The sequence below is a fragment of the Balaenoptera ricei genome, chromosome 4 (assembly GCF_028023285.1).
Source record: "Balaenoptera ricei isolate mBalRic1 chromosome 4, mBalRic1.hap2, whole genome shotgun sequence".
NCBI classification, from domain to species: domain Eukaryota; kingdom Metazoa; phylum Chordata; class Mammalia; order Artiodactyla; family Balaenopteridae; genus Balaenoptera; species Balaenoptera ricei.
The window spans coordinates 144,915,335-144,987,423 of record NC_082642.1 but is presented as its reverse complement, the minus strand read 5'-3'; the positions used below and the strand labels follow the sequence as shown (position 1 = coordinate 144,987,423).

Below are 72,089 nucleotides of genomic sequence, written 5' to 3'. Positions count from 1 at the left end.
AAAAGCAAAAGTTAGCAGAAGGAAAGAAATCATAAAGTTCAGATCAGAAATAAATGCAAAAGAAATGAAGGAAACGATAGCAAAGATCGATAAAACTAAAAGCTGGTTCTTTGAGAAGATAAACAACATTGATAAACCATTAACCAGACTAATCAAGAGTAAAAGGGAGAAAACTCAAATCAATAAAATTAGAAATGAAAAAGGAGAAGTAACGACTGATACTGCAGAAATACAAAGGATCATGAGAGATTACTACAAGCAACTATATGCCAATAAAATGCACAACCTGTAGGAAATGAACAAATTCTTGGAAAACCACAATGTTCTGAGACTGAACCAGGAAGAAATAGAAAATATAAACAGAACAATCACAATCACTGAAATTGAAAATGTGATTAAAAATCTTCCAAAAAACAAAAGCCGAGGACCGGATGCCATCACAGGCGAATTGTATCCAACATTTAGAGAAGAGCTAACACCTATCCTTCTCAAACTCTTCCAAAATATAGCAGAGGGAGGAACACTCCCAAACTCCTTCCATGAGGCCGCCATCACCTTGATACTAAAACCAGACAAAGGTTTCACAAAAAAAGAAAACTACAGGCCAATAACACTGATGAACATAGATGCAAACATCCTCAACAAAATACTAGCAAACAGAATCCAACAGCACTTTAAAAGGATCTTACACGATGATCAAGAGGGGTTTATCCCAGGAATGCAAGGATTCTTCAATATATGCAAATCAATCAATGTGATGAGCAATATGAACAAATTGAAGGATAAAAACCATATAATCATCTCAATAGATGCAGAAAAATCTTTCAACAAGATTCAACACCCATTTATGATAAAAGCCCTCCAGAAAGTAGGCAAAGAGGGAACTTACCTCAATATAAAAAAGCGCATATATGACACACCCACAGCCAACATCGATTTCAATGGTGAAAACCTGAAAACATTTCCTCTAAGATCAAGAACAAGACAAGGTTACCTACTCTTGTCACTATTATTCAACATAGTTCTGGAAGTTTTAGTCACAGCAATCAGAGAAAAAAAGAAATAAAAGGAATTCAAATCAGAAAAGAAGTAAAATTGTAACTGTTTATAGATAACATGATACTACACATCCTAAAGATGCTACCTGAAATCTACTAGAGCTAATCAATGAATCTGGTAAAGTGGCAGGATACAAAATTAATGCACAGAAATCTCTTGCATTCCTATAATTAACGATAAAATATTCCTATAACTGATGATGAAAAATCTGAAAGAGAAGCTAAGGAAACACTCCCATTTACTATTGCAACAGAAAGAATAAAATACCTAGGAATAAACCTACCTAAGGAAGCAAAAGACCTGTATGCAGAAAACTATAAGACACTGATGAAAGAAATTAAAGATGATACAAACAGATAGAGAGATATACCATGTTCTTGGATTGGAAGAATCAACATTGTGAAAATGACTATACTACCCAAAGCAATCTACAGATTCAGTGCAATTCCTATAAAACTACCAATGGCATTTTTCACAGAACTAGAACAAAAAACTTCACAATTTTTATGGAAAGAGACAAGACCCCGAATAGCCAAAGCAATTTTAATAAAGAAAAATGGAGCTGGAGGAATCAGGCTCCCTGACTTCACACTATACTACAAAGCTACGGTAATCATGACAGTATGGTACTGGCTCAACAACAGAAATATAGATCAATGGCACAGGATAGAAAGCCCAGAGATAAACCCACGCACATATGGTCACCTTACCTTTGATAAAGGAGGCAAGAATATACGATGGAGAAAAGACAGCCTCCTCAGTAAGTTGTTTTGGGAAAACTGGACAACTATATGTAAAAGAATGAAATTAGAACACTTCCTAACAGCATACCCCAAAATAAACTGAAAATGGATTAAAGACCTAAATGTAAGGCCAGAAACTATAAAACTCTTAAAGGAAAACATAGGTAGAACACTCTATGACATAAATCACAGCAAGATCCTTTTTGACCCACCTCTTAGAGAAACAGAAATAAAAACAAAAATAAACAAATGGGACCTAATGATACTTAAAAGCTTTTGCACAGCAAAGGAAACTGTAAATAAGATGAAAAGACAACCCTCAGAATGGGAGAAAATATTTACTAACAAAGCAACTGACAAAGGATTAATCTCCAAAATATACAAGCAGCTCCTGCAGCTCAAAAAACAAACAACTCAATCCAAAAATGGGCAGATGACCTAAATAGACATTTCTCCAAAGAAGATATACAGATTGCCACCAAACACATAAAAGGATGCTCAACATCACTAATCACTAGAGAAATGCAAATCAAAACTACAATGTGGTATCACCTCACACCAGTCAGAATGTCCATCATCAAACAATCTACAAACAATAAATGCTGGAGATGGTGTGGAGAAAAGGGAACACTCTTGCACTGCTGGTGGGGATATAAATTTATACAGCCATAATGGAGAACAGTATGGAGGTTCCTTAAAAAACTAAAAATAGAACTACCATATGACCCTTCAATTCCACTACTGGGCATATACCCTGAGAAAACCATATTTCAAAAAGAATCATGTACCGCAATGTTCATTGCCGCTCTATTTACAATAGCCAGGACATGGAAGCAACCTAAGTGTCCCTTGACAGATGAATGGATAAAGAAGATGTGGCACATATATACCATGGAATATTACTCAGCCATAAGAAGAAACGAACTTGAGTTATTTGTAGTGAGGTGGATGGGCCTAGAATCTGTCATACAGAGTGAAGTAAGTCAGAAAGAGAAAAACAAATACCATATGCTAACACATGTATGTGGAATCTAAAAAAAAAAAAAAAGTTCTGAAGAATGTAGTGGCAAGACAGGAATAAAGATGCAGACATAGAGAATGGACTTGAGGACATGGGGAAGGGGAAGTGTATGCTGGGACAAAGTGGTGAGTGGCATGGACATATATACACTACCAAATGTAAAGTAGATAGTGAGTCAGAAGCTGCTGCATAGCACAGGGAGATCAGCTCGGTGCTTTGTGTCCACCTAGAGGTGTGGGATAGGGAGGGTGGGAGGGAGATGTAAGAGAGAGGGGATATGTGGATATATGTATATGTATAGCTGATTCACTTTGTTATACAACAGAAACTAACACACCATTGTAAAGCAATTATACTCCAATAAAGATGTTAAAAATTGATAAATAAATAAATAACCAGAAACCCCCCAAAAACAAAACAGTATTGTACTGGCACAAAAACAGACACACAGGTAAATTGACCAGAAAAGAAAGTCCAGAAATAAATTCATGCACTTATTGTCAAGTAATCTGTGACAAAGGAGGCAAGAATATACAATACAGAAAAGACAGTCTTTTCAATAAGTTTTGCTGGAAAACTGGACCACTACATGTAAAAGAATGAAATTAGAACATTCTCTAACATCATATACAAAAATAAACTCAAAATGAATTAAAGACCTAAATGTAAGACCAGAAACCATGAAACTCCTAGAGGAAAACATAGGCAGAACACTCTTTGAGAGAAATGGTAGCAATATTTTTTTTGATCTACCTTCTAAAGAAAAGGAAATAAAAGCAAAAATAAGCAAATAGGACAAATTAAACTTAAGAGCTTTTGCACAGCAAAGGAATCCACTGACAAAATGAAAAGACAACTTACAGAGTGAGAGAAAACATTTGCAAATGATATGACTTATAAGGGGTTAATATCAAACATATATAAACAGCCTATACAACTCAACATCAAAAAAACAAACAACCTGATTAAAAAATGGGCAGAAGACCTGAATAGACAGTTTCCCAAAGAGGATGTGCAGATGACCAATAGGTACATGAAAATGTGCTCAACATCACTAATCATCAGGGAAATGTAGATCAAAACTTCAATGAAATATTACCTCACACATGTTAAAATGGCTGTCAAAACAGAACACAAATAACAAATGTTGGCAAGGATGTGGAGAGAAGGGAATCTTTGTTCACTGTTCATCGTAATGTAAATTTGTGCAGGCAATGTGTAAAACAGTATGGAGGTTTCTCATAAAACTGAAAATAGAACTACAATATGACCCAGCAATTCCACTCCAGGGTATACATCCAAAAGAAACAAAAACACTAATTCAAAAAGTTAACATGCACCTCAATGTTCGGAGCAGCATTGTTTACAATTGTCAAGATATGGAAGCAACAAAAATGTCCATGAATGGATGAATGGATAAAGGAGATGTGATATATATATATATATATATATATATACACTCACACATATATATATTTATACATACATACACACACACACACACACACACACACAGTGGAATACTACTCAGCCATAAAACGAAGGGAATTTTGCCATTTTCAACAATGTGGATGGACTTGGAAGGTATTATGCTAAGTGAAATGATTCAGACAGAGAGAGACAAATACTGTATGATATCACTTGCATGTGGAATCTAAACAATACAACAAACTACTGAGTATAACAAAAAAAGAAACAGACTCACAGATATAGAGAACAAATTATTAGTTACCAGTGTTGAGAGGGAAAGGAGGAGGATTAATATATGCGTAAGGGATTAAGAAGTACAAATTCTTATGTATAAATTAAGTTACAAGAACATATTGTACAATATTGGGATTATAGCCAATATTTTATAACAACTATAAATGAAGTATAACCTTTAAAAATTGTGAATCACTATATTGGACACCTGTAATTTATATAATATTTTACACCAACTTTACTTCAATTTAAAAAAGAAAGCTATCCTACCAGAAAAAAGAAAATCCTCACACTTTGATATCAGGTAAGATTAAAAATATAAAAAAAGAAAAAATGGAAACAAATGAATGGAGGAAGTATAAATCTTTTTTTTTTTATGGCTGAAACTTTTTTTATTAGTTTTTATGGAAGTATGGTTGCTTTACAATTTTGTGTTAGCTTCCACCATACAGCAAAATGAATCAGCCATACACACACAGATATCCCCTCCCTTTTGGAGGAAGTATAAATCTTAAGGTAAGCTTTACACTGTAAAATCAATGAAAAATTAAAATATGTGAGGAAGAGTCATGCAAATAGGGCAACAGTTAAGTAACACCTCCCTCCCTGCTGTCCGTGCAGAATTCACTGGAGAAAACTTGTAAGTTACTCATTTATGGTAGAGCTTCACAACATCTAGCAGGGCAGAATATTAGTCCCTGGGAGAAGAGTCCTGACCTCATGACTGTGGTGCTTCTCAGCTGCAAGATTTCAGAAGAGGCTGCCCTCTCCCGCAGCCATTTGATAGGACAGAAACTTTGCTCCTGTTGTAGCTTGCCAGTCCATCTCCTGGCACAATCAGGATTAGGGGCCATGCCTTTCAGATGACTCGAATTGACTGCCTTAATCACAAGGCTGAAGTGAGATCACACCGAGCTCTGTGTGATGCCAAATATTTTTCTGACTGGCTAAGGGGAAGGACTCAGTCTTGGATGGGTTAAACCTTACCTATCAAACACTAATAACCACTATTCCACATGAATGTGGAGGTTATAAATTACACATTGATTTCTCAAGTAAATGATCTCCCTATATAGTCTCAGTCTTTTTTTTTTATTACTTTACTGAATTATTAATGTGGCTATTTATTGCTCTCTGGTTTATATTTCTGAAGAGTATTATTACTCAAACATGAGAAGTTCATTTTTTTAAACCAGATTATAAAATCAGGAAAAGGTAATTTTAATCAATTTACCGAAAGATCCTCCTTGTTTAAGAAAAGGTTTGAATTGTAGCAAATTTTGCTTAAAATTTAATTTCTATTAAAGAGTCTTATTTGTTTATCTCTACCTGAGTCAGATACTAGCTATTTATCATTCTTGCTTTTTCTTCCTTTCAGATGCTTGGTATGACTCCACCATTCTGCCTCCCATGAAGCGAGGTGTGGTCACATGACTGAGTTTGTTCAATAGAATGTGGACCTCCATCCTTGGTTCACAAGAATCTCCCCTGTACCCTAATTCTACATCTCTACCTAAGCCTACTAATCAAATGTAAATAAATGTTCAGGGTGTTCTCAGTATTTATAAAATGTATGCTGAAGATGATAGAATTTCCTTCAACCTATGGTCCCAAATAACTCTGTGGCACAGACTTTCACTGCCAACTGCTAATATAAACTTACATTAGCAATACATAAACTGCATAAAAGTAAAACCACCGCAATTTGGGGTATATCTGTTATGGCAGCAGAGTCACTTGAACTACTACACATACTTGTTATAACTTCAGACGTAGAAGTCCCTGAGAATGTATAGACTTAAGGTCATAATTTTTAAAAAATAGAAATTAAAATATTTTAAAATTACATACTTAAGGGGACAACTTTCTGATAATGAATTAAGCATTGTATTTAAAACAGCAGTGTTGTTCTATAATTTTTTGAATGCCTCATGGTTTTAACATTTTTAAAGGGTTGTTTAAAAACCAAACAAAAAAAATCAAAGGAAAATATGTGCCAGAGACTATTATGTGCCCCACAAAATCTATCTGGTCCTTTACTGAAAAAGTTTGATGACACCTGCTCTAAAGTGTCTGCTATGTATATAGTTGTTGCTTCATTAAAACTCATTGGATTAGTAGGAGGACTTTACTGATATTGAGCCTAGGGGATATATAAATCAAAGGGTATGTGGAGGTATAAGTTGGAAGGTGATTTTGTTATAATAAACATAAAATTTATAAACCCCAAATTTCAAGCAGCTTGTGATTGCTTCTGTTTTGGTTATACTGGTAGACAATGGATAGTTTATTATTTATTATGTTCAATTTTAGTCAGAAGAAGCAGCCATTTCCCAACATATTCCATTTTTGGAGGAAACAGTAGTCCAGGTAAGAACTCAAAGTTTGAGTGAAATATGAAAGTATTAAAGTTGATAAATATGAATTTCAACATTTCTAGAAGTGATAAGCTTTTTAAAAAAGAGTATTGTAAAGATAACAATAAAATCAAATATTTATATCATGAATCAGTAGAAAATATTTGAGTAATTGCAGGTGAAGTTTATCATAGAAAATTACAAAATTCTTAATTACCATTTTTGCATTAATAATAATACTTTTATTCATTATTGTGATCAGAAAACAATAATCTTAGCTTTTCTCTTCTAGTTCTGAAAGATTAAAATCAAGTTTATGATAAAAAGTTGATTTGCAGCATGAGGAATAAAAGTTACCTTAGTTCTGTGTAATAGATGTTAACTAAGTATGTGAGAAATGTAATGTACCTTGTATTTACTTGTCATTTTTCCCCTTACACATACTCTTTGAGTTAATGTTCTTTTTAAAATTATTACTGAGATGTAAGTGGTGTATAGTATTGTGTTAGTTTTAGTTGTACAACATAATGATTTGTATATATTGTATATATTGCAAAATGATTACCACAATAGTTTAGTTAACATCCATCACCACAGAGAGTTAACAATTTTTTTTCTTGTGATGAGCACTTTTAAGATCTATTCTCTTAGCAACTTCAATGTGCTTTGAATAATCATCTTCTAAAGCCTTTATACAATGTGCCAGCTATTATGTTTTGCATCTTTCCCGATAAAAGAAGGCTAACAATAACATCTTTTTTGGACCTTTTCAAAATTTTGGAGAAAATTATTCATTGTAAACCTGGTGGCATTGTTATTTTATCAGGTATGATTACTTACGAGTCTAAAGGATTCCAGTGGAAGAAGATGTTAACACTAGGACAGCCTACTTAGGAATTTAAACTTCAAGGAAAATATCATTATCACAAATAGCATTTTTTCATAAAAGATTGTCAAGCTTCAGTTGGTGCTTCACCAGGTGAAAGAGTGGCCAGGACACAGAATTCTAGTACAATTTAAAAAACTGAGTAAACCTCATGAAGTTCATTATAAAATAACTTATGTAAATAAGGTAGATTTGCAAAACTGGATACATCCTCATGTTCTAGCATTCAGGAATTATATTGAAATTTCCAGGTTGACCAACAGAGAAAGAGGGAGGGAGGGGGAGGGAGAGAGAGGGAGGAAATAACAGTATTATTGAAATAAGGGGAAAAAAAGAGATAGTATATGTGAATGTCATCCTGAAAGACCTGAAATCCCACAGAAAAAAGAAAAAACTTTAAACAAAAGAATTGTCAATGACTCACTCTCACTTATATCTGCTGCCAACTTCCGTTTAAATAAAATACTCAGCAAATTTGAATTACAGTGTTTTAATTTGCTTAGAAATTTAAATTCAAGGCTTAAAAAAGTCTTTTTAAAGCTTAAATTTCTATTATTATCTAGGACAATCCTGGATTATTAAACACTTGAGCCCACCCTTTAAACTATAATGTCAACATATATTAAGTAAGAATATATTATGAATCATCTAAAAATAATGTTAGTTATTTTTGATGTTTACATTACATTTTAATGCCCCATAGAACATACCAAACCATCCTAACACTCAGTGACTCAAAACAATAAGCATTCACTGGGTTCACTGTGGGTCAACTATTTAGGTTGGTCTGTGCTGGGAGAATCTTCACATGTAAGGGTGTTGGCTGGCTGCTGGATTATCCACCAGCAGCTTATCTAGGATGGCTGGGAAAAGATAGCTCTGTTACACATGTCCCATCCATCTAGTATCTGACCTAAAGAAGTTTTCTTGTTTAGGGCAGAGATTTAAGAATGAGCAAGCCCAGTCCAGAAAGAGTGCCATGGCAGAAATAAACACCAGTATACACCACATTGACTATTTTACGATGGGCCAAAGGAATGACTGACCCAGAATCAAAGTGGAAAGATATACTAATCCAAAGAACATACATAAGGGAAGGGGTGTCATTAATTAGGACTGTTATGCAACCAATATGTCACAAACAGCCAGGGTACTTCATATTCTTACTATTTCTACATACACGTTTTTCTCTAAGTCACCGACCGCAGAGTCTACCCAATGCCCCCTCTGTTGAAATGTTTTTTAAAAATTATCTCTGATTGAGTTTATTGGAGTAAATTTTACATACAGTAAAATACATCCATTATGAGTGTACAACGCCTGAACTTGGAAAAATACATACACTCATTTACATATGTAACTACTACCCCATCAAATTATAGATAGAACATTTCCATCGTTGAAAAAAGTTTATTCACAACTGTTTGCAATAAAAGGCCAATGCCCTGGATCAGGCAACCTTGATATGACATTTTTTTTTCTTTTGAAGAGACTTTGTTCTTTAGAGCAGTTTTAGGTTCACAGCAAAATTGAGCAGAAAGTACAAAGAGTTGCCATATATTCCCTGCCCTCACACAGGTATAGCCTCCCCCATTATCAACATCCCCATCATTGTGACATGCTTGTTACAATTGATGAACATTTCTTGAAACATTATTATCACCCATAGTTTACATTAAGCTTTACTCTTAGTGTTGTACATTCTATAGGTTATGAAAAATGTATATGAGATGTATCTATCCGTATGGTATCATGAAGAGTAGTTTCACTGCCTTAAACATCCTCGGTGCTCTATTTATCCCTCTTCCCCTGCCCCTCCCCACACCTTATCCCAAACCCCTAGAGATAACTGATCATCTTACTGTCTCCATTCTTTTGCCTTTTCCTGAATATCATATAATTAGAATCATACAGTACATAGTATTTTCATATTGGCCTCTATCACTTAGTAATATGCATTTAAGTATCCTCCATGTTTTTCATGGCTTGAGAAAATACTAAATATTAGTTTTTATGTTTGAGTAATATATATATATATATTTCATTTTCATTTTATGTGCTTGTGTGTCTGGTTTCTTTTGTTCAGCATAGTGTTTTGATATCTATTCATGAATCAGTTGCATATATCAGTAGTCTCTTTTTTTTATGGTTAATATTCCATTGTATGGATATATGACACATATACAAGTTGTTTACCTCTTCAGCTGTTGATGAATTTTTGGATTATTTCCATTTTGGGGATATTATGAATAAAAAAGCTATAAACATTTTTATACAGGTCTTTTGTTGGATACATTTTTATTTCTCTTAAGTAAATGCCTCAGAATGGTTTTACTGAGTCATACAGTACAGGTATTTTTAACTTTATTAAAAACTGTCAAACTGTTTTCCAAAATGAATGTACCATTTTTCACTTCCAACAGAAACATATAAAATTTCCAGTTGCTAAACACCTTCTCCAACAGAAAGAAGTTATGATCTATTGACTTATGGTTGGTATTTTTAAATATTTATCCATTCTACTCATTGTGTGTGGTATGTTTTTGAGGAATATTTTAAAAACTCAACTTTATTGAGGCATAATTTATATACAATAGAATACATAAAGAGTGCAGTTTGATGAGTCTTGCTAAATGTACATATCAATGTAATAACCACAATCAAGAAATAGAGTGTTTCTATCTCCCCCAAATGTTCCTTTGTGCTTTCTTGCAGTCAAGCTTCTCCACTCCTCAACCCAGGCAACCACTGATCTGATTTCTGACACTGGAGACAGGTTTTCCCTGTTGTAGATGTCATATAAATGGAATCACATAATATATGCTTTTCTGTGTCTGGCTCCTTTTGCTCAGCACAATGCTTCTGAGGATTTTCTATGTCATTTTGAATGTCAGAAATCCATTCATTTTTATTTCCAACTAGGGTTAATGGCATGATTATACACAATTTCTTTTCCATAGTAGTTGTTCCATTTTATATTTTCCCATTGCTCCAGAGTCTCTCTAACACTTGAGATTGTTAGGTTTTTTTTTTTTAAGCTATTTTAGTGTTTGTGTAGTCATATCTCACTGTAGTTGTAATTTCCATTTTCCTAATGACCAGTGGTATTGTGCATCTTAACTTTTATTTATTTGTCACTGCATATTTTCTTTTTCTTTTTTAAAAATTTTTATTGAAGTATAGTTGATTTACAATGTTGTGTTTAATTTCTGCTGTAGAGCAAAGTGATTCAGTTATACATATATATATTCTTTTTCATATTGTTTTCCATTATGGTTTATCCCAGGATATTGAATATAATTCTCTGTGTTATACAGTAGGACCTTTTTGTTTATCCACTCTATATATAATATTTTGCATCTGCTAATCCCAAACTCCCAATCCATCCATCTCCCACTTCCTTACCCTTGGCAACCACAAGTCTGCATATTTTCTTTTGTGAAATATCTTAAATTTTTTGCCCAATTTTTGAAATGTGTTGTTTGCTTTCTTATTATTAATCTATAAGAGCTCTTTATAAATACTTTTTCAATGTTTATTCAGTTATTTCATAATGAGGAATATGTCATAATTAAATTGCTAAGTAAAATTCAGGTTGTACGATTTACAGTAAAAACTAAACTATGTGATACATGCAAGAAAATATTGATAATACAGTGAGATTAACATGCCTTTGTTTTCTTTTCTAAATTTTTCATTGTTAAGTAATGACCACGGAGAAGAAAAAAAAAATACGTTGTTCAAAAAGAACTGCAGGTCTTCCCTGGTGGTGCAGTGGTTGAGAATCTGCCTGCCAATGCAGGGGACACGGGTTCGAGCCCTGGTCTGGGAAGATCCCACACGCCACGGAGCGACTAGGCCCGTGAGCCACAATTGCTGAGCCTGCGCGTCTGGAGCCTGTGCTACACAACAAGAGAGGCCGCGATAGTGAGAGGCCCGCGCACCGCGATGAAGAGTGGCCCCCGCTCGCCGCAACTAGAGAAAGCCCTCGCACAGAAATGAAGACCCAAAACAGCCATAAATAAATAAATAAAATTTTAAAAAATAAATAAAAAGAGCAAATAATTTTTTTTAAAAAAGGAAATGCAACTGAAGACATTTAGGTTTTTTTTTTTAAGCTTTTTTGAGGTATAATTAATATACAAAAAACTGCACACATATAATATCTATGTCTTGATGAGTTTGGGCATATGCATACACCTGTGATATCACCACTATAAGCAAGTTCCTGAGTAACATGTCTATCACTTCCAAAAATTTTCTTGTGTTCTTTTGTGTTTTTTCTTCTACTTTGTTTTTCCTTTGGTGAGAACAGTTAAATGAAATCCATCTTATAAAAAGTGCACAATACCGTATTGTTTATTATAGAGACTACATTTAACAGCTGATCTCTAGAACTTATTTATCTTGCATCACAGAAACTTTATACCCATAGAAAAACAACTCCCCATTTCCCCTCGCCGCAGCCCCTTGAAACCACCATTCTACTCTCTGCTTCCATGAGTGTGACTATTCTAGATTCCTAATGTAAGTGGTATCAGGCAGTATTTATCCTTCTGTGTCTGGCTTATTTTGCTTAGCATAATGTCCTCAAGGTACATCCATATTGTGGCAAATGGCAGAATTTGTATGTTAACTATGTGACTCTGCAATCTTGCTAAATTTATTTATGAGTTACAGGAAATATTATGTAGATTATTTAGAATTTTCTACATACACATTTATTACTTGTAAACAAACCTTTATTGTTGCTATTTATTTATTTTTACCTTATTCCACTGGCCAGGTCTTTCAGCTCAGCACAGAGTGAAAATGGTAAGAATGGACATCATTGCCTTGTTCGTGGTCTTAAGCAGGGTGAGTTCAGTGTTTCATTACTAAGTATGATGTTAGCTGTAGGATATATATATTTTTTCTGTTAATAAACTTTATCAGGTTGATAAAATTTCCTTCTATCTCTCATCAACTATGAACACAGTCTCCATGAACAGCTTGTATTCTTTATATTTTTGCTTCTCTTTTAACTTGTTTCTTTATTAATAAAGTCTCCAATTCTTCTCCATGTGGTTCTTCTTTTGGTTTCACTTGGGATCTCTCATATAGTTGCAGTAAGATGGTATCTGGGGTGGAAATAATGGACGACTCAGTTGGAATGCTTAGACAACTGTTACTCTTTCCCTCAATACATGGTCTTAGGGCATTTCCACATTGTCTCTCCAGTGGGGTAACTGGCACCTTGCATGGTGGCTCAGGGTTCCCAAGAGCTGAAAATTGGAAACCAAAAGATTTCTTAATGTATAGGTCAGGAATTGGTGCATCATTCTTTCTGGGCATGGACTACACAACAGTTCAAATTACGGGAGGCTGGTTCACTGGGAGCCATCTTTGGAGAGAAGTTACCATAACATGCTGCTGTACATTTAGTTAGTAATAGCTTAAGTATTTTCCTTAGCTATTTCTGTAATATGGATTTCAGATAACATCTCTTAAATATGATCTAGCCCTCAAGGTTGTAGATTTCAGTTGACTTTTCTACTTATGTACATCCCACTGATTCTTCTGAAGTATTTAAAAGTAAATTACAGAAGGTTTATAATCACAGATCCTTACTTTTACTAATTTAAATTTTGTGTAAATTAACATAAAATGGTAAAAATATAATGTTAAACTACTAGAAAAAGTTATTTGAAACAAATATCAAATTAGTTAATTTATACAAAAACCTACATGAATATAAAAGATAAACACTAAGCCTCTAATAAAAATAAAAGAAAAACTGGGAGAATCAAAAAATGTTCAATTGTTAACATGAATAAGAAAGCAAAAATGCTGAATTTTTAAATAATGTTATGTTTACAAAAATAAGAACAAACAAACTGACAAAAAAGACAAGCAAATATTTCTAAAGCAAAACTCTGGGCCTAGCCTTGCACTGCAGAGGGTTTCTGCAGGTGTTTGCCTTCAGGGAATCTGTGCAAAATAGACACAGTGTGTCATAAAAGGAATGCTTCCCATGAGTATAACTGATTTCTATTGAAATAAATACAAAAATTGTATCGGTAAACAAGCTAACATAATTGATAAACATTGTATTTGTAGAAGTAAAATTTGCTATAAAATGTTGTAACTAAAGTCATTTCTTGATTATTTAAAAATTATTGTCCAATTGTGAATTAGTCAGTCTGGGATCTTGTCCTCCAGTCCACTTTTAGTCCTTGCTCATGCTGTTCAAACTCTCTATACTCCATTTATTATGCTTTCTCTTCCCTTCTCTGGACATCTAAATTGGACAGTTAGAGTACCCGTCATAACTTTCCAGCCAAGTCTTCCTTGAATCTACTTGTTGGTAGTCAATGCTGCTTTCTTCCCACTCAAGTAATTAGCAGTTGAACCACTCACTTTTGATTATCATTCATCTCTTACTTGTATTTCATTGTTATTTTTCTACTGAGATTTTCTCATTGAGGTTCTTAATACCCATGTAACTAAATACCAAGCCTTGTATCCATTGTATCTCCCACATATTTCAAACAGTGAAAGCATATTTTAAGACTGTAAATATTTCAGGATTTCCCTGGTGGTGTAGTGGTTAAGAATCCTCTTGCCAATGCAGGGGACACGGGTTCTATCCCTGGTCCAGGAATATCCCACATGCTGCAGAGCAACTAAGCCCGTGCGCTGCAACTACTGAGCCTGCATTCTAGAGCCTGAGTGTGAGCCACAACTACTGACATCCATGCACCTAGAGCCCCTGGTCCGCAGCAAGAGAAGCCACTTCAATGAGAAGCCCGCACACTGCAATGAAGAGTAGCCCCCGCTCACTGCAACTAGACAAAGCCCGCACATAGCAATGAAGACCCAACACAGCCCAAAATAAATAAATAAATAAATAAATTTATTTATTGAGAAAATGAACTTAAAAAAAAAAACCTGTAAATATTTGTTAAATTATACAGAATGCAATCTAAGGTTTTAAGTTTTTCTTTTAAGTTTATTGACATATTTTCACTAACTTCTCAATTAGAAGTCAGTAATTCAAAAAATGATTTTCAAAATAATTTGAACATGTCATAGTCTGATCTTGAAATAGTCAGATACAAGAGAGTGTCCACATGCATGTACACACACAAGCCATCGTGCACTCTTCACATTGAAAAACAATAAAATATTTTATGTGTCACTTAACCAAACCATATATTGTATTCATTTAAAACTGTGTTCTACAAAAGGCACTGTGTTTTCATACTCACTAAAATAATAACATCTGCTAATAATTCTTAAGACCTCAATCCCTTTTGGCATCACTATATCATTCAGATCCACAAACTCCATAAATTTAGAGGTTGAGCTGAAGAGAGCACTTAAGTCATCAAGGCTTAACAGGTAGCTTTTGGAGAGCAGGGAGTGTGTCTGAGAATTACTGTATCGTTAGAAGTTAGCAGCAACAGTATTGCATGAGTACTCTAGCAAATTTTATGAGCCAACGATTCATTGCATTAAAGGGTCTGCTCGGATATTTGTAAACATTATTGAATCATTTTCTCCACAGTTTTTATATAATTCAACAACTGTCATAACTCAGCAAAGTTGTTAATATAATGGATAAAATCTATCTGAAAAAAAGGCTTCATTCTGGTCACATATGCAAAAGGTTTCCATAGAAAGAACTTCAAATAACTTTTTATCTCTGAGTGGAAAAAGAACCTACCCAAATCCAAACCTTCTTATTAACAATAAATATTTTTTGTTTTGTTTTTTTTAATATAAAAGCTGAGGCCACAAAAGGGGAGAAACCAAGTGAAGCAGAAAACACTTCTAAAGCAAATATAGAGCAACATTTTAACTTACATTCGTTTTAAACAAGCAGTTACATTTTGTGGGAGACCAATGTCAAACCTATACAATCATTAATGAGGTGCCATGATAGTTTCATGATTCTAGTAGCAACAAATAAGGTCAAAAAAGGAAATTTCTGGCAAAGAGTCAAGGTGTGAACTTCAGTCTTGAGATAGTTGCTGGACCTCACCCTCAGGAAACATAAAGAGAAACACCCAATAAAAACAAAACTTGGTTCACACAAAGCCAGAAAATTAGTATTATTAAATTACTATAGAAAATTATTATTTGCTGTTGCACCATTGGGTATTTACCATTTATTATTCACCAGTAACCTGTACTTGGGTTCAATTTTTGTCCTAGAAGTGAAAATCTGCATTATGTATCAGCAAGTTTCTTTGATTACTGACAGTGGTCAAAAGTCCTTGATGGCATGCGTGTGTATGAGTGGATGGGTAATATTTTAACTGAATTTCAAAATACTGCATTTGGGGTGGAAATTCAGATTTGGGAGGAATGTAGTATTTTTGAATATATGTTTAATTATGTCAGATAAATTTAGACAACAAGGAATCTTCAAAATATTGATCTCTTTGATTCTTCTCTCCCTTCTCTTCCTCCACTGTACTGTTCTGAAACTCAGGGCATTTCAACCTTTCAACTGGATCTTATTTTCTTTTGAATGGAGAGCATGGTACAGGTAAGCCATCAATTGCATTATTGCACACTAAATACTTTTTAAAAGCATTGTAGGAACTAGCTATTTCAAGAACTATTATTTATCCTAATTGATCCCAGCTGAGCTTGGAAGGGAGTCTGGCACAAGAGCCTTCAAAGACTTGCCAAAAAGCTGTCAGATTTGATAACTCACACCACTCTGAACTTGGCTCAGAGAGGTCAGTTACAGAGTGAACTCTAAGCTCCCCCCGATATCCAAGCCTGCTGAAAAATGCAGATACGCTGCCAGCTGACTTGCAAGCCACTAGATTTTCAACTTTGTTTTAAGAGGCTCATGTGTTCTTGGAACTGGGGATGGGCTGCTAGCAATAAGATGTTCCCACGTGGAGCCACAAAGCAGATGTGATTGTCCTGTGTGCTGGGAAGCATCTGTTTTTGTTAAGACATGGTTTAGAAATTAGCCTAAATATTTAGGATGAACTGGGGGTATAACAAAACCTTCAATTATGCTTCTTTGAATAACCGAATGCACCCATGAATTTGTATTTTGTAATTTTACACTACATTAATCTTCTTCATACAAAATTCCTCATGTATAGATTACACAAAGGCTGTTGTTATGCTACATTATCAAAGCTCCAGCTGAATTACCTTTCCAGTTCATTTATAACATTAAGTTGTAAGCACCATGAAGGAAAGAAAGCAATATTTGTCTCTTCCTTGTTACAGCTACTTTGCCTGACACAATCCTCAGGCTCATGTTGAGCCCTCAAGAAATATTTGTTGGACGAATAAATAAATGAAGAAACAATTGTATGAATGAAGAAACTAGTTAGTCTATTTGAAGACTTTTCTTTTTCTCTTAGCTCAATAAACTTCCTCAACTGATGGATGTGTTAACTAACCTTATTGTGTAATCATTTTGTGATACATACCATCACGTTATACATCTTAAATTTACACAATGCTATCTGTCAGTTATCTCAATAAAGCTGGGGAAAATACAACTTTTTAAAAAATAAATAAAATTCCTCACTATTGCCACTTTTGAAGACATTTCGGTACATATATATCATTTAAACCGTGTATATCCAGCAGTCTGTTCAAATTCTACAGATTTCTGAAATTTCATAATATTCATGGAGAATTTTTTAATGTTGTCAAGAAATTGGGGAAAAAATTTTTAAGTTGAAAGGTTTTATTTCTTTTCCATTTTCTAATTTATGGATATGTGCATCAGCTTCAAATTTTTACCTTCATATCTGAAATCTGGCTTTATATCATGATGAATTAAAGACAGCCACAAATTCTTTGTCCTTCCTAATTGAGAAGAGGGATCTATTTTCTTTCTTCTTGAATCTGGATGGGTTCTGTGACTGATCTTGACAGTAGAAGGCATGAGAAATGACATGGTATAACTTCAAGCTTGGGCCGTAAGAGACTCATACTTTCCTTTGTCACTGCTGTTGGTATGCCCCCCTTGGAAGCCAGCTGCCATGTAAGAAGTGTAGGTGACGACCATCTTGTGAGGAAGCCTAGACTTCCCAAATGGAGAAGAAGAGAATACATGAAGGAGTGCCTGGGTGCTAAGTATGTGAGTGAACTTCTTGGATCTTCCAGCATAGCCAAGGGAGAGAACGAATGATGCCAGTACCATGTCGCACAGATTGTCCAGCCCATTACTTTTGAAATTCCTGATCCATGTATCATGAGTAAATAAAGTGATTGTCATCTTAAGCCACTAAGCTTTGGGGTATTTTGTATACACTGCAGTATATAACAAACTTGCACTTTCATCATTAAGAATATTATGCTTCTAAATATAATAGTTGAAAACATACCAAGTATGCTCATAATATATACTTTGAGAAAAATGAGAAACATCTCCATATTATAATTTTTTTTCAGTATGAGCCCTCTGGAGATAAGTCATACTTTCTAGTATGTATCTAACTCATGTTAACTTTTTACACTCATAGTTAAAAATAAAACTGATTGAATCATTACCATGACATTATAACACTTCATACTCAAAAGTTCAACTTTAGAAAAATAGCTCTTAAATTTAGATGTTTACTAGAGTTTTACTAACATTTTTTAACTTGAATATAGACACTTTGGATTTCAATTAGTTACATTTTCTTTCCCATAAACAAATACCCCAGGTCTCTGAGTTATATGTAAAAATGTTATTCAATAATGTGGTCCCCCCCACCTAACAATTGCAAAATGCTTTCCACTATTTTCCTCTATGACTTGTTATGAAATGATTCAACCAACTATTGACTTAGTGATTACTATAATACAGATAGGTTAGGCTGAAGCTATAATAAATGTTATATCACACCATGCTCTTTTTTTCTGTATTAGTAAGTAAGTGTTTGAGTTCGAGTGTAAGCAAGAACTCAAACAAAAATGAATTAAACATGATAGAAGTTTATCTTTTTCTTATAAAATTCCAAGCAGCTATGGCAGCTCCACTCAGCAAAAGTTAAAAGGAGCCTGAGTTCCCTCTATCAGGGGGAATTCTATTACTTCCTAGGATGCTGTACTTTCCTTCAGAGTTTACTGTGGGCTAGTGAGAAGGGAAAAGACTGAAGGGAATGGCACACTCTTTCTAGTATGGACACTACCTGGAAGGTGAACTCATAACTTTCACCCAAATCCCAACATGACCAAGTTAGTTACATGGCCACACCTAGATGCAAGAGGTCTTGAAATATATACATTTTCTATTCTGGGTATCTATTTGTAGAGCTAACATTTTTATTATTATGGGAAAAGAGAAGTGTGGATATTTAGACACAGCTAGTGTTTGTCACATTTTAAATCACGTATTCATTCCTTTATGATCATCCAGTGAAGAACAGATTTTTTGACCTCATGAGCAATCCTAGTCAAAATGATGAAGCTGAACACTAATGTAACACTTGTCTTTGGTAAACATATTTTTAATTATTCTGACCTGCTTTCTCAAATTTCTCTACTAATCCACGCACTATACCAATATGGCACAATAATTGTGCCTGAATAATATTCCAAGTACCACCCTCCTTCCTCCATCCTCAAGATAAATTAAAATATATACCTTTGTTTAAAAAAAACCTTGTTATTCTTTTTTTTAACATCTTTTTTGCAGTATAATTGCTTTACAATGGTGTGTTAGTTTCTGCTGTATAACAAAGTTAATCAGCCTTACGTACACATATATCCCCATATATACTCTCTTTTGCATCTCCCTCCCACAGTCCCTATCCCACTCCTCTAGGTGGACACAAAGCACCGAGCTGATCTCCCTGTGCTATGCAGCTGCTTCCTACTAGCTATCTATTTTACATTTGGTAGTGTATATATGTCCATGCCACACTCTCACTTTGTCCCATCTTCCCCTTCCCCGTGTCCCAAAGTCCATTCCCTAAGTTTGCATCTTTATTCCTGTCCTTCCCCAAGGTTCTTTAAAACCATTTTTTTTTTTTTTTTTTTTTTTTTTTTTTACGATTCCATATATATGTGTTAGCATACGGTATTTTTTTTTCTCTTTCTGACTTACTTCACTCTGTATGACAGTCTCTAGGTGCATCCACCTCACTACAAAAAACTCAATTTCATTTCTTTTTAAGGATGAGTAATACTCCATTGTATACATGTGCCACATCTTCTTTATCCATTCATCTGTCAATGGACACTAAGCAACACTTAGGTTGCTTCCATGTCCTGGCTATTGTAAATAGAGCTGCAGTGAACATTGAGGTACATGACTCTTTTTGAATTATGGTTTTCTCAGGGTATATGCCCAGTAGTGGGATTGCTGGGTCGTATGGTAGTTCTATTTTTAGTTTTTTAAGGAATCTCCATACTGTTCTCCATAGTGGCTGTATCAATTTACATTCCCACCAACAGTGCAAGAGGGTTCCATTTTCTCCACACCCTCTCCAGCATTTACTGTTTGTAGATTTTTTGATGATGGCCATTCTGACTGGTATGAGGTGATACCTTATTGTAGTTTTGATTTGCCTTTCTCAAATAATTAGTGATGTTCAGCATCCTTTCATGTGTTTGTTGGCAATCTGTATATCTTTGGAGAAATGTCTATTTGGGTCTTCTGCCAATTTTTGGATTGGGTTGTTTGTTTTTTTTATATTGAGCTGCATGAGCTGCTTGTATATTTTGGAGATAAAGCCTTTGTCAGTTGCTTCATTTGCAAATATTTTCTCCCATTCTGAGGGTTGTCTTTTCATCGTGTTTAGAGTTTCCTTTCCCGTACAAAAGGTTTCAAGTTTCATTCGGTCCCATTTGTTTATTTTTGTTTTTATTTCCATTTCTCTAGGAGCTGGGTCAAAATGGATCTTGCTGTGATTTATGTCAGAGAGTATTCTGCTTATGTTTTCCTCTAAGAGTTTTATAGTGTCTGGCCTTACATTTAGGTCTTTATTCCATTTGGAGTTTATTTTTGTGTATGGTGTTAGGAAGTGTTCTAATTTCATTCTTTTACCTGTAGCTGTCCAGTTTTCCCAGCACCACTTATTGAAGAAGCTGTCTTTTCTCCATTGTATATTCTTGCCTCCTTTATCAAAAATAAGGTGATCATAGGGCTTCCCTGGTGGCGCAGTGGTTAAGAATCTGCCTGACAATGCAGGGACATGGGTTCGAACCCTGGTCTGGGAAGATCCCACATGCCACGGAGCAACTGGGCCCGTGAGCCACAACTACTGAGGCTGCGCGTCTGGAGACTGTGCTCCACAACAAGAGAGGCCACAACAGTGAGAGGCCCGTGCAACGCGATGAAGAGTGGCCTCCACTTGCCACAACTAGAGAAAGCCCTCGCACAAAAACGAAGACCCAACACAGCCAGAAAATAATAATAATAATAAATAAATAAATTTTAAAAAATAAAATAAAAAAATAAGGTGATCATATGTGTGTGGGTTTATCTCTGGTTTTCTATCCTTTTCCATTGATCTATATTTCTGATTTTGTGCCAGTACCTTATTGTCTTGATTACTGGAGCTGTGTAGTATAGTCTGAATTCTGGAGCCTGATTCCTCCAACTCCGTTTTTCTTTCTCAAGATTGCTTTGGCTATTCGGAGTCATTTGTGTTTCCATAGAAATTGTGAAATTATTTGTTCTAGTTCCATGAACAATGCCACTGGTAGTCTGATAGGGATTGCATTGAATCGGTAGATTGCTTTGGGTAGTAGAGTCATTTTCACAATGTTGATTCTTCCACTGCAAGAACATGGTATATCACTCCATCTGTTTCTACCATCTTTAATTTCTTCCATCAGTGTCTTATAGTTTTCTGCATACAGGTCTTTTGTCTCCTTAGGTAGGTTTATTCCTAGGTATTTTATTATTTTTGTTGCAATGGTAAATGGGAGTGTTTCCTTAATTTCTTTTTCAGATTTTTCATCATTAATTAGTGTATAGGAATGCAAGAGATTTCTGTGCATCAATTTTGTATCCTGCTAATTCATTGATTAGTTCTAGTAGTTTTCTGGTAGCATCTTTAGGATTCTTCCTGTATAGTATCTTGTCATCTGCAAACAGTGACAGTTTTACTTCTTTTCTGATTTGGATTCCTTTTATTTCTTTTTCTTCTCTGATTGCTTTAGCTAAAACTTCCAAAACTATGTTGAATAATATTGGTGGGAGTGGGCAATCTTGTCTTGCTCCTGATCTTAGTGGAAATGGTTTCAGTTTTTCACCATTGAGAATGATGTTGACTGTGGGTTTGTCTTATATGGCCTTTATTATGTTGAGGTTGGTTCCCTCTATGCCTACTTTCTGGAGGGTTGTTATCATAACGGGGTGTTGAATTCTGTCGAAAGCTTTTTCTGCATCTATTGAGATGATCATAGTATTTTTCTCTTTCAGTTTGTTAATATGGCATATCACATTGCATATATTGAAGTATCCTTGAATTCCTGGTATAAACCTCACTTGATCATGGTTTATGATACTTTTAATGTGCCATTGGATTCTGTTTGTTAGTATTTTATTGAGAATTTTTGCATCCATGTTCATCAGTGATACTGGCCTGTAGTATTCTGTTTTGGTGACATGTTTGTCTAGTTGTGGTTTCAGGGTGACAGTGGCCTCGTAGAATGAGTTTGGGAGTGTTCCTCCTTCTGCTATATTTTGGAAGAGTTTGAGAAGGGTAGGTGTTATCTCTTTTTTAAATGTTTGCTTGAATTCGCCTGTGAAGCCATGTGGTCCTGGGGTTTTGTTTGTTGGAAGATTTTTAATCACAGTTTCAATTTCAGTGCTTGTGAATGGTCTGTTCATATTTTCTATTTCTTCCTGGTTCAGTCTCAGAACATTGTGCTTTTCCAAGAATGTGCCCATTTCTTCCAGGTTGTCCATTTTATTGGCATATAGTTGCTTGTAGTAATCTCCCATGATTCTCTGTATTTCTGCAGTGTTAGTTGTTACTTCTCCTGTTTCATTTCTAATTCTATTGATATTGAGTCTTCTCCGTTTTTTTCATGATGAGTCTGGTTAATGGTTTATCAATTTTGTTTATCTTCTCAAAGAAGCAGCTTTTAGTTTTATTGATCTTTGGTATCATTTCCTTCATTTCTTTTTCATTTATTTCTTAACTGATCTTTATGATTTCTTTCCTTCTGCTAACTTTGGGTTCTTTTTGTTCTTCTTTCTCTAATTGCTTTAGGTGTATGGTTAGTTTGCTTATTTGAGATGTTTCTTATTTCTTGAGGTAGGATTACATTGCTACGAACTTCCCTCTTAGAACTGCTTTTGCTGCACCCCATAGTTTTTGGGTTGTAATGTTTTCACTGTCAGTTGTTTCTAGGTATTTTTTGATTTCCTCTTTGATTTCTTCAGTGATCTCTTGGTTATTTAGTAGTGTATTGTTTAGCCTCCATCTGTGTCTATTTTTTACAGATTTTTTTCCTTTAATTGATATATAGTCTCATAGCATTATGGTCAGAAATGATATTTGATGCATTTTCAATTTTCTTAAATTTACCAAAGCTTGATTTGAGATACAAGATATGATCTATCCTGGACGATGTTCCATGAGCACTTGAGAAGAAAGTGTATTCTGTTGTTTTTGGATGGAATGTCCTATAAATAACAGTTATGTCCATCTTGTTTAATGTATCATTTAAAGCTTCTGTTTCCTTATTTATTTTCATTTTGGATGATCTGTCCATTGGTGAAAGTGGGGTGTTAAAGTCCCCTAGTATTATTGTTACTGTCAATCTTCCAGTTTATGGCTGTTAGCATTTGCCTTATGTATTGAGGTGCTCCTATGTTGAGTGCATAAATATTTACAATTGTTATATCTTCTTCTTGGATTGATCCCTTGATCATTATGTAGTGTCCTTCTTTGTGTCTTGTAATAGTCTTTATTTTAAAGTCTATTTTGTCTGATATGAGAATTGCTACTCCATCTTTCTTTTGATTTCCATTTACATGGAATATCTTTTTCCATCCCCTCACTTTCAGTCTGTATGTGTTCCTAGGTCTGAAGTGGATCCCTTGTAGAGAGCATATATACGGGTTTTGTTTTTGTATCCATTCAGCCAGTTTGTGTCTTTTGGTTGAATAATTTAATCCATTTACATTTAAGGTAGTTATTGATATGTATGTTCTTATTACCATTTTCTTAATTGTTTTGGGTTTGTTAATGTAAGTCTTTTCCTTCTCTTGTGTTTCCTGCCTAGAGAAGTTCCTTTAGCATTTGTTGTAAAGCTGGTTTGGTGGTGCTGAGTTCTCTTAGCTTTTTCTTGTCTGTAAAGGTTTTATTTTCTCCATCAAATCTGAATGAGATCCTTGCTGGTAGAGTAATCTTGGTTGTAGATTTTCCCTTTCATCACTTTAAATATGTCTTGCCACTCCCTTCTGGCATGCAGAGTTTCTGCTGAAAGATCATTTTTTAACCTTATGGGGAGTCCCTTGTATGTTATTTGTTGCTTTTCCGTTGCTGCTTTTAATATTTTTTCCTTGTATTTAATTTTTGGTAGTTTAATTAATATGTGTCTTTGCATGTTTCTCCTTGGATTTATCCTGTATGGGACTCTCTACACTTCCTGGACTTTATTGACTTTTTCCTTTCCCATTTTAGGGAAATTTTCAAGTGTAATCTCCCCAAATATTTTCTCAGTCCCTTTTTTTTCTTCTTCTTCTTCTTCTGGTACCCCTATAATTCGAATGTTGGTGTGTTTAATGTTGTCCCAGAGGTCTCTGAAACTGTCCTCAATTCTTTTCATTCTTTTTTCTTTATTCTGCTCTGAGGTAGCTATTTCCACTATTTTATCTTCCAGGTCACTTATCTGTTCTTCTGCCTCAGTTATTCTGCTATTGATTCCTTCTAGAGAATTTTTAATTTTGTTTATTGTGTTGTTCATCATTGTTTGTTTGCTCTTTACTTCCTCTAGGTCCTTGTTTAATGTTTCTTTTATTTTCTCCATTCTATTTCCAAGATTTTGGATCATCTGTACTATCATTACTCTGAATTCTTTTTCATGTAGACTGCTTATTTCCTCTTCATTTGTTTGCTCTGGTGGGTTTTTACCTTGCTCCTACATCTGCTGTGTATTTCTTTGTATTCTCACTTTTTTTTTAACTTACTGTATTTTGCGTCTCCTTTTCACAGGCTGCATATTCGTAGTTCCCGTTGTTTTTGGTGTCTTCCCCACTGTGTAAGTTTGGTTCAGAGAGTTGTGTAGGCTTCCAGGTTGAGTGGACTGGTGTCTGTGTGCTGGTGGATGAGGCTGGATCTTGTCTTTCTGGTGGGCAGGACAGCATCTGGTCTTGTGTTTTGGCGTGTCTGTGAACTTATTACAATTTTAGGCAGCCTCTCTGCTAATGGGTGGGATTGTGTTCCTGTCTTGCTAGTTGTTTGTCATGGGCTGTCCAGCACTGTAGCTTGCTGATAGTTGAGTGTAGCTGGGTCTTAGTGTTGAGACAGAGATCTCTGGGAGAGTTTTCACCATTTGATATTACATGGGTCCAGGAGGTCTCTGGTGGACCAATGTCCTGAACTCGGCTCTCCCATGTAAGAGGCTCAGGCCTGACTCCCGGCTGGAGCACCAAGACCCTGTCAGCCACACGGCTCAGAAGAAATGGGGGAAAAAAATAGAAAGGAAGACAAATAAAATAAGATAAAGTTAGTAAAAATATATATTATTAAAAATAACAAAGTAATAAAAAAGGAAGAAGGAAAGAAAGAAGAGAGCAATGAAACCAATGAACAAATCCACCAATGATAACAAGCACTGAAATTATACTAAAAAAACAAAAAACAAAAATGGACAAACAGAACCCTAGGATAAATGGTAAAATCAAAGCTTTTGGGAAGTCTGAGGTCTTCTTCCAGCATTCAGTAGGTGTTCTGTAGGAGCTGTTCCGCTTGTAGATGCATTTTTGATGTATTTGTGGGGAGGAAGGTGATCTCCACATCTTACTCCTCTGCCATCTTGAAGGTCCTCCCTTAACTTATTCTTTAATTACCAAAATATGCTGTACTCTGTTGGTTGGGTGATATTTAGTGGAAATAGGTTCATCTCTTTGTAAAAAAATTATTACTTTAGAACCCCTTAAATTGTCAACCTATTTATTGACACTATATTATACAAGTGGCAGATAGTTTTTTTATTAGAAATAATATTTGGCTTTCTTTCATTATACCATGCAATAGATGTGTAAAGCAGACCCTGATCATTAATTCCATCCAGTATTATCAGGAATTATCCACATTTATTTTGAGTTGTTTTCTCTCTCTCTCTCTCTCTCTCTCTCTCTCTCTGTCACCTATCTGTCTTTAGCCATAGTAGTGGGAGGAAGCCAATCCTTAGGACAAAACACTTTTTATCCATACTGGTCTATTCTCAAGGTGAATCCCTTAAAAAAAAAAAAATACACGTCCATTCCCCAACTCAATTGGTGCTAAAGCAGCAACACCCATGATAAAACCTGGTCTTCCACCCTCACCCTGCAGTACTGGGGCAGCACCCTGTTCCCCACAGAGCTTCTGGGTTGACCTCTGGCATCACCTTCCTTCTGTAGGGGTGAAGTGGCACTCCTCATACACAGAGACATTGGACAGACAAACTCTGATATTCTCCCCAGCCCAGGAAGAGGAGGAACCCCCACCTGGTGAAGCCTGTGGGTGGTGCTCTGCATGAAGGAGAAGGTGCATAGACAGGTGGATGGCACTCTGAGTTCTATCATGGCCCTGTGGTGGTGAAGTGTTTTCCCCCCTCTTCCTAACCAGTGCCGGGGAGACTGGGGTGGAGTCCTGTCACCTGAGTAACACACAAGTGTAGGAGACCAGTTCACTGCAGGAAATTTATGAAATAAATTGACATTTGATAAGCAGCCCACAAAAGTGAGCCAGAACATATATTTTGAATCTAAAAAAGGTTGACCACCTGCTTAGGTAAAGGATATAAACAGGAAACTTAGTCTCATAATATTCAAATTGTCCAAGATATAATCCAAAATTACTCACATACCAAAAGTTGGAAAACCTCAAATGAGAAAAGACAACAGAATTTAACACTGCGATGATACAAATGTTAGAATTATTGGACAAGAATTCTAAAGAAGATGTCATAACATTTTTCTAAATAGTAATAATATATGCAGTTAAGAATAAAAATATAGACAATATCAGTAAAAAATAGAAGGTGTAAGAACCAATAGAAATTTTGGAATTAAAAAAAAATATGATGTCTAACTTTATGGGCTAAATAACAAAATGGAAACATCAGAGGAAAGAATCAGTAAGATGAAGGTAGATTAATAGAAATGATTTAATCAGAACAATACAGAGCAAACACACAGAAAAGAACCCTGAACCTCAGGTACTTCTGGGGCAATAACAAACGATCAAATAGTTTCATCATTGTAGTCCTAGAATGAAAGGATAAAAAATGTGGGGCTGAAAATATATTGGAAGAAATAATGACTAAAAGCTTGCTAAATTTGGTGAGAGACATATCTACAGATTCAAGAAACTCCGTCAATTCCAAATAGAGTAAATCTGAAGAACTCCATGCCCAGACATATCATAGTCAAGCCTATGAAAACTAAAATAATAATTTTATTATTCACTTGTCTTATTTGGCCAGAAATAATGCTAGAAAAAGCTATAACATGACATTTAATATGCTAGAATCCCAGCAGAAAAACAAAACCATAGACAGTTTAAGCAGTCCAAACAACAAATAGCAACTGAAAAAGCTATACTTTGGGTTTTGTTGGTCAATATTTGACCCAGCTGAACAGGGCAACTAATACATGAAAAATAGTTCTTTTATTTTAGAAATCAGTTTGATATCACCACAGTTTTTTGTATTTGCTCTTATTTTCTGATAAGAAATATTACCTTTATGTTCAAAACTCCAGTTTTACTTATTCTTGTTAATCTCATTTCCTCAAATGTTATAAATACTCCCTCGTCTTTAATGTTTGAAACTCTTTTAGCACTCTGAATCCAATTAATTCACATATTTTAATGTTAGGGATGTTGTCCTACTTTAATAATTAATTTAAATAATAACTTTAATTATAGTTTTATACACACTATGGATCACTTTTAGGAATTTGTTTCTTTTTCAAACATATTTCAACTCATTGATAGTAAAGATGGGCAGCCACTAAAACTAGTCATGCTTTTTGAAATAACATGGTGAGTAAATCATGATAAGTATCAAAGAAACAAAAACCTTGAGACCTAATCAATAATAATTGCAAAAGTAAACATAATTTATTTTGATAGTAACTTTTATCAGAAATAACTACACCCTCCCCGACAAAGGATTTGGCTTTATCATGACCTTTTCAACAACTCTTTTAAATCCAATAGTTGTCTACTTCTGGCTTGAGAAATCTCAGAATTAAAGCAAAACAGGTGTCCTCTTTTATTTTATCTGGTCTCTTTTGTAGGCATCTAGAATAAAAGTTTTAGCATATACCTGAATGTCTGTGTGTGTATAGGTTGGTATCTTGGTTTCAGCCAGTGAATCCAGGAGCCCAAAATAATTCTGCAATGTTAATAACTGTTTGAGAGGAAATATTTCCAGTTTTTACACATATGACAACTTTCACATAGCCAGTTTGGTTTATCATTTATACTCTGAGATTTTTAGAAAAATACATTAATTTATGTTCAACATTATATGTTCAATATGAATTTTTAGATAATCATTATTAGTATTATTATTATATAGGTTCTAATATTCCTTTTCTTGGCCACATTTTGTGTAAGAATTTCTTCCACATCTACTCTGTAACTGAAAGTGACTTTTCTCTGATGGTGAAAATTCTCATTACCTCTCTGCTGGAGGCCTTTTTTTCCATCTAGGTAAGGAAGAGGTGTCTGAGATTATTTACTCATGGCCATCATTTTCATACACTTCTTTCATCATCAATCTTTTCTGTGATTTTTGTCATAACGTTCAGTCTCTTCATATCCTGACAGTCATCAATCTACAACCTCCTAACATTCTAATTTCTTCAGTGCTTGCTCTACTATTTTTCTCTCCACTCCAGTCCTTTTATTAGCTTCATCATCTAAGTAAATGATCCTTCTAGCATGCTGGTTCAGAGTGCTTCAATCTCTATCAGACCAAGGTCTCTCCATTTTTTTTGTTATCTACAAACATAAATGTAACCTTGATTGAAATCGTCACATCTTTGTTTCCTCTCTCTCTACAATTTTGAATGCTGAAATTTCTCTGCCTTGAAAATGAAGAATTGAAAGAAAAATAGTTCTTTTTAATACACTTTATCTGTCTCACTTCCATAACCCCATTAAGTCTGTTCTTTTAAAATCTTAATTCTAACATGCACTGTTCCTTTATTCTCCAAATCCAAAGCCTGCTTCTGATATCACTTTCCTTCACTGCCAGCCAGGATGCCAAAGGCAGCCATGTCATTTACCACACACAGCCTCCAAGAGGACAAATACATAGGCCACACCACTGTGACTGCATTGACAATCTTTTAGGATACCACTGTCTGGTTTTTTACATCTGCTCTCCAAATTGCAGTTGATGATAAAAACAAACAAACCAAAAAGAAAACCTTCAAAAACACACTGACCACATCCACTTCAAATTAATGTTATTCTCATCATTCCTCACTTAAAAAAAAAAAAAAATCATTAGTCTTTCCTTTCACCAGGTGTTCCAAATGGACTCTCAACTAACTTCCAATTCCCCTTTTCCCAGAGAAGCCAATTTTCTCCATCCTCAAAAATAATGAAATCATATGACAAGAATTATTTTACCTCCACTTATCCATTCCATAAACATATAGTGAGGAACCTGCCCTGTGCCAAGTACTAGAGATAGAAGGATATTAAGCCAGCTTTCATCTGTCACAAAGTCCATTTCTGGAAGGAGAAACACATAAACTGTAATTTTGAGTTAGTACGTTAGAAGTTATACCTGTGGTTCTTCTTTCTCTCTTTCCTAATTCTTTTTTTTTCCTTTCTCTTCATCTACTGTTTTGTTTCCTACTTAGTAGGAACAAATGTCTCTCTTCTTCCCAATGCTCTCTCCTTAAGCAACAAATATATGCCATCGTCACACAAATTCTTGCCTATTGTAAGGGCTTCCCTCCTTCACTATTTTTTTTTTTTTAAGTCTATAATCATTATTAAGTCCTAAGATGAAAATTGTCTTCCCTGGGTCTAGTTATTTCTTGACAATTTAAAAATAATTTTCCCCACTCTGAGTACAATTTGTTCATTGTAATCTTAAAATCCACCTTTTTTTTTTTTTTGTATACAGTTCTATTTGTTTTGTTTACCTCTTTACAAATTGCTAATATAGGAGATTAAAGGAAAACTACTCATTTAGCACAATAGATACATTCTCCAGATTTAATTTTTCAATTTTTTCCCCTGCTTACAAAATTTATACACACTCAAGGATAAGAAAAGAGATATGTAATGTTGAAAGTAAACAACTGTCATTAACATTTTTCTGTATAGTCTCCTAATTTTTTCCCTGTGCCAAAACAACACATACCTATTTTTTAAATCATTTTCTTTTTTCTTTTTTTTAGTTAAAATGTAGTTGATCTACAATAATAACATATTTTCAGGTGTACAACATAGTGATTCAACATTTATGTACATTGTGAATTAATCACCACAATAAGTCTAGTAACCACCTGTCATCGTTTAAAATCCATCTTATACCTCCACTACTCACTGAAGTTTGCCTTACCAATTTCCAATTCAATTATCTTTATTCTTTCTTCATCTTCCTAAAATATCTTACTTCCTGAAATTATTTCAACTATTGCTCCTAAAAGGAAAAATCTATTATCTTTCACATGTTAGTTTTAGTGTTTCTCTTCTGTGAAAACATCTTGACGCCTCCAGTCTCTCAGAATTTGTAAGTTAAATTTTATTTACCGTTTGCTCACCCTGCAATCAGAGCCAATTCATAATTGTTTACATTTTATAAAAAGTCAATAATGTGAGCAAAGAGAGTGAGAAATAAAATTTCAGACTATAATAAGTCATTGGATTTGATGTATTTGAGTTATAGGAGAAAATGAATCCAGGAAATAAATGTGAGTGGTAGTTTACTGCCTAATTGTGATGGTCCTGGAAAGCCACACAAGCTCTCTGAAGTCTAATCCCACTTGCAATTCTCCGTATTGAAGGTACCAGCCCCATATCCTACTTTGCCTTTTAGCAGAGTATTTTTGATAGTGGCAAGGGTGAACTGGACAGAGTTATCTGATAAAATGTTAAAGAAGCAGTTACTGGGACACTTTACATTTGTAATAAGTTTACTATTTATTTCATTCTGATGTTTATTACTACTTATTTGATTTTGATGAATTTTCTGTTAACACTTAGCTGGATTGTCTAGCTGTGGTGGCCCCCAAGCTGTAAGCTTATTCAGCTTTCTGCTTTGCGGAGAACTGCTTGTCTCTTTCTTGGTATGCACTCCTGACGCTGCGGTATTGAGCGTAAAAAAGGAAAATGGCTTGCGGCCAGTTTCGTTCCAGGTGCCTGCTCTGGATCTAAGAGCCCCTGGTTGTTCCCCAGAAGAAGGACGTGCTGCCCTGAGGGGGAAGTCTGTATCTCCAAAGAATGGCCCATAAGGCATGCTGACGCATAGATAGTGATGCATAGATAGTGGCGCATAGATAATGGCGCATAGATAGTGGCGACAGAATTATGTGGAAATACAAGGTTTGCTGATTTGTTGTCTGGTATTCGTTCCGTACTAAACCTATATATACATTCATGCTCTTTGAATAAACTAGCCTTGCAACCATCAGTTGTCTTGGCCCTTCTGACCCCATACTGGTGCTTTTCAGTTCCTTACCCCTCACCGCCAGGAACTTCTAGCTTTCTGCAGCCGGTCTGCGGCAAGTGGCGCCCGCACAGGGACCTGAGTGCGTGAGGCATTTCGGAAGATTTCAGGTAAGCAGAACTCTCGAGTGAGATAGTGTGGCCACAAGAAATAATTTCGTTTTTAAGACGGTAACTCGAGAAAGAGTCAGAAGTAAAATAATATGGGACAAAAGGGCTCTAAGGAGCGTGATTTATTTGCTCAGGTTTTGCTTTCAATGTTAAAAGCCCGTGGAACTAAGGTAACTACCTCACAACTTCTGGAATTTTTGCAATTAGTATATGATGCTTGTCCTTGGTTCCCTGAAGGAGGATCAGTGGACTTAGCAATTTGGACTCGTGTAGGAGATGAATTATCTAAATATCATGAAGTACATGGACGATCTTCTGTTTCAGTTTCCATTTTTAGCTTGTGGAATTTAATAAGAGATTGTTTTAATCCAATTTATGATTCAGTTCCAAAATTAACAGCTAAATCTGTAGAACATGTTGCTGCAGTAGATACTGCTCCTCCGTTGCCACCGAGGATAAAAAGTGTTAATTCACTTGATGATGATGACTTTTCTTTTGATTTAGAGGGTGAAGAAGCCAAATATGAGGCTGAAAAATATCCTGATGAAAATATTCTTCCGCGGTTACAGCAATTACATGTCTCTGTCCCTATCCCTCCTAAGCTTAGTCCTTTACAACAAGCAGTACAGGGAGCTCTTAATAGAGGGGAGGATCCTTTATTCTGCTGCCCGGTGGTGGAACGACCCAATCCTCAAAATCCACAACAAAATAATCGGGAATATCAGCCTCTCTCCTTTAAGGTTTTAAAAGATTTAAAAGCAGCCTGTGCACAATATGGGCCTACAGCCCCTTTCACTATTACTATGTTGGATACTATTGCAACAGAAGCATTGCCTCCAGCAGACTGGAAATCTATTGCTCGTGCTTGTCTCACTGGTGGCGACTATTTACTTTGGAAATCAGAATATTATGAAAAGGCTGCTGAACAAGCTGAAAGAAATACTGCACATAATGTGCTAGTAAATTATGAGATGTTGATTGGGGAAGGACAACATCAGTTATTACAGGATCAATTAGCTTTCCCTTTTGTGGCTTATGCTCAGATCAATCATATAGCTCTACATGCATGGAAACATTTACCTGCCTCCACTAGGACTGAAGACCTTGCTAAAATAAGGCAAGGGGCAGATGAACCTTATGCTGATTTTGTGGATAGATTATTACAGGCTGTTAATAGAATTATTTCTGATGGTCCTTCTGGAGCAATTATCGTCAAACAATTGGCTTTCGAAAATGCTAATAATATTTGTCAAGCAGCTATACGTCCATGGAAAAGGAAAGGAAATTTAGAGGATTATATTCGAGTTTGTTCTGATATTGGATCATCTTACTTACAGGGAGCAGCTATAGCTGCAGCCCTAACTAAGGCAGGATTTGGGCCAAATGCTAAAAGTAAAAACTGTTTTAAATGTGGGAAGCCAGGTCATTTTGCAAAAAATTGTACTGTTGATACTCCTAATATGCCTATCGTAAGTTCTGTGCCTCAAGGTAAATCTCCTCCTCCCACAATTTGTCCCCGATGCAAAAGAGGACGGCATTGGGCTAAAGAATGTCGATCAGTGACTCATAAAGATGGAACTCCCTTGTCGGGAAACTTCCGGAGGGGCCTGCTCCGGCCCCATCAAACAATTGGAGCAATGTCAATAATCCCCTCACAACCTGCTCCACCGCCTACAGCTCAGACCTTTGTTCCTCAGGGAATGGAATCTCCTCCCTTCAAAGGGCCACGCCAAATAGTGCAGGACTGGACCTCTGTGCCTCCACCCAATTCTTATTAACCTCGGATATGGGACCCCAAGCCCTTCCTACGGGAACTTTTGGGCCTTTACCCCAGGGAACGGTTGGTATAATCCTTGGAAGAAGTAGTATGTCTATGAAAGGCTTAACTATTATTCCTGGGGTGATTGATGCTGATTATGAAGGGGAATTAAAGGTTATGGTTCAAACATCAAAAGGATCTTTTCTTATCACACCCGGTATGCGAATAGCTCAGCTTCTATTAATTCCATTCATACCAGAAGGAAAAATTTTACAACATAACAAAAGAGGAACTGGGGCTTTCGGTTCCTCTGATGCAGTTTACTGGATTCAACAAATTGGTAGGGAAAGACCACAATTGGTATTAAAAATAAATGGAAGGCCTTTTTCTGGGTTATTAGATACTGGTGCTGATGTTTCTGTTATTTCGTTTATACATTGGCCAAAAAATTGGCCCGTGCACCAAACCATTACACAGTTGCAAGGTATTGGCCAATCTAATTCTCCACAACAAAGTTCGCAATACCTACATTGGCAGGATGCTGAAGGTAATCAAGGAATATTCAAACCCTACGTATTGCCCGGATTGCCAGTTAACCTTTGGGGAAGAGATATATTACAACAAATGGGAATCCTATTGCTTAGTCCCAACCCTACTGTAACTAATATATTGTTAAATCAAGGTTATGATCCTAGGAATGGTTTGGGAAAAAATCAACAGGGAAATAAATTACCCTTACAGACTGATAATAAACGGGATAAAACAGGCTTGGGTTTTTTCTAGGGGCCTTGGATTCTCCTCCACCACATGCTGACCCTATAACTTGGATTTCTGATAATCCTGTCTGGGTGGACCAATGGCCCCTTTCTAAGGAGAAATTAATGGCGGCTCATAATATAATTAGTGAACAGCTTGCTTTGGGCAGACTAGAAAAGTCTAATAGCCCTTGGAATACTCCTATATTTGTTATAAAGAAAAAATCGGGAAAATATCGTTTATTGCAAGATTTACGTGCTGTTAATCAAACTATGGTAATTATGGGAGCTCTGCAACCAGGTTTGCCTTCTCCTGCAGCCATACCTAAAAATTATATGATTATTATTATTGATCTTAAGGATTGCTTTTTTACTATTCCTCTATTTCCGGCTGATAAGTTGCGATTTGCTTTTAGCTTACCCTCTTTAAATTTTACAGAACCTATGCAACGTTATCAATGGAAAATGCTGCCTCAGGGTATGGCTAATAGTCCTACTTTATGTCAACAGTTTGTAGCTCAAGTTATTGCCCCTGTTCGTAAACAGTTCCCTCAGATATATTTTATTCATTATATGGATGACTTATTACTTGCTTATTCTGATAAACATATTTTACTTAAGGCTTATAATTCCCTTCAAAGTCATTTGTCACGATCAGGACTAGTCATTGCTGCTGACAAAGTACAGATGAACCCACCTTTCTCATATCTTGGTAAGTATATCACAAATTATAATATTACACCTCAGAAGATAGAGATACGGACTGACGTTCTTAAAACTTTAAATGATTTTCAAAAGTTATTAGGAGATATTAATTGGCTGCGACCTTCTTTAAAATTAACTACGGGTCAGTTACAGCCTCTTTTTAATATCCTAAAGGGAAGTCCTGATCCTTCTTCCCCTCGTATTTTAACTTCTGAAGCTCAACAAGCACTCAAGCTTGTAAACAAAGCAATACAATCTGCTCAGCTAACTAGAATTGAGCCTTCTTTACCTATACTATTAATAATCTGTGCTACGTCACATACCCCTACCGCCTTATTATGGCAAGAAACAGGAATTCTTGAATGGATTCATATGAAAAATACGCCTAATAAAGTCATTACACCTTATTATGAGTTAATAGCAACCCTTGTTCAGTTGGGTCGTAGAAGAAATATTCAGTTGGTAGGATATGAACCAAATTCTATTATTATACCTTATACTACTTATCAATATTCTTGGCTATTATTTGTCTCTGATTTTTGGGCTCTTGCTTTTGCTGGATATTCAGGAATTATTGATAATCATTATCCTTCTAATAAGCTCCTTCATTTTGCTACTCAACATCTATTTATTTTTCCTAAAACTATCTGTTCAACTCCTATTCTCAATGCCCCAAATGTTTTTACTGATGGTTCTGCCAATGGCATCGCTGTGGTTATTTCTGATGACTTACTTCATAAAGAACAAACAGATCATACCTCTGCCCAACGAGTCGAATTACATGCGATTTCCTTGGCTTTTCAAATCTTTTCACATTGTTATTTTAATCTCTATACAGATAGCCATTATTTGGTTACTATTTTGCGTAACATAGAAACTGCTATAATTGGCAATACTGTTGATTCTCAATTGTTTCAGACTTTCTTTCAACTACAAAAGATTATTCGTCAGCATGAGTTTCCTGTAGCCATATTACATATTCGAGCCCATTCAGGTCTCCCTGGCCCATTGTCTTTGGGAAATCAATTGGCTGACGAAAATACAAAGATTATAGGCTTAAGTTTATCTCAACCTCAGGATCTTGCTACTCAATCACATAATTTACATCATCAATCTGCTGCTATGCTTCAAAAACAATTCTCTATTTCTAGAGAAACAGCCCGATACATTGTTAAGTCCTGCTCTAAATGTTTACCCCACCTTCCTGTTCCACAATTTGGAGTCAATCCTCGGGGTTTACTCCCTCATCATCTTTGGCAAATGGATGTTACTCATATTCCCTCTTTTGGTAAATTACAATTTGTTCATGTAACTGTTGATACTTACTCTAATTTTATATGTGCTACGCCTTTGGCTGGGGAATCTACTAAATATGTAATTACTCATTTATTTCATTGTTTTGCATCTATGGGAATTCCTAAAGCTTTAAAAACAGATAATGCTCCAGGATATACGAGTAAAGCTTTTGCCAATTTTTGTGCAACTTTCCATATTTCACATAAAACAGGCATTCCCTACAATCCTCAGGGTCAAGGTATTGTAGAACGTGCCAACCAACAATTAAAAATTACATTACAAAAAATAAAAAAGGGGGAATATGATAGATCTCCTCAGATTATGCTTAATCATGCTTTATTTATTTTAAATTTTTTAACTTTAGATGCATTTAGTCACACGCCTTATGAACGATTGTTTACAGGTCTTTCGGGAACCCCTACTGAAAAAGCGCTTGTTAAATGGAAAGATCCCATGACTAACCTTTGGCATGGACCAGACCCTGTTTTAGTATGGGGCCGAGGCCATGTTTGTGTTTTCCCTAGGGAGGCAGACTCTCCGCGGTGGCTCCCGGAGCGCTTGGTTCGACATTATCATGCCATCACCAATAAACACCCTGACTCGAAGAATGCGTCGCCTGAGGCTCTCGCAATCGACCACAGCACACCCCAACCGGTTCCCCCGGCGGACGAGAAGAATGCGGCGACGGAGTAGGAGAGAACTTGTCAGGGAGGCGAGGGGAGATCGAAATCAAATTACTTGGTATCAATTGCAATGTTTAGTATTTCAAGCACGTAGGATTATGGAGGAGAGTGCTCATCCTCGCTCTCCTCTTACCTTTTTTTTTAGCCATGATAGCTGTATTGGCAGCCCCACCTATAGAGGCTAAATCTTATTGGGCTTATGTACCCGATCCTCCTTTATTACAACCTGTTACATGGTCTGAAGCTGACCTTCCAATTTTCTATAATGATTCTACTTTTGAAAGAGTGCTAGGAAATTTGCCTATTACTAATACTTCTGTTAATTACTCTAATTGGTTTAATACTCCCCCTGTTTGTTTAAGTCCTATGAGTACCAATTCTGGTTGTGTTAAGGCTGTTGCTTTAGAACATGCTATTTCTTACCAAACCACTGTAAATTCTCAATTTTTTACTCATTTACGTAAAAATTATAAAGCTGTGGGATCTAATATTTGTCTTCCTTGCAAACAGACTGTTCCTAGACGAGAAGATTTATCCACCTTTGTATTTTGGTATAAGGATAACGTTCCCATTCACATGAATGCTAGAGTAACTAAGCTTGCTTCTAATACTTCGTTGGATCATTCTCTATGCATATATCGCTTGAGGATTGAAGATACTGGACATTATTTGTGTATTGAAACTACCATAGGTAATCAAGGGACGTTATTAGCTGGACATCAAATTACGGTCGTAAAGACTGTCACAGGACTACAATTTCCTGCTTTTATGGCTTCTGAATTCCCGCAGTTTGATTTTCCTGTTTGTAATGATACATGGACTAAAGCCTCTGTCTGGTGTACTTTAGATTATGATAATGGCACCATACTAGTTTCTTCTGTCCCCGTTAATAATAACAGCCTTGTTTTTTACAAGCAATGGGAATTCTGGAAACTTGCCTTATCCTTTTCTTATAGACCGGTGATTACTTGCGTCGCTCCTCCTTATGCTTTATTGATTGGAGATTTAATTGTAGAAAACACTATGAATCCTATAGGTTATAATATTACTTGTGTTAATTGTATCTTTAGTAGTTGTGTTTTGCCCGTTAAAGGATCTACATCTGTTATGATTATGAAGCAACCTTCTTATGTAATGTTACCTGTTAATTTGTCTGAACCATGGTATCATAACACTGGCATGCAAGCCTGGCTGGAATTGACTGAAGCATTAAAACGACCAAAGAGATTTATAGGTGTTCTAATATGTGCAATCCTAGCCTTAGCAGCTTTAACTGCTACTGCGGCCACTGCTGGGATTGCTCTTTCACAAACTATTCACCAGGCTCATTATGTTAATCAGTTATCTAAAAATACTAGTGTAGCATTAGCCCTACAAAGTCATATTGATACCCAACTAAAAACGGAAGTAGATGAATTAAAAAATGTTCTAATAGGAATAGGGGATCAAGTTATGGCTTTAAAATTAAAAATGCGTTTGATTTGTCATGCCAAATATACCTGGATTTGTGTAACTCAACATTTATATAATGATTCACAATGGGATTGGGAAAAAGTAAAAATGCATATATTAAGTGTATGGACTGATGGACACATTAGCCTTGATATTCAAAAGTTAAATGCCGAAATACAAGCTATTCAAGAGGCCCACCTGGACGAAGATGGACCCCAGAATTTGATTCAAGGATTATTAGATCAACTACAAGGGCTAAATCCGATACAATGGATTCATGGAGGGCTCTCAGGCCTGATATCAATTGGTGTACTACTTTTATTGGTGATCGGTTTATTACCTTGTATTGTTAGATTTGTAATGGGGCGCTTCGCTGTCTTGCGTCAGGATGTTCATGGCTTAAAACTACATTATCAAGCTTTAAAAAATAATAAAAAAGGGGGAAATGTGGTGGCCCCCAAGCTGTAAGCTTATTCAGCTTTCTGCTTTGCGGAGAACTGCTTGTCTCTTTCTTGGTATGCACTCCTGACGCTGCGGTATTGAGCGTAAAAAAGGAAAATGGCTTGCGGCCAGTTTCGTTCCAGGTGCCTGCTCTGGATCTAAGAGCCCCTGGTTGTTCCCCAGAAGAAGGACGTGCTGCCCTGAGGGGGAAGTCTGTATCTCCAAAGAATGGCCCATAAGGCATGCTGACGCATAGATAGTGATGCATAGATAGTGATGCATAGATAGTGGCGCATAGATAATGGCGCATAGATAATGGCACATAGATAGTGGCGACAGAATTATGTGGAAATACAAGGTTTGCTGATTTGTTGTCTGGTATTCGTTCCGTACTAAACCTATATATACATTCATGCTCTTTGAATAAACTAGCCTTGCAACCATCAGTTGTCTTGGCCCTTCTGACCCCATACTGGTGCTTTTCAGTTCCTTACCCCTCACCGCCAGGAACTTCTAGCTTTCTGCAGCCGGTCTGCGGCATCTAGCGTATTCATCTCTACTGTATATGCGTATGTAGATACCTTAGACAGCTGGAATCGATTTTAGTAGACTTCAGAAATTTATACATTCAAAGCTTCCTTAAGTTAAACTAATTTAATGAGTAGAGTTGAGCATCAGGATTGAGGATGAGTCTCCTAAATCTTCATCCAGACAAAATCTGGATTGTGGAGATTACTTTCCTATGGGTTATTTCTCTAGGGGTAGATGCCTAAATGAAGGAAAAAAATTCTTTGTCTTTTATTGCAACACTTATAATTTTAAGCAACAACTTATAAAATGTGCTTCGAGAAAATTTCAGACACATCAATAATTATGCACCAGCTTTAATGAATGAATGAGAGTCAACTGTCACTTTATTTTCCTTAAGCTTAATATGTTTTAGAGCAGAGTTACTTTAGACCAGATTGAAAATGATGCTTCCATGACCTATACAAGTCTGGGTATTCACCTAATTTGGTGGAGTGAGATTATAGAAGTAATTTACTCTCTTCAATTGCAGAACTAAATCTACTGATGCCAAAGAAGACACACTATTTAACTAAAATGGCCTTTTGGAGTGGAGGAAGCATTTATCTAATTATATACAATTGACTTTTATAAATGTTTAAATTAGCCTTGACTACCACATATCTGGGCAATAATCCATCCTATATTCTGAGTGACTGAAGACTGCTTACTGAGAAACAAAATGATAGTTTTATCCTGGCAAAATTAGCAAAATAATGCCATACAATGTTCTCAGATGATGTCACTATAATGCTGTTAAGTTCAAATTATCCTCGTTTTAACAATATCCTTTGGGAGTGGGAAGAAAGGGGTCACAAAGATTTCCTTAGGAAACTCTGAGCTGAGTTATCAGGACCTGAAATAGATACAGGTTTGGAGATATAAAACATGCCATGGCTTCTATAACAGGGTAAATAGAAGCATTTTTCTTTTTTTTTTTTTAATCTGTCATCAATTTTATACACATCAGTGTATACACGTCAATCCCAATCGCCCAATTCAGCACACCACCATCCCCACCACACTGCAGTTTTCCCCCCTTGGTGTCCGTACGTTTGTTCTCTACATCTGTGTCTCAACTTCTGCCCTGCAAACCGGTTCATCTGTACCATTTTTCTAGGTTCCACATACATGCATTAATATACGATATTAGTTTTTCTCTTTTTGACTTACTTCACTCTGTATGACAGTCTCTAGATCCATCCACGTCTCAACAAATGACTCAATTTCGTTTCTTTTTATGGCTGAGTAATATTCCATTGTATATATGTACCACAACTTCTTTATCCATTCATCTGTCAATGGGCATTTAGGTTGCTTCCATGACCTGGCTATTGTAAATAGTGCTGCAATGAACATTGGGGTGCATGTGTCTTTTTCAATTACGGTTTTCTCTGGATATATGCCCAATGGTGGGATTGCTGGATCATATGGCAATTCTATTTTTACTTTTTTAAGAGTTTTCTAAGAGTTTAAAGAGTTTCTAAGAGTCTTTTTCTAAGAGTTTTATAGTGTCCAGTCTTACATTTAGGTCTCGAATCCATTTTGAGTTTATTTTTGTGTATGGTGTTAGGGGGTGTTCTAATTTCATTCTCTTACATGTAGCTGTCCAGTTTTCCCAGCATCACTTATTGAAGAGACTGTCTTTTCTCCATTGTATATCTTTGCCTCTTTTGTCATAGATTAGTTGACCATAGGTGTGTGGGTTTATCTCTGGGTTTTCTATCTTCTTCCATTGATCTATGTTTCTATTTTTGTGCCAGTACCATATTGTCTTGATTACTGGAGCTTTGTAGTATAGTCTGAAGTCAGGGAGTCTGATTCCTCCAGCTCCATTTTTTCCCTCAAGACTGCTTTGGCTATTCGGGATCTTTTGTGTCTCCATACAAATTTTAAGATGATTTGTTCTAGTTCCCTAAAAAATGCCATTGGTAATTTGATAGGGATTGCATTAAATCTGTAGATTGCTTTGGGTAGTATAGTCATTTTCACAATGTTGATTCTTCCAATCCAAGAACATGGTATATCTCTCCATCTTTTGGTATCATCTTTAACTTCTTTCATCAGTGTCTTATAGTTTTCTGCAGACAGGTCTTTTGTCTCCCTAGGTAGGTTTATTCCTAAGTATTTTATTCTTTTTGTTGCAATGGTAAATGGGAGTGTTTCCATAATTTCTCTTTCACATTTTTCATCATTAGTGTATAGGAATGCAAGAGATTTCTGTGCATTAATTTTGTATCCTGCAACTTTACCAAATTCATTGATTAGCTCTAGTAGTTTTCTGGTGGCATCTTTAGGATTCTCTATGTATAGTATCATGTCATCTGCAAACAGTGACAGTTTTACTCTTCTTTTCCAATTTGTATTCCTTTTATTTCTTTTTCTTCTCTGATTGCCGTGGCTAGGACTTCCAAAACTATGTTGAATAATAGTGGTGACAGTGGACATCCTTGTCTCGTTCCTGATCTTAGGGGAAATGCTTTCAGTTTTTCACCATTGAGAATGATGTTTGCTGTGGGTTTATCGTATATGGCCTTTATTATGTTGAGGTAGGTTCCCTCTATGCCCACTTTCTGGAGAGTTTTTATCATAAATGGGTGTTGAATTTTGTCGAAAGCTTTTTCTGCATCTATTGAGACGATCATGTGGTTTTTATTCTTCAATTTGTTAATATGGTGTATCACATTGATTGATTTGCGTATATTGAAAAATCCTTGCATCCCTGGGCTAAATCCCACTTGATAGTGGTGTATGATCCTTTTCATGTGTTGTTGGATTCTGTTTGCTAGTATTTTGTTGAGGATGTTTGCATCTATATTCATCAGTGATATTGCTTTGTAATGTTCTTTTTTTGTAGTATCTTTGTCTGGTTTTGGTATCAGGGTGATGGTGACCTCATAGAATGTGTTTGGGAGTGTTCCTTCCTCTGCAATTTTTTGGAAGAGTTTGAGAAGGATGGGTGTTAGCTCTTCTCTAAATGTTTGATAGAATTCACCTGTGAAGCCATCTGGTCCTGGACTTTTGTTTGTTGGAAGATTTTGAATCACAGTTTCAATTTCATTACTTGTGATTGGTCTGTTCATATTTTCTGTTTCTTCCTGGTTCAGTCTTGGAAGGTTATACCTTTCTAAGAATTTGTCCATTTCTTCCCAGTTGTCCATTTTATTGGCATAGAGTTGCTTGTAGTAGTCTCTTAGGATGCTTTGTATTTCTGCAGTGTCTGTTGTAACTTCTCCTTTTTCATTTCTGATTTTATTCACTTGAGTCCTCTCCCTCTTTTTCTTGATGAGTCTGGCTAATGGCTTATCAATTTTGTTTATCTTCTCAAAGAACCAGCTTTTAGTTTTATTGATCTTTGCTATTGTTTTCTTTGTTTCTATTTCATTTATTTCCGCTCTGATCTTTATGATTTCTTTCCTTCTGCTAACTTTGGGTTTTGTTTGTTCTTCTTTCTCTAGTTCCTTTAGGTGAAAGGTTAGATTGTTTACTTGAGATTTTTCTTGTTTCTTTAAGTAGGCTTGTATAGCTATAAACTTCCCTCTTAGAACTGCTTTTGCTGCATCCCATAGGTTTTGGATTGTCGTGTTTTCATTGTCATTTGTCTCTAGGTATTTTTTGATTTCCTCTTTGATTTCTTCAGTGATCTCTTGGTTATTTAGTAACGTATTGTTTAGCCTCCATGTGTTTGTGCTTTATACGTTTTTTTTCCCTGTAATTCATTTCTAATCTCATAGCATTGTGGTCAGAAAAGACGCTGGATATGATTTCAATTTATTAAATTTACTGAGGCTTGACTTGTTACCCAAGATGTGATCTATCCTGGAGAATGTTCAGTGTGCACTTGAGAAGAAAGTGTAATCTGCTGTTTTTGGATGGAATGTCCTCTAAATATCAATTAAATCTATCTGGTCTATTGTGTCATTTAAAGCTTCTGTTTCCTTATTTATTTTCTTTTTGGATGATCTGTCCATCAGTGTAAGTGAGGTGTTAAAGTCCCCCACTATTGTGTTACTGTCGATTTCCTCTTTTGTAGCTGTTAGCAGTTGCCTTATGTATTGAGGTGCTCCTATGTTGGGTGCGTATATATTTATAATTGTTATATCTTCTTCTTGGATTGATCCCTTGATCATTAGGTAGTGTCCTTCATTGTCTCTTGTAACATTCTTTATTTTAAAGTCTATTTTATCTGATATGAGTATATCTACTCCAGCTTTCTTTTGATTTCCATTTGCATGGAATATCTTTTTCCATCCCCTCACTTTCAGTCTGTATGTGTCCCTTGGTCTGAAGTGGGTCTCTTAGAGGCAACATATAGATGGGTCTTGTTTTTGTATCCATTCAGCAAGCCTGTGTCTTTTGGTTGGAGCATTTAATCCATTCACGTTTAAGGTAATTATCGATATGTATGTTCCTATGAGCATTTTCTTAATTGTTTTGGGTTTGTTTTTGTAGGTCCTTTTCTTCTCTTGTGTTTCCCACTTAGAGAAGTTCCTTTAGCACTTGTTGTAGAGCTGGTTTGGTGGTGCTGAATTCTCTTAGCTTTGGCTTGTCTGTAAAGCTTTTGATTTCTCCATCTAATCTAAATGAGATCCGTGCTGGGTAGAGTCATCTTGATAGTAGGTTCTTCCCTTTCATCACTTTAAGTATATCATGCCACTCCCTTCTGGCTTGTAGAATTTCTGCTGAGAAATCAGCTGTTAACCTTATGGGAGTTCCCTTGTATGTTATTTGTCATTTTTCCCTTGCTGCTTTCAATAATTGTTCTTTGTCTGTCATTTTTGCCAATTTGATTACTATGTGTCTCGACATGTTTCTCCTTGGGTTTATCCTGTATGGGACTCTCTGCACTTCCTGGACTTGGGTGGCTATATCCTTTCCCATGTTAGGGAAGTTTTTGACTATAATCTCTTCAACTATTTTCTCGGGTCCCTTCTCTCTCTCTTCTCCTTCTGGGACCCCTATAATGCGAATGTTGTTGCATTTAATGTTGTCCCAGAGGTCTCTTAGGCTGTCTTCATTTCTTTTCATTCTTTTTTCTTTAGTCTGTTCCACAGCAGTGAATTCCACCATTCTGTCTTCCAGGTCACTTATCCGTTCTGCCTCAGTTATTCTGCTATTGAATCCTTCTAGTTTAGTTTTCATTTCAGTTATTGTATTGTTCATCTCTGTTTGTTCTTTAATTCTTCTAGGTCTTTGTTAAACATTTCTTGCATCTTCTCGATCTTTGCCTCCATTCTTATTCCAAGGTCCTGGATCATCTTCACTGTCATTATTCTGAATTCTTTTTCTGGAAGGTTGCCTAGCTCCACTTCATTTAGTTGTTTTTCTGGGGTTTTATCTTATTCCTTCATCTGGTATATAGCCCTTTGTCTTTTCATCTTGTCTATCTTTCTGTGAGTGTGGTTTTTGTTACACAAGCTGCAGGATTGTAGTTTTTCTTGCTTCTGCTGTCTGCCCTCTGGTGGTTGAGGCTATCTAAGAGGCTTGATGGGAGGCTCTGTTGGTGGGTAGAGCTGACTGTTGCTGTGGTGGTCAGAGCTCAGTAAAACTTTAATCCACTTGACTGTTGATGGGTGGGGCTGGATTTCCTCCCTGTTGGTTGTTTTGCCTGAGGCAACCCAACACTGGAGCCTACCTGGGCTCTTTGGTGGGGCTAATGACAGACTCTGGGAGGGCTCATGCCAAGGAGTACTTCCCAGAACTTCTGTTGCTAGTGTCCTTGTCCCCATGGTGAAACAGAGCCAACCCCCACCTCTGCAGGAGACCTTCCAACACTAGCAGGTAGGTCTGGTTCAGTCTCTCCTGGGGTCACTGCTCCTTCTCCTGGGTCCCGATGTACACACTATTTTGTGTGTGCCCTCCAAGAGTGGGGTCTCTCTTTCCCCCAGTCCTGTCAAAGTCCTGCAATCAATTCCCACTAGTCTTCAAAGTCTGATTCTCTATGAATTCCTCCTCCCGTTGCCAGACCCCCAGGTTGGGAAGCCTGACGTGGGGCTCAGAACCTTCATTCCAGTGGGTGAACTTCTGTGGTATAAGTGTTCACCAGTCTGTGAGTCACCCACCCACCAGTTATGGGATTTGATTTTACTCTGATTGTGCCCCTCCTACCATCTCATTGTGGCTTCTCCTTTGTCTTTGGATGTGGGGTATCTTTTTTGGTGAGTTCCAGTGTTTTCCTGTTGATGATTGTCCAGCAGCTAGTTGTGATTCTGGTGTTCTCGCAAGAGAGAGGGAGTGAGAACCTGTCCTTCTACTCCGCCATCTTGGTTCCTCCCTCTAATAGCATTTTTCTGTATCAGTGACTGACAGAATAATTTACTTGAGTTTAAGTCTTAGAAAGTTCCATCTACATTTTATATTGTCAAGAATTCTCCCTAAGATTCTGAACTATATCACAAACCACTGATACCTGAAAAAGATCCAGGAGAAGCTCTTCTACCACCAGAATTTTTCCTATTCTGTCTGATTTTATGATCCTCGATTACTGTTAGAAAACAATCACCCTCAATCTATAGGTAAAGTTCCATAAGCATATGATATTAAGACAAATTGTTCTTAGAAAAATGTATTGAAAGTTAACAATTACAAGTGTTGCATAGGATGTGAGTAACTGGCACTCTCGTATACTGCTGGTGGGTGTATAAAGTGGTATAATTACTTTTGAAAGATTTGTCCATTTCTTATAAAGTTAAACATACACTTATCCTATGACCATACAATTTTACTCCTGGGTATTTACCCAAGAGAAACACTAGTATATGTCCACAAGAAGACTTGAACAAGAATATGCATAGCAGCTTTATGTAAAATAACCAAAGGCTGGTTATAATCCAAATATTTATCAACAGAAAAGTTAATAAGCAGATGGTGAAATAATGTTCCATATTGAAAAAGAATCAACTACTGATGCATACAACAAAATAGATGACTCTCATAAGCATCCTGCTGACAGAAAGAAGATATTCACAAATTAGGATATACAATGTGATTCCATTTATATGACATTTTAAAGTAAATCAGTGTTGCAGGTGACAGAGTAGGCATTGAATGCAAAGATTTTGTGTAGTAGACATAATAATGTATACATTTGTCAAAGTGCATCAAATTATACAAGTTATATAAGTCCATTTTAATGTATATAAATTATATATATTATATATAATATATATCACATCTAAGTTGATTTAAAATATTAGGAAATCAATTAGTATTATACCACATCAATAATTCTAATAAGAAAACTCGTATGATCATTTCAATTGACACCAAAAGTAAAAGCAACTTTAATGCTTATTTTGATTAAAAAGCAAAGCAAAACAAAAGAAACCATGTATAAAGGTAAACTAGAAAGTTATTTTTTAAAAATATGGTTAAGAATAACTATGAAATCAACAGCTGTTAGTATATTTAATTATGAAATGGTAAGACTTTCCAACTGAAATTAGCTAAAAAGGAAGGAAGAAATCCCTCCATTAATAAGATATTTAAGTATTGGAAAGAAATCAGTATTTGCAAACATTCTGATTAATTCTAGAAAACTCAAGATAGCTAGATAAAAACACATAGAATTACACAAAGGTCCAGTTAGGGGAATAAGAACAAATACAGAGAATGCTGAAATTTCCTATATAAATGATGAGTTAGGAGAAAATATCTACACACAAATCAAGTACAAACAAGAAACATATCTTTACAGGACACTTGAAAGACATGTACAAAGAATATTATAATAATTATGAGTGTATGTTTATATAATATTTTGAATGAATTAAAATATGTTTTTTTAAGCTATTTATTGAAAGTCTAAGTATTGTCAAGTGTCCCGTTTTACCTCTTGATTAATTTACACTTTTTCTGGCAGGCAGGCAGGAAGAAATGAGGACTTTAGTACAACAGCTGTGAGGAACAGATTCTGCCAAGAACAGAAATGAACTTGGGAAAGGATCCCTAGTGCCAGAGGAGAACACAGCCTGCGTCACCTTGACTTCAGTTTGAACAGACAGCCCAACTACACAGTGTGTTGGCCTTCTGATTTACAGAGTTTTGAGCTGTTAAGTTTGTGGTAATAAATTACACAGCAATAGAAAACTAATGTGACACTTAAATATTCCCAGTTAGAGTCCAGAGGAAACATGTTTAATCTTAACATGATAAGTCTATTCATCTGGTAAAATGAAGGGTTTTATTTATTTATTTTTTTAAGTTACAAATAATATGAAGAAACTTTAGAGGAAAAAAGAAAGTGCACCTTCAGATATTATAGATAAAATTAAAATTTTCTCATTCATTTACAGATATATTATGAAAGAGATTAGAAAGCCCATAGGTAACTTCTGACTTTCTAAATTCTTAACAAATGATTTTTTTTTTTAATTTTATTTATTTATTTATTTATGGCTGTGTTGGGTTAACAAATGATTTTAAGATCATCAAACATTTCTCACTTCCTAAAATGTGCTTGAGAAACTACCTAGGAAATAAAATAAAATTAAGTCCTAGACTTACAAAGATAAATTACAGTTAGATTAAATATTTTAGACAACAAAAAAAATTAACCACAATAATCTAAGAGAAAATAAGCTTGAAATTTGCAGTGGCTTTCTACATGAAAAACAATGCAAGAAAATGAAAACTTTCTGCATGGCAAAACTTAAAATTAAAAAGACAAATGAAATTTGGAAATATTTGCAAGGAATATATCATTAATATAAAAAAAGCTTTAAGAAATCATTGAGATAAAGGGGAAAACGTTGATGGACAGAATAAGATTCTCAGAGCAGTAGCAATGGAAATGGCTAGAAGCATGTTAGTAATAAAATAAGGCAAATAAAGTATACTTGCTTTCATTTATGAAATTGGTAAACATATTTTCAAAAATAATAATGCCTGGATAGATATATTGTATGCAATTTGATCGAGTTTTAAAATGTTCATATCCTTTGATGAAGTAATTTAATTTATAGAAAACCTATCATAAGAAAATAATCAGAAGTGTGAAAAATTATTTACCCACATATTATTTATACTAATATGACACTGGAAAGAATCTAAGTATTTCATAGTACTGGACAAATAAGTTATGGTATAACTACATGACAGAAAATTCTGTACAGGTTACAATACTTTATAAAAAAATAATTACATGGGGGTATGCTCATAGTTCGTTAAGTAACAAAGTGAGATGTAAAACTCCATATGTATTAGGCAACTATATCTAAACAAAAATAACTGGAAGGAAATGCCCATATATGAATGATTATTTCAGGATTTGAACACTACAGGAGTTTTATTTTTAAAAAATCTATTCTTTGGGGTTTTCTTTCTTTCCTAGGTTTTATGAACTTTTAATCAGAAAAAATTCTAAGTATATTATTACTTTAGATGTTGCCTGTACTCTTGCTACTGAAAGAGTGATGTGGTCCATCAGCATTAGGGTCACCTGGGGAGCCTGTTAGACATTCAAAGCCTAGGGGGTCAGGGAAGGGGAGGACATTTAAAAATCAGATGGTCCCCAGGGACCACGTTGAGATTCCTCCATGGTCAAAGAAGCATTTTCTCCCCCTGCTTCCAAACATTTCACAATGCTTATTGGCTTCCTCCATGTGTTTTACTTTAATATCTTTGTGTCTTAATTATTCCCATGTCTAAGCAGAGCAAAGCATTTTTTTTTAAAGAAAAACATATTGATATTTTGGCCATGACTTTTAGATAACAGTAATCTTTGTATGTCTCATTTTTTTTTTAATGACAACATTGATGATATTAGTAGTGGGCCTAATATTCTAAAAAACAAGTGTGCTTTGAATGAAAGCATAAGATGTTGTCTTTGTAGGCCCATATTTAGTTAATTTATCAAGGAATGAAATGAAATCTCACTTTCTCCCAAACTTCATTTTCTCAATTGAAAAACTTTATAATTTAAAAAGTTGAAGGGCTCCATTAAATATCCATTACTGGGAATCCATAATATCAATCTGTGTGTTAAAATTTATGATTTAAATTTTCCATTAACAGGCTGCGTCCTTGGCTTTTACAGAGAGATGTTAAAATGATTTAATCTAATGGCAACCATAATGTTATGCAATCTAGCATAAATATAATTTCTCAAGATAAATACCTTCCTGTTAGAAAAAAAGTCTGCATAGATGAGGTTTCTACTTCCTTTTATGAAACTGTGAGCACTGTTGAAGATAATAAATGTCGTGCCTTGAAACACTATATTTTATAGTTTTTGAATTTAGAGCTAATTCAGTACTACAAACCCAGTAATTTCTTCATCCAGAATGTCTTGTACACATATCTTTCAACACTTATATGTCTTTCCACTTCTTTTCTTTAACTTATGCAGATTCCTCATGTGTAAAGTAAAAGAAACTATATTTGACGTGGTGGGTTTTGAGAATTAAATGAGGTAATACACGCTCCTCAGGGTTTAACTAACTGTCAGACACATGGTGATATTCTGTAAATAGCAACTGTTGTTACTATAAATTTCCTATGTTCAAAGTATTTTAAAATATAAGGCAACACAAATTTTTGGAAGTAGATATAAATACAAATATCATTATTATTTCTATAAAAGCTCTCTTAAGAAAGTTTTAAAGAAACTCCCTCTAAATACTGCTATATATATATATTAATTTTTAAACATCTTTATTGGAATATAATTGCTTTACAATGGTGTGTTAGTTTCTGCTTTATAACAAAGTGAATCAGCTATACATATACATATATCCCCATATCTCTTCCCTCTTGCCTCTTCCTCCCTCTCACCCTCCTTATCCCACCCCTCTAGGTGGTCACAAAGCACCGAGCTGATCTCCCTGTGCTATGCAGCTGCTTCCTACTAGCTATCTCTTTTACATTTGGTAGAATATCTACAAACAATAAACGCTGGAGAGGGTGTGGAGAAAAGGGAACCCTCTTGCACTGTTAGTGGGAATGTAAATTGATACAGCCACTATGGAGAACAGTATGCGGGTTCCTTAAAAAACTAAAAATAGAAATACCATACGACCCAGCAATCCCACTACTGGGCATATACCCTGTTATATATTTTTAAACTTTTATAATATTTTGAGATTGAAAAACACTTATCAAAAGAGGCTTATTAGTTTCTTGACCATTAATTTTAAAGCAATTTATCTACAAGTTACTAATTAATCACAAATTGGATTTTAACAACGTGTTAGTCAAAGAGGGAGAGTAAACCAATGCTGCATTTTGGATTCATTATACACCATCCTAGGAATTAGAAGGCTGGTTTCTAGATCCAACTTTTCAATTAACCAAATCATTTATTTCTCTTAGAGCCTTAATTTCCTCATCTGTACTCTGGTAAAATGAGGTCAGTTTCTTGATAACCTTCTTCTGAATCAAAAATTTCAAAAAATTATTTATATCCCTCTAATCTGAATTTAGTTCCTTAAAGTCAAGAATAAGGACTTTTATTTCTCTCATATTATTCAAAACTTATATAGAAAGTTTTAAAATGTGTTTGCATTTCAGAAGTCCATGTCCTGAAGACTGTGGAAGAATACAGCTATCCATAATCAAATATTCCAGGAATATACAATGTTTTTCAAATTTTGGTCTGTTTCCTCAAAGGTCTGTAGCTCATATCTGTTCAAACTGGTCTCTGAGTCAACAATTTTCTTGGGAAGCTGGAAATGTTGACAATATGACTCTAAGTGGGGTATTTAGTAAGAAGCACAGAAATTCCCCAGCAGGAAGCTAGATTAAGTTCATACAAGAAGATGGATTAAGTTCCCACAGGGAACTAGATTGAGTTCCCAATCAGAAACGTGCCTCCCTCTATCTATCTATCTATCTATCTATCTATCTATCTATCTATCTATCTATCTATCTATCTCTATCATCTATCAATCAATCTATCATCTATCTGTCTACCTATTTTAATAGAGAATCTAACTTGCTCTACAGCCAGCAAACCAGTGCATTCTAAAGAGAGAGACTGTGTGCTTGTCATTCACATATGCTTCTGTTTCTTTGAAATAATAATATTGAGATTAATGTTATGTCAATGAGACCAAAGATGTCTGTCACTATTATTTGTCAGAAATTAGGATATACTGATGCATGAAAGTTCTAACTGCTGCACAAATATTTCATTTTTTTACTTGAATAAAAAGCAACATATTGAATTGCTTTGTGAATGAATGTATTTATTATAAACTGGAGACCACAGAATATATACTAACAGGATGGGGATTATATTTAGACCAGATGAAGTTTCTGGGTGGTCTTCCAAGTGAAGCTCAGTATAAGATCCATTGCAGCAAGGTAATCTGAATGAGTTCATAAAAGCTGTGGATCAATATTTTGTGGTCTATATTACATTGAAAAAAAAACCTTAAAATTTTTGTAGAGATATATAATACACGTATATTTATTTGGCAGGCAAAAGTCCTGTTTATAAGATCACTTAATGGACTACTACAAAATATTTCAACCTATGAATTTAGTCTAATCAACTTTAAAACTTGGACTGAAATCGACTTCAATTTATATGAAAATTCAGTTCCAAAATTTAGGGACAGACCAGACGTTGTATGTCATATTTATTCTCAGTTTTCTAAGAAAAGGTAACAAAATTGATGTCACTCTTTTCAAACAAATTTGTTCTATACCTCTTCTCATTAATACAACTTCTATAGGATCATAGCCATATAAGTAAAAATAGATCTCATTATCATAGAAGATTTATTTTAATAAGTATAAACTCATACCATAACATTTATTTAAAGAATGGCTTACTAAAGATATATCATCACTTTGTTTTGTGTAAGATGATATTTGTGAAAATGTTTTAAAATCATGAATAAGAATGTCTTACGCAAATGGTATATTGAATTATTTGGCTAAAATTCTCCTTTCAATTAGCATTATTAGAAGACTTTTTGATGAGAAGATCAGGATGATGTTCAAATGCAGTTTTAAAGTTTTTTTCACTATTATTTACAACACTTCCACATTACACAGAAATATAGCTAATATTTTTCAGGTATAACTGTAGTTTCAATGTCACTATTGCTGAGAAATAGAATTGCGTCTTCTGATTCCAAATTCCTTGCTCTTTTCACCAAACCACAGGATGTACCCTCAGAATTGTCTCATATTAATGCAGTTAATTTAGAAACAAAACAACAATGGCAATAATTCATGTAATCAAATATAATTTCTAATTTGATATCCTTCCCTGATTAATTTGCCAAAGAGCCTCAAGTTTCAATCTGACTGTGAGGATATTTGGTGGCAGCATCATTTTTCTTAGTTTATCTGCTACAAAGTTGTGAAATTACATTTTCACATACAAAACAAATCATAATATTTTATATGTGAAAGCACAACTTCACAAATTTTTGTGTGAAGTAACTGTCAAGAGTTAGCTGGAAAACAAGTTATTGAAGGGCTTTTGGATATGTTATATTATGACTGATGTAAAGATAAGCCATTGGCTTTTGATTACGTTATATCTTTGTCAATACTTATTCTTTCTTTTAAGAATTCCAGAACGTGTTCACAGCTCTCTGAACTGCAGGATTTAGAGAACAGTAATCAAGATGATAATATTGACCATTTGTAATTAGATAAAATGTTTGAAAATGACTTTAATAATGATTTTTGTAATGATTTTAATAATTTAATGACTTTGCAGAAAAATATTTGAGAGAGTATTAGCTATACTCCTAAAAATATCAATCTGACACATGATGAATATTGTTTTAACATCATAATGTTAATTTATAGTCCCTGCTAAGTAATGCACATTTAACAAAATGTGCTTGAAATTTCTGTTAGTACATTTCACCATTAGCTTATTTAGGATACTTTTCATTGCATATTTTATTTCTTAAATGTATTATGCATAATATGCACAAGTGGAATAGTGTAAGTAATCTGTCAGGACCGAAAGTCATTTTATCATCATCAACTAATGGAATGTCTGAATCACCATGCCAACAATTTTCTGCCCAACAGGAGCTACTAGACCAAGCAGAATTTAAGGAGAACTAAATAGCCCCAAGATGCATTTATTAAATGTTAAGTCAAGTTATCAAACTTCTCTCATTCTCCATGCATTTGTGCTGCTTATTTTATATCCCATTTTTGCCAAGAAATTTAGTCAGTATAAATTAATTTTATACAATGACTTCAGTAAAGACCTTTGAAAAAGATAGTTATATAAAACAGCCCACTTAAACAAGCTCTTAATTAACAGCATGATTCTTAATACAAAGAACAGTATCAAATAGTCTTAAGCAAAACAATTTATCAATTACACCAAACTTATTTCAGCTAGCTCATGGAGAATATTTTAGTGAAGCTGAAACTGAAGACATTTGGAGGCACACATTCATAGACAGGTCATAATTATTTACAATGAAATAGTTTACTCTAAATACATTTTATTACTTTTTCTCTCTTAAACGTGATGTGGACCTAAGCCACCAATTAGGATACAAAGTCAATGTGATTTCAATATGTGTTTTAAAACAATAAATTTGAATAAATCTCTTATTTATTTATTCACAAAAGTATTTGTATTGAAAGAATATGGAGCTACAGTGCTCTATCTATCTATCTATCTATCCTTCATATATCTATCAATCTATCAGTCTTGTTGATGTTTCTGTGTGTATGTGTGTTGTCTTAATTTGCTTTGTCTATCTTGATCCTATGCTGAGTCATGAAAACCCAACCTAAGTTTCAGGATGATGCTGGAGATGTTATCAATGCATGTGATCTTCACTTACTGTGGGTTTTCTTTCAGAGTGATCAGTATGTAGCTTGTGGGGATTATGCATCTAAGTTGGATGTTTGGCAGGGTGATAAACAAAGCAGAGAAGATCTTGCATGCTCCAAAAAGAAGTCCTGTGCATTCATGAGAGTAAATGTATGTCACTTTCCAGAATTCAGTTGTTGTCAGTGTACCTTCTGGATGTCTTTGGTCTAGCGAGGTCTGTTCAAAACTCACTCAAGTGTAGTAAATAAATGTCTTCTCTGGTTTGATTTGAATGTGGCCATTTTCCTTATAGAATTGTGCCATGAGAGAGTTGATTCTAGGTAAAACCTCTTGAAATGATTTAATCTATACAGCAGCATACATCAGCCTTAAAAATATGTCTGATTTGGTGATATTTAATCATCAAGATTTCTATTCGTGTAAAGTATCAGTAATATCTCCAATGTGCATTGATTTAAACCTTACTTGTTTTCTTTCAAAAGGATCTATGTATTCTATAATACACTACAAGAGAAGTGTGGCAGTTACATTCATTTTGCTTCATAGAGTTCTCTGCCCAGAGAGAAAATGCCAACATCAAAGGGACAGTCATGAAAATGACTCCTCCAAGAACAAAAAGTAACAAATTTCATCCTTTCATCCCTCTGTAGTTCTAGTTTAGGAGGGACATGAAAAAGGACATGATCAGCAAAAGAACAGGTAGATTTGGGGAACTTCTGTGGTTTCTGTCCTTTATAAGATGGCCAGAAATTTGCTTATGATGACATGTCTGAGCAACTTGCATGGCTTCAATTCTTTGATAAGAAATTATAGAATTATAAAGAAAATGGATCCCATTTTTTCCCTAGTAAGAAAATTTGGTCAAATAGGTCCTTCAGAGAAATTCATTTTCTTATCATTTGAAAAAAAACTGTAATACAATATGATTCAAAAGGGGCCTTGTGTTTTCCATCATCATAATAAAAATGAAGAGTAGAATAACCAAATTAGGAAATATTTTAAGTGCTTACTTGATATACTACAACTGGAGCCAGAGTAGACTGAATATTTTTATAAGGAGAGTTTAACTTAGGTAGTAATGAACTGATTAACAATCCCTCCAATTTAAAAATTAAAAAGGATGCTGTGAAGTTCTTTATTTCTCTAATTATAGCAAGAGGGAAATGGGTCAATAAATTCCACAAATGAATGTTACTTCTGCTAAAATTTAGACTTTGATATTAGACTCAAACTATTGCTGTAAACTAGTGGACCAATGGTTCTTGAACTTCAGCATGCATTGGACTCACACAGATGCTGTGCTCCAGCTCCAGTTTCTCACTTGGTACCTTACGGATGGGGACTGAGAATCTGTATTTCTAACTTGTTCCCAGGTGTTGATGATGCTTGGATTGGAGATCACATGCTGAGAACCATAGCTAGAGCACTACGTATCAAAGGGAGATATGACCATCTGATCTAAAGTTACAAAGAAATGCAAGGGCATGAAAACTGCCAGATTCAGAATAATGTGTGTGTGTGTGTGTGTGTGTGCGTGTGTGTGCATGAGTTATGGAAAGTGATGTGGGAGGAGTACACAGAATGTTTCACTCTATTAGAAAAAAGTATTTACAGTAACTTAGCTGAATAGGTAGATGAGTATTTGCTGTGCCATTGTTTATATGTTTTGTATGTCTTGAATGTTTCATAATTCACTTTTTAAAAAGAGAAACAGTCATAATTACTAAATTAAGTTGTAACTACTAAATTTGTATAGAGTTAAGCACTACTGATCAGGTACATTTTAATTAACCAGAAGGTACAGAACTGTTAGTTTTGAAGTTTCTTTTTTCAAATAGTTTCAATAATAGAATCTAAAACACTTAGAAATCCTTCAGAAACATAGTTATACAAGTGACATAATAGAAGCAAATAATGACTGGTAATGACTTTGCTCTAGTCTATGCATTAGTTTATTCAACAAATATTTATTGAGTGTCTACTATGTGTCAGAAACTGTTCTAGGCATGGGGATACAGCAATGACCAAACAAATAAAAATCCTGCCCTCATGGAGCCTACATTCCATAAAAGTCATTTTATTTTTGCCTAGTAACAAGCAAAACAAAGAAGCACAACACCTCCAAAGTTGAAGCTGGTAAAAGGAAAGATGAGTAAACCTGAATTAAAAAAATAAACCCAGTTTTGCAATCTAAAAAGACAGAGAGATTAAAGATAATTTTAAGATAAGGAATTTCTTAAGGGTATGCTGATAAGGACAAGTGAGTCTCATAGCAAATGTACAAGTTAAAATGATAAGTTTAATCCAATTTTCATGGGAAAAAAAAAACTAGTAAGATGAAATTTTCACCCTTTAAAGTCATAATTTTCCACAATGTTTTTCTTCTAAATGTCTAAGTTAGTCATATGTAACAGTTTTTTTTCCCCTCTATGAATACCTAATTCACACATGCAATGCATTTTTCAAGCTAACATCTCTAAATAGAGCCAGAAATTTGGGAGTGGTGGTGAGGGTGTGTTCAGACGGCTCCTCTCCCCACCAAGCAAACATTTTTTCCCCAAGAATACTGCTCCCGTCTCAGTGGGGAGTCAATGAACTAACTCAGTAATAGAACCTAATCTTTACATATTTCTTTACTGCTTCACTAATTTATTTATTTAACAAGTATGTTTAGGTTACTAGCACAGGGTACAGCACTGGAGATAAAAAGATTAGTCAGATATGGTCCTGTTATCAAACAGTTCCAGTGTGGATAGAGGAGATATGAAAACAGACAAGTACAGCACAGGCAGAGAAGAGACCTGATAAAATTATGTGGTGGAAAATCTTTGAGTAACATGAACATACACGAGATGAAACAGGCAAGGTTTCCGTTGGGCTGAGCCCTAAAGAATGAATAGAGTTAGCGAAGCAAGGAAAGTAAGGAGGAATTGAAAGGTGACCATAGCAATATGGAAATGATGGAAGCATTTGCCTTGATCATGTTTGTCACCAAGAAACCTGGAAAAAATTATTAAAATACTGTTAGGTGGTGTGTGTGTGTGTAGTGTTCTTTCTGGTCCCTGCTAAGTCTAACACCTAAGACTTAGTTCTCAGAAAATCAAATCCCCTACTGGGAGCCAGGCACTGCCATACTCGACAGGCATTCAAACATGCATGAGACATGGTCTTCCTTTCAGTGAGCTTATACTGCCATAGAATGTTCATCAAATTGCTCTTCACTTAAGGAACATTAAACACATTTTACTGGGTGAAAACTATAAAATAGTCTTTAGCAGAACTCTAAGTATCACTCTTGCTCTTAAATTTTATGATTTTAATGCTATGAAAACTCAGCTTATAACATCAAAATAATGATTTCACACATGTATTTTTTAAGGTTAAGTACTTCCTTATGTACAAATTGGGTTTCTATTAAATTCTTTTTGATACATTTTTAGTAGACTTGTATCACACTGTCTTATTTGAATACATCCAAAGGTAAATTCAAAACAAAACCAACCAACCAAACAAACAAAACAAAAACTCTGGTTTTCTCCAACTAGAAAATGCTCCAGTGGTCTCTCTGCATTTTCTCGAATACAAGATCATATGTTGTGATATATTTTAGAATATATCTATTAGCAATTGTTTTGGGTTATTTATACCTCCTTCTATGTTAACACAGATAATGAGTAAAAAACATGTCTGCCTTTATGCTTTAATTTAATCTAATTAAAATAGTAGCAGCAAAATAGAAGTCATTCACCCAAATGTATTATGAAATTGTGTATATTATACACACAAAACAATCTAGGGATATGGCTCATAATATGTTTTTTTTCCCTTCATAACAAGTTATATCTTGCTGATGTATTGCAGTTCATGAAAAAAAAAAATGAGTGTATTTTAAAGTCTTGTGTCCTAACTCCTTTAAAACAAATTATTTTTCTTTCTTAGCAATATTAAAATGAATAACATGCATACTTTTTCTTAAGTTTTAAATCCAAAGAAACCAGGAACTATATTTGGCATCCTTTATAAAATTTATACTTAGCCATCATAACAAACAAAATTAGTTCTATCAACATGAATAATGGATGAAGCTTTCTTTTTACTTACTTGTAAAGCTCAGTTGTTTGTTTAGTAATATGGTTATACAGCAAATTTTGGAACCATGATTAGAACCATAGGGATGCCAAGAGTTCATGTGAAATTAGTTCACAGAAAATATACTAATTAAACTAAATGTTTTGATAGACCAAAAGGGAGCAGACCCGATAATCCATGCCTCTTTACTTTTACAAACATTTTAAAATTTTATCTTAATAAGGGGGTAGAGGTATCACCAATAAACCTTTAGACTATACCATTATTTATTTAATAGTTATATTTCAGGGACAGACAGTCCATTAAGAAAGGAAATACCAAGAGCTCCTGGTACGCAACACTCCAAAACAGAAAGTTACTCTGATTTATAACTTATCATAGAATTTACTAGCAGTGCCAACACATTACACTCAGTAAAATGCTAGCATAAGATATTTCTTAATGTATTATCACACATATGAGGTAAAGTTTCCACTTTTAATTCTAAATCATTGACTCCATTTAGTGCACATTTAATAAACGGATTTACATAAGAATAATTTAGCAATCTTATTTTTTTCATTTGTATGACAGCTATTACTGTAAAATCAATTCTCAATGTCTACTACCATGCATTTAAGTTCTTATTGTGGAGATAAATGTGTGACAATCCTGCCCAAGAGACAAAATACCCTCTCAAGACCCTTTCTCCATTCTCATTCTTAAGTGAACACGCTAGTAAGAAAATAAATTTGCTATCAAGACTTTTTTCAGCTTGTTTCTAGGTTGGTTCTTTCATAGTCTACCTCCTGGTAACTTGTGTTTAAACTGTACCTTTCTTGTTTCTTGTTAATCATTATAGGGATTTATTTTGGGGGGCTGGATTCAGGCTATATAGTTCTATTAATAATCACAGCCAATACTTTGTAAATTTGCATGATGGCAAGAGTAGTAGGTAGCAAGTTAGTTGCTTACATATTAGAGAAAAATGATATAGATATTCAAAAGTTTAGAACCTGGATATGAAAATAAATTTTAGATTATTCTTATATAGTTCTTCATACTTCTTATTTAACACTCATTTGACATAATATAATTTTATTTTTTTTAAAAAGAAAAACATTTTAAACCCACATAATACTCTGAAGTCATAATATGTTGTCATTATATTTTGCCAAATTTCAAGAGGAAGGGTAATAATATAAGAAATAGATTTATTTTCATACTGACTCAATGTTTTGCTTTCATTGTGGTGCAGGGCTAATGCAATTTTCAAAAAATTTTAGATATTTATTTTGTGTGATTTCCCTAGACCAAACTGTATCCTCTTTAAATTTTGGTACTTTATAATGGGAAACAATTTTGCAGCAAATTAAACTGGTTGGATTGTACAGTTCTTCTTTAGATGGTCTTTTTCCCCATGCCTGACTTTTCTTTCATCAAACAGCAATTACCCACAGTCCGCTCACCATATTACTTGATTTTTCTTTTTATGAGACCGTCTAGTCACACAGAAAAAATAATAATTTTCCTCCTAAATGTTCTATCATAGAATTTTCCTTTCACAAAGCATCTATCTATGTTCCCTATTACACTGATTAAAATCAGTTTCATGTAGTGCCAACAGGAGGATCATTTCTCTCCCTCAAAGAACTATTGTAAACACATAATCTCTTTATTTATCTTATCCCTACTGTATAAGGCCTCTTTTATGATATCTTTGATTCTAGGGTCACATTGTCATGTCCTGGATCTTTATAGGTGCATCAGGTCTTTCATCTTACTCCAATATTTGCTTTAGAAATGGATGAGATTTGATTTTGACTTGGGTAGTCCATACTACAGACAGCAGCAACTGACTTAGGATCCAAACACCCTCCTTGCCATCTGTGGGGAGCTGGCACATCCGAAGTAGACAGCAAATCAGATTACAAGGTCTTCTCTGACCACATGGACTCAAAATAAAATTCAAGTTCCCTTCTTAGCTTTCATCACCTTAGAAATATTCCAGAATACGCTGCCATCTAGCCCTTTCTTCCTACTCCCTTGAACTAGTATTTAAGCAAGTGCTTTAAAAACATTTTAAAAATACACTTTACTGAACTTCCCATCTTGGGCAGAACCCTACAAACCGTCCCCTTCATGGCACCAAGACTGCCAGCTTACCAGGAGGAAGTATCCTCAGGGAACACCATCTCCCACTACCCCTGCCAACCAAACCCATACTTTAGAGGCTAATGTCCCTATATCAAAGGTTTGTCTTCTAACTAGGTAAAGCCAGGTTTGTGTTATGAAGTTTAACCCTCCCTTAAAAGGACAGGCCTTGCTCAAATAGCAGCAGACTCCCCTGCTGCACTAGTCAGGAATTCCACAGGGGTAAGGGAAGGATATATCAGAATACCAGAGTTCAAATCCAGGTTTTACTCTGTATTACCTATGTGATTTGGGGCAATTTCACCACTTAAATTCTCTGAACCTCAGTTTCCTCATCTATAAAATGAGTCTAATACATCACTTATGCTGTGGATTTGTTATAAGAAGTATATATAAGATAAGACAATGCCTGGTAAAAAATAAGCAATCAACAATCATTAGCTATTATCATCTTTTTAACATCAATAATTCTGAGTTACTCATCCTTCTCTCTTTTTATGGGAACCATGTTGAATAATATAAAGGCTAAAAAATGATGGTTGACATGTACCTTGACATATCTTTAACATATTATTTTATTTTTATTTACATCATCATACATTTTTCACATTATAGAAGTAAAACAAAATCAATATCCAATATTGTACAATATTTTGTATACCACACTCAAACATACCTACTAATGAGTACATTAAATGTTAAGTTACTAATTTATTGGCTCTTAATTATTTTATATTATGCAGGTATTTTTGCTAGATTATCATTTCTGTTGAAGTATCTCTTTGCAATCTTTGGAGACATTGGTTGAGGTTCTTGTATGGGCTAGAATATGTTATTTTTTTCCCCCAATGAAAGAACGGAGTCTGAACTCTTGCTCAGGTAATGAATCTGAATATTCACTATCTAATACAATTTTTAGGAATGGATTATATATCGTAAGGATTGCACTTTCTACTTCATTTACCCTCCTTCAAGCCATCGCATTCTCTGTTGATTTTCTTTCACCTTTAATTTCCCAAGGAATAGAGTACTGCTCTCCACTTGTTTATTATTTTTTACACTCAATTCCAAGAACTATGACTATTTTTGCATCTGCTCCTTTACTGACTTTCCTTCTTAAAGTTGACTAGTGTCCACTGAGTAGTGGTCTTTCATTAGTCTTTATTTGTAGACATCTGCAATATTTAATCTCACTGACCTCCCCTGGTTTTGGTACTCTCTTTTCCTCATCTCTCTGACATGAGAAAGTTATTTTCTTCGTGTCAGCTGGTAGCCATCTCCCATTCTGTTTTTGTTCTCTAAAAAGACATGTTTAACAATGTTCTTTCCTCAGCTCGTTTTCTTCCTGTGTACCTCCACTTGTAAGTTCAACCATTGCTTTCCAACTAGATGCCCCTTCAAGCTTAGTGCTGCCTCAAGTTCTCATTCCAAGTTTTCATGCACTTCCATGATACTTCTAGGATATCTCGTAGGCATCTTAAATTTAAAATAACCACACTGATATAATTTTTTCCCACAAGCCAACTCTTATATTACATGTTTCTATTTGTATTCCTGGCATTATTATTCTCCCAGTCATCCAGATTTGAAAACTCAGTCATCACTAACACCTATTTCCCTTCATTTCTCACAAAATATCTATCTTAATATCTTACTTAAAAAAATATACTAACATCTCTTGAATCTATTCCTTCATTTTTATCTCAATTTCCATTACCATACATCAAACTCTAACTGCACTGGCCTAGCTTACTACGAGTATATCTCAACTGGTTTTTTTGCATCTGAAAATTTGTCAGACTTTGACAGTTAAAGATAAAAGGAGGTATTATGTACAAGACACATATTTATTTGAAAATCTATGGCTCATTTTGGGAACTTTAAATGATAGTAGTTAGAGAGGTTTATACAGGTAGAAGAATAATAAAATCTGAAAGGTAGCTGAGAGTAAAATCTTAAATCCTAGACCACTGAGAAATTTTAGTGAACATGCTTTATCTACAATGTTGAGCCTTTTTCTTTAGTATCAATAGTACTAGCAAAATGCTTTGCACTTTTCAGATGTTCAAGAAATCCTTATTTCAAAAAACAAAGGGAAATATTGCAAGAATATTAAATTATTAAAATGTACATTGATTTATATCTTTTGAAATTATCTAGGACACAGAAAATGTCTTTATTTTGCTTCTATAGTTCATTTTCAAGTATTTAAACAATAATAGAAATTTTAATGCTTTTCTTAATTATCATTGAGTCATACATACATATAACATATATACACATATGTATTAATATTTGATGAATATATTACATACACACATATGTATATGTGCTCGATTCAAAGATAAGTTAATGGTTAATTGAAAGAGCTTATCTGGTGCCAGAGTTTTGCTTTGCTTTTCAATTCTTATTTTCGGTCTGCTCTGTTTACAGAATATCCAACTCTGTATAATAATTGAAGAATCTCCTGAGCTAAAAATAGTAACTTCTGGAAAATAACTCAATTCTTGATACTTAGCCATATTATTCATCTTATATGGCTGATACATTTATAATGCAATGATTCAAATAAATGTGACTTAAAAAAATTTTTTCAGAAAATATTGTCATACCTTATAGATTAATATTCTTCTCATGCCCCACCCCATATCCATACACAAATGTATCTTGTGGTTAGTGATATTAATCCATTCCTGTAGTTTTGCAGTCCAGGAGAATATAGTGTAGCATGCCTCCTGGTTTAAAACAAAAAGGCTTATGGTGTTCTTTGGCTTTTTGTTCCTTGGCTTTCTGCAGAGGCCAGCATCCATGGGAGGGATTTGCTTTGTTTTTCTAATTATCGGCAGCTGGGTGAAACAGTGTCCAAAATGGGGAAAAGCAACACAGAGAACTTCAAGCCATGATAATAACAGGTGTTCCCAAGGATCAAGTTCTCAAACAACCCTAGGAGTAAGTTGAGATGCACTTTACAGCTGAATTGTCTCTGAGGACAGATGAAAAACATCAGGAATTTGCATACAATGGCTGATTTGGTTCACTTCCCAGTCTATTAAATGGATTTAACAATTTTTCAGAAAGCAGTTTTGGGTAAAGAAAGTGAAAGGTGTGCTAACATGGAATGACTACACAGAAAAATTTCATTTGGGCTTGATTTGCTACTCTTCTTTCCCTTATCACATCTCCACCCCCAGCACACACATGCACACACACACACATTTGCACACAGACACCTGTACACATTCATGTACATGTAATGCACACATACTCACTGATAACCATGTCTAAACTGTTGCAATGACATACAGATTTATTCATTGTAATTTAAGTTATAAATTAAATAGAATCCAGAAGAGCACAAGAACACAGTAAAATAGTTCCTTGGGCTGATTCTGAGTTGCAAGACTCTTTAAATTAGTTAGAAGATTATCTTAACATTATAAAAGCTGATAAAAATATCAGCATGATAGATTTAAGCAAAGAGAGGTAAAAACTATTAAATATCTCCTCATGAAAGTATTCTTAAATAAAATATAGGCATACATCAAATTTATAGCAAAATCATGATCCCAAGGATGTAATCTCTCTTACATAAGGTGCCAATATTACAGTTTTGGCAACATGTACCTTCCACCAGAGCCTTTAGAAGGTGGCTGAACTAACTCTTAAGCTTCAATCACCAGCAGGGTTCTTTCATCAACATGTGAAAATCTGCTACATTATAGTGAGCCAGAATGTATCAAAGGCCAATCAATATTAGAGAGAAGCAGTGATAGTAAGAAGAATGAGCATTATAAAAGCAGACAGTTAAAGAAAAGACACATCCCTTTGGCTCACATTTCTCCCCATTCCAGCACACTGAACAGAGCAAGGAAGAGATCACTCAGAGCCAGAACTTTCCTCTCTCAACCACAACTTCCTGCAAACCAAGGTGTCTCAGCTCAAATCCAGGCTGGTTTAGAGAAGTTGATTTTTACTCTGAATTTGAGATTACACTTTAAAAGGGTATATATTTTAATAACATTTTGGAATCTGCTCAAATATCACTAAAGGAAGAGAAAGAATGATTGGCAGAGCATACTTGAAGACAGTGATTGTAGGAAAGTAAAATCAAATCACCCAGTTGAAGTCCAAATCACTCCACTCAGGTAGACAAGATTGAGCTGCTCTCCACTATGAAAACCTGGTAGAGTCCTGAAAAATTCCTGACGTGACCTTGTTTTTTCTTTTTTACCTCTTTAACATAAATGTAAAAGAAAGAAAGAAAAATGCCTGCTTTTCTGGGAAAAATTCAAAGTCTGTCTTTGAGACTATTAATTATTACTCAATGACTAGGTCTGAGTTCCATTTGTCATGCCATTTTTAATACCATCAACTCTCTTGGGCACTCAAGTTTTCTGAGTTTGTACTGTATGTGAATCCATTTTCTGTATGAGTTTTGTCTTTTCCTGCTATTTTTATTTTCAGTTAACAATTAATAAAGGCAAAATATGGTTTACTATTGCCCAAATTGTACTAATTCCTGCTTCTTCCTCTTCTTTTTCTCCTTCTTCTTCCTCTTCTCCTTCTTCTTCTTCTCCTACTACTATTACTACTATTATTATTATTATAACTATTATTATTTTGCCAGTCCTTTTTCTTTAGAATTGTTTTGGGAGGAAAGGTTATTACTAGGGTCAGGCACAATATTAGTGTACAGTTTCTGTTAAGATTTTCACATTTACCTTTTAACTAAATCTGTGCTTTTGCAACTATTTTTAAATAATAAGTTTAACTTTCTAAAATATTTTTTCTATATAATTTGAACAATGTCTTATTGTATAGGTGCCATAAATAGGTAATATTTACATCAACAATGTTTATCAATTAGTAGCATTTACCAGGAAGAAAAATAATGTTTATAATTACTTTTACCAGACAAAATCTGCTTCATTAAAGAAAGCTATTTATTAATATAAGAGTTCGGGGAAATGTGTTTCCAAAAAAACCTAAATGTTTAGCTCAGTTGACCTAAAGCACCTACCGAGAGAACATGAGTTTTCCTTTAACTTAAGTGGGGCAATTAGAGACCCCATCAACCTTCTCTTTACTATGTGGCATCTTTCTTCAAATTACAGATTAGAAATCTCCAAATTACAGATTTTACTCTATTGGGAATCTAAGTCTCCGGGGCTCTCTCAATTCAAATTCTTTACTCCACCAAGATCCTGAGTATAATATATCCAAATATAAATGTATCTATGCAAATAAATCATGCAGTAAATAATCTTGAGTACATTTACATGTATTTTAAGACACCCTCCCATCAGCAGTTTACAGGTATAATGTAGTAACAGGGCTTCCACTATGTAGAAGTTGGTAAGTCGAATCACTCACATTTATCCTTATATAAAAATATGTATTTACAGTACTGCTTTGAGTATTCTTATTTGCCCTGCTTTTCCTGTCTCTAGAAGTTTTCTAATTCCTATGTCCCTGCTGTATTTTGGCCATTTCTAGTTGCCACTCAAGATTTTTCATTCTTTGCAATTTCTATTTTTCTTCTCTCAGCCATTTCTTTGTAACCCAGGTCTTCCTCTCAACTCACAGACTCTTCCACTTATTTCAGCTTTCCTTATCTTCTGAGCTCTGGTCTTTGGATGGCTCGGTTTTTCTAGCCTTTTGTTCAGTGGTTAGCTAACCAGGCCCACTACTTCTTCGGATTTAGGGTCTTCTTGGTTAGTGAACTGAATGATCACCGTGTTTTCTTTATCTCAGATTTAATGAACCTTATTTGAATTATGGTTTCTATTTCTTCCTTTGACTGCAACTTCTGCCCTTGAAAAAAAAACAACCATGATTTGAGGGTTTGCTTAATCAAAATGTTAGTATATTTGAAAAATAGTCTCATATAAATGAATCTGGCACCCAAGAAGAAATATAATTATACTTTCAATCTGACTTTTGTAGAATTAAAAGAAAAATAAAGACTACAGCAGTGTTTTTTTAATTCAGTCAACCAAATCAAGGCTGCTTTCCTTCTCTTTTTCTTCAAAAGGCTTGAACTCAATAAAATGCACATGAGTCTTTGCCAAGTAATTCTATTTTCTTTTTTTTTTTTTAATTTTTAAACCCATGGGTATTTCAAGGGAAATTCAACCCACATGTTTCTGATTCATTTACACTTAATTCATTAAAATGCTGTTTTGTAAGAGCTATTTGATGTCCAAGGGCCTTATGTGTCTTTTTAGATGACTTTTTATGCCATTTTTTTCCTCAAAAACAGGAAGTGGTATTTTGCTAAGAACTCAACTCCAAAAAGGTTGAATTTCATATGAATCGCGTTAAGTACAGCAAGATGATTGTATCTTTCATTTACAATGGTCATCTTTACAATGGGATGGCACCTCAAACAGTTATCTGAATAGATTGAGTATTGTTAATTTCAAATTTCCCCAACAGGATGCCAAAGTCTCCCAAGACAGGGAGACTTCCAAAGTCAATCTGTAAAAGGGCATGCAAAATGAATCCCTTTAACTCAATGTGCATATAAATGTAATGTTATTAATTACATTACAGCAAAGTATTAGAGCAGAGACATCTAACATGTGATAGCCTCAGGATATCACTGGAGTCTGTTTACTTAAATTTAAATTTTCTTCTTTTTCTCATCTCACCCCAAGAAAGGAACTTTGTATGAAAAGCAGACAAGAGAGAGGGAGAAAGAGATTGTAATATATCAAGCAAACAGAAGGTGTGTATGCATTGACAATAAGAAACACTTTAATAGAAAGCATCAGTTAGTCACGCTTTCTAAATTGAAGAGAAACCTTCTTTAACTAGAGAAAGTTAGATAGCAGGTCTGCAGTATTTTCTTTGTGACAAAGAAATGTTGGAATACCTATGTAATGGGTCTGCATTTCCTTAGATCTGCTTTCTTTACTAGCATAGCACTGAAAACTTTCCTCTAGAACTTTCGAGTTCAAGAGCAGCTTGGCAGTCCCTAAGTGAAATCCAGCATCGTGGCCACTCCAAGATTGGTTTTATTTACAATGTAGGTGAATCTCATACAGGAATCCAAATACCACTGAGAATAACCCATAATACCAAATTGGATCAAATCTTCTGCAGCCAAAATCAAAACTACTGGAAACACTAAATTCATAGGAAATTCACTCATAAGCAAATGGCCTCATTTATCCAGGCCTGGACTCAATCCAAGGTAACATATGTGAGATCTTTAAAGGCTTCTAGTGCTCACATTATCTTGTAAAAGACTTTCAAGGCAGTTATTTTAGTTTCAATGTTGAATAGTCTAAAATAGTTATTAGTAACAAAATAAAGTAACTAATGAATTGTGATTAATATTTTGTATACACAACCTTTAAAAACACAAAGAAAATACGATCCTAACCTTAGACTATTCACTAGAGACTTAGAAAATTAATTTAGGGGCTCTCTTCTGAGCTCCAATAAGGAGGGCTAAGGTCATATTTGACATATGAATTGAAGAAAAATTCATACTCTACATTGCAAAGGAAAGCTAAAGTAAGTGCTCTTTGTAGAACTCATTAAGCAAAACTGACAACTAAAAGTAGAACCAATGTGGGAAATGATGCCTTGGTCAAACACTACCAGATCTTATTCAGTATAGATGCTTATGTAGACATGGCTGTATTATTTTTCTAATCACTGCATCAGTTAGCAATGCTGTCAACAAACAGCCCTTATATTTAGTGGTTGAAACAATATGTTTTTCTCTTCTTTCACAAACTTATAGTTGGCTGGGTGGTTCTGCTATTCTGGGCCAGTCTTGACCAATCTCTGTTGGGTTTCCTCATACATCAGAGGTCAGCTGGCTGGTCTAGGAGGACTTCTGCTAGCATGACCAGGATATCCTCTTCATGGTCTTTCAATTTCCAACAGGATAGCCTGAGCTTGATCTCATGGCAATAGCAGAATTCTAAGAAAGTAAACAGAAACTGCAGAGTTTTTTCAAGGCTCTTCTTGCATCACATTAATTAACATCCTATTGTAAGTCTCATGACCAAGCCTGGATTCAGAATAGAGGAAATCTACAAAGTTATAGCAGAAAAGGGTGGACTCAGAAAAGCTTTTAATTTGAGCCACAAATACAATTGATCTATCATAATTATCTAGAAAAATCCTTAAAGTATTTTCACAAGGAAATCCTTTCTCGAACTTTTCTGTGTGAGTTAGCATGGCAGATGATGCATATGATTAACATGAATATATTTTCACTTTCATCATTAACATTTTCTGCATCTTACTTTTTTCCCCAAGTCATTGCAGTGAAATTATACAATGAAATTATTATGTCACTTCACTTCCTCAAGGAGCCTTTCTTTCTCTGATTCTCAAGATTGGTTCATCTTTTTCTCTCACTTTTTCTTCCCTTTCCCAAAACTCTTACTTGAACCTTATTAAATGGATATCTTTATTAGACTGCAGCTATTTTGTAACAAGTAATGTGGCTTTCATTTTTCATTCCTGTTTCTTCGCCACTTAGCTAAATTTGTGGTATATACTAGGAATGTAATATGTAGGTAAGTCAATCTTGGAAAATGTGGTGGGAATATGAAAGGCATGGAGACCAAAAGAGGGAAGTTGCAGAGAACATACAAGAGAAATCACGTGGGCTAGAAAAGAATGAGGTTAGATTACTCTAGTGTAAGAGGATATAATAATGTGGAGAATGAACAGAAGGAGACAAAATACTAGAAGAACAGATCAAGTCTGAAGTAGAAGAGGAAGTTGTAAAAGAGAAAAGAAAGAAACACAATAAACTGGTAGAGGGGAAACAAAAGCAAATAGTAAAGCTTAAGCTGTATTTACTTAAGCCAAAATATTTGGCTTACTCTTTGGAAATATTGGAATTTCTAAATAAAGCAAATGCATGGATTGCAGTAATTAGAGTATCCTCAATGTTCTGCCATACTCTAGTATTCACTACTGGGCCACTAGATGGTTACCAATGTCAAACCCTTCATGTAGCATCATGTAACAAACACTGAAACTAATGTTTTGCAAAGCACCCAAGCTCAGCATTTGTATAGAAACCTTCTTACCCTGGTGCAGATTGCCTTTAAATGGAAATGGATAGCTCTTTGACACCAACCCTGTTTATTCTGACACCACTATAGTTCCCATTATTCCCAAATCATAAAGATATTGTGTAAACATCAGCATTCATGTGTTCTTATTTTCCACAATATCTCATGTTGTGTGCTTTTAACACTGATCCACGATTCTGATTTCTTCATAGAAAGTAAATCTTGAGAGAAAATAAGTACCACATTATTCGCATAGTGTTGTACATTTTTATAATACCTTAGAAACATTTATAAATCTCTGGGCCAAGTTACCATTCTAAACTCTTTAAGAAATACGACTACATTTAAGATTCATTTTTTTCAAGAGGATTGCAATCTATTGGAAGTGAGACGCATGAAAATAGCTATAATTTTAGACAATATATTGATTTTTATAAAAGGGATGCAAACGTATTTCAATAGATGCCAAAAATATATGGCATTTTTCTAATTGGAGCTATTAGAGGTGGTTTCATGTAAGAGTTGGCATGTAAATTAGAAATAATTTTAATAGGTATGAGTGGAAAGGAAAGAAGGTTGAATAAAAGCAGATAAGTAGAGAAAAAGGTAAACTGGAATGGGTAGAAAAGCAGATCTACTGGGAAATTATATTAGAAAGTTGAATGGGAGCTGTGCTGTTGAAGGCCATGGATGTCACATTAAGTCATCTGAATCAGTACAGGGGTCTCTAGACCACAGGACAACAGCAAATACTTCTGAAGACAGAGGAAAATGGTATTTTTAGATCTCTGAGTGCAGTAAAATATAGATGACATGTTAATTTTTTTAGATTTCTACTGTAGTAAGATGTAGGAATTTTTAAACCAGAATCTGTGAGTGAAATTCAATAACTTCCTATAATTGTATACAAACAATTACAGTGGGATCTGTTGGGAGGCAATTCTTGAATAATTTTATGTTTCTCCATGGTCAGAGCTTCCTAAGCAAAGAGCACTGGCAATAACTGAAGGATACATTAAAGAATAATTGGAACTGCCAAAAAAACCAAAAAAAAAAAAAACAACCCCAAAACCCCCAAAACCCAAACAAACAAACAAAAAAGCAAACCCCAAACCTCTTGAAAGTTACAGTTACAGGAGGTACACTTCTAGAGGCTTACAGAGATTTATCTCCCTGGATACATTTGTTTATATTTTAGAGTGGTAAAGTAGGAACCTTCTTATCCTCTTCCAGAGAGAATTTGTTTACATTCTAGAACAAAGATTTCTTTTTCTTTCTTTCTTCCTTTCTTTCTTACTCTCTGTCTTTCTTTTCTTTTCTCTCTCTCTTTCTGTTTCCATCTCTGTCTCTTCTCTCTTTCAGATGAATTGACAGTACCTCCACATAAATGACAATTTTCATAATTTTGAGGTCCCTCTCTTGTGGTGCAAACCTCACTGCCTACACAGGTGACATCTGGTTTCACAATATGTCCCTGTAGCAGCATGGGGAAACCAGCACAAGCTGCTCTGTGAGATAACCTTTTCCTCAATCCAGATTTTTGAAATCATATATGTACATAAAACTGTGACTGACTAACTCAGTTGAAGTAAGGTAACATATCAGATTCCTCACATTTTTAGATTGAACAGAATCAAGCATAAATCAGATACTAGAACAATATTAAAAATATCAGGACCAATACTGCTTCCATTAATACAAAATGGCTCAACATTATTAAATATATTAATGTAATCATCTTAGTAAATTTTGGAATAATTTGATAAATTTTTGCATCTATTCTTAATAAATGAACAAACCTTTTAGCAAATTTTAAATAATAAGACATTTTAACTCTATTAATATAAGCCATTAGTAGAAATCCATTACAAAAATTATGCTTAATACAGACGAAAAACATTTTAGTACACTAAGGAGAGAAGGAAGATTAACACCACTGGGACCTTACTACAAGCATATATAATTATTAAATATTAGAATCTTACACAACTTTCAATTATAGTGAGTAATAAAACATGAATACCTGCTATTTAAACCATTCACTTTATTTTTATGTATTTATGTATGCATGTATGTATGTACTTATTTATTTATTTACTTATTTACTATGACTATTGCTTTTAGAGTAGTTTTAAGTTCACAGCAAAACTGAGAGGAAGGTACAGAGATTTCCCATATATCTCCTAATCCCACACATACATAGCCTCCTCCATGATCAACATCCACCAGAATCGTACAATGGTTGCAACTGATGAACTTGCATTGACACATCCTTATCATCCAAAGTTTATAATTTAAATTAGGGTTCATTTTGGAGTTGTACATTCTAAGGGTTTGAAAAGATGTATAAAGACATGTACCAATCATTATAGTATCATACAGAGTATTTTCATTGCCTCCAAAATCCTCTGTGCTCTGCCTATTCATGACCCCTACCCCATCCTAACCCCTGGAAACCACTGATATTTTTGTTGTAACCATAGTTTTTTTCTTTTCCAGAATGTCATTTGATTGGAATCATATGATATGTAGCCTTTTCAGATACTACTTCATTCACTTAGTAATGTACATTTAAGGTTCCTCCCTGTCTTTTCATGGCTTGATAGCTCATTCCTTTTAAGTGTTAGTAATATTCCATTGTCTGAATGTACCAAGTTTGTTGATTTATTCACCTTCCGAAAGA

General features: G+C 34.8%; 1 protein-coding gene across 1 annotated transcript; it reads left to right on the top strand.

Annotated features, from left to right (window-relative positions):
- Positions 1-31,656: 31,656 nt before the first annotated feature.
- On the top strand, positions 31,657-62,815 carry LOC132365096 (endogenous retrovirus group K member 13-1 Env polyprotein-like). The gene is made up of 4 exons (XM_059921799.1): positions 31,657-31,709; positions 36,749-36,965; positions 37,418-38,756; positions 62,790-62,815. The coding sequence occupies exons 3-4, from the start codon at positions 37,484-37,486 to the stop codon at positions 62,813-62,815; spliced, it is 1,299 nt and encodes a 432-aa protein (XP_059777782.1). The 5' UTR covers positions 31,657-31,709; positions 36,749-36,965; positions 37,418-37,483.
- The last annotated feature ends 9,274 nt before the right edge of the window (positions 62,816-72,089 follow it).

Bases quoted from the DNA above. Each gene is read 5' to 3' on its own strand.
- LOC132365096 (XM_059921799.1), top strand. From the start codon at position 37,484: ATGAATGCTAGAGTAACTAAGCTTGCTTCTAATACTTCGTTGGATCAT. The intron at 38,757-62,789 runs GCTTAAAACTAC...CTCTGTTTACAG, and splicing joins CTTGCGTCAGGATGTTCATG to AATATCCAACTCTGTATAAT.